General features: G+C 38.8%; 7 protein-coding genes and 1 pseudogene across 8 annotated transcripts in view; 3 read left to right on the forward strand and 5 right to left on the reverse strand.

Annotated features, from left to right (window-relative positions):
• Positions 1-800: 800 nt before the first annotated feature.
• On the reverse strand, positions 801-3450 carry LOC144666403 (BTB and MATH domain-containing protein 38-like). The gene has a single exon (XM_078527835.1). The coding sequence runs from the start codon at positions 3329-3331 to the stop codon at positions 2450-2452; it is 882 nt and encodes a 293-aa protein (XP_078383961.1). The 5' UTR covers positions 3332-3450; the 3' UTR covers positions 801-2449.
• Positions 3451-4656: 1206 nt separating this feature from the next.
• On the reverse strand, positions 4657-15798 carry LOC144665962 (glutamate receptor ionotropic, NMDA 1-like; annotated as a pseudogene). Its single transcript, XR_013573095.1, has 8 exons — positions 15319-15798; positions 13125-13691; positions 11726-12246; positions 10362-10481; positions 9552-9719; positions 8735-8937; positions 8093-8271; positions 4657-6704 (listed from the first exon to the last, which is right to left on the reverse strand). The product of XR_013573095.1 is annotated as a glutamate receptor ionotropic, NMDA 1-like (transcript).
• A 2535-nt stretch (positions 15799-18333) lies between these two features.
• Positions 18334-22924, reverse strand: LOC144665008 (PR domain zinc finger protein 14-like). Its single transcript, XM_078526195.1, has 4 exons — positions 22825-22924; positions 21461-21654; positions 20663-20906; positions 18334-18830 (listed from the first exon to the last, which is right to left on the reverse strand). The coding sequence occupies exons 1-4, from the start codon at positions 22922-22924 to the stop codon at positions 18334-18336; spliced, it is 1035 nt and encodes a 344-aa protein (XP_078382321.1).
• A 2913-nt stretch (positions 22925-25837) lies between these two features.
• Positions 25838-28956, forward strand: LOC144665618 (retinol dehydrogenase 8-like). Its single transcript, XM_078526878.1, has 3 exons — positions 25838-26112; positions 27610-27883; positions 28527-28956. The coding sequence occupies exons 1-3, from the start codon at positions 25845-25847 to the stop codon at positions 28858-28860; spliced, it is 876 nt and encodes a 291-aa protein (XP_078383004.1). The 5' UTR covers positions 25838-25844; the 3' UTR covers positions 28861-28956.
• A 700-nt stretch (positions 28957-29656) lies between these two features.
• On the reverse strand, positions 29657-35578 carry LOC144665633 (proton-coupled folate transporter-like). The gene is made up of 6 exons (XM_078526897.1): positions 35498-35578; positions 33069-34279; positions 32478-32561; positions 30931-31090; positions 30354-30403; positions 29657-30260 (listed from the first exon to the last, which is right to left on the reverse strand). Exons 2-6 carry the CDS (start codon positions 34174-34176, stop codon positions 30175-30177), a joined length of 1488 nt encoding a protein of 495 aa, XP_078383023.1. The 5' UTR covers positions 34177-34279; positions 35498-35578; the 3' UTR covers positions 29657-30174.
• A 3715-nt stretch (positions 35579-39293) lies between these two features.
• Positions 39294-54563, forward strand: LOC144665592 (translation initiation factor eIF2B subunit delta-like). The gene is made up of 14 exons (XM_078526847.1): positions 39294-39330; positions 39426-39481; positions 41213-41485; positions 42019-42088; positions 42675-42763; positions 45818-45909; positions 46871-46994; positions 47624-47700; positions 48590-48692; positions 49490-49620; positions 50580-50671; positions 51932-52017; positions 52576-52756; positions 53773-54563. Exons 1-14 carry the CDS (start codon positions 39300-39302, stop codon positions 53976-53978), a joined length of 1611 nt encoding a protein of 536 aa, XP_078382973.1. The 5' UTR covers positions 39294-39299; the 3' UTR covers positions 53979-54563.
• Positions 54564-55196: 633 nt separating this feature from the next.
• On the reverse strand, positions 55197-55904 carry LOC144665009 (BTB and MATH domain-containing protein 38-like). The gene has a single exon (XM_078526196.1). The coding sequence runs from the start codon at positions 55902-55904 to the stop codon at positions 55197-55199; it is 708 nt and encodes a 235-aa protein (XP_078382322.1).
• Positions 55905-66845: 10941 nt separating this feature from the next.
• LOC144666457 (leucine-rich repeat and transmembrane domain-containing protein 1-like) overlaps positions 66846-70698 on the forward strand; it is a 15678-nt gene continuing 11825 nt past the window's right edge. The window contains exon 1 of the mRNA XM_078527899.1: positions 66846-66859. The gene's annotated coding sequence lies outside the window, so the exon portion shown is untranslated. The remainder of the gene's footprint in view (positions 66860-70698) is intronic.

Below are 70698 nucleotides of genomic sequence, written 5' to 3' on the forward strand. Positions count from 1 at the left end.
AAAATATTTTATTGTTCTTTAAAAGCTAAACCTAAATATAAGCCCATGCATGGGCTATAAAATAATTATTGGAAGGATGTTCGCATCTAAAATTTAGGGCCTTGTTTTTGGTTGTGGCTTAATAAGCACTTTAAATTTCCAACAAATCTGCAAAAGCTGGGTTGTTCATTACTCATTCTTTTAAAGCTATTTTGACTCTAAAAGCAGAAATCACGAAATTGCAGAAAAAGAAAATCATGTAAATTTGCATCACAGTATAGTACAACAAATTGTCACCTCCAATATCAATTTCCAGAGACCTTGAACTTTCGTTTGCACATCAGTGATCTTCTTAATGATTTGAGAAAATGAGTTTGGAAATAGACTTGTTTGTTTCTGTTCTTCTACCTTGAGGTTGATGTAACAAATATCACACAAACAGGCACAAGATGAACATGTAAAGCCTGTTTTCATTGACAGAAAAACTTGGGTACAGACCATTTGAAAAACGGGTCCAGACCCAATCATTTTGCTGGGAAACAGCCATTTTTCTCCATGAAAATGATTGGGTCTGAACTGATTTTTGACTACCCTGGGTGCCAGAGGTTCTTCTTGCATGATATGCAATGTCAGCCACCCAAGAGAAAAATCCCCAGGTTAAATTTAGGGTAATTTTTGACAGGCCCGCACCCAACTTTTTCTGTCCTGTAAATGGCCTTGTATTAAATTACAGTGTTGGGCGTGGGAAGGGGAAGCAAGACTGCCACAGCCTCTCGATTTTTAAGAAAAAGGAGGATTTCATATACAACAGAAACAACAACTCTTAATCCTGTTGGAGTTCACAAGTTTATTGGTGGCATGGTGTATAAACTTGGCCTTTTCTGCCCTAACACATGTTACAGGTTAGCATCAAGCACCATAAACTTTATGGAAATAAGATAACAGCTCAAATACTGAAATGTATAAAATGTTTCTTTTCATAAGTAATAAGTTCTACTTAAAGACCGTCTTTCTATTAAAAAACTATGTATAAAATATGTAACTCTATAATGTTTAAATTAGTTTTTTTTAATTACAATGCGCGCATGAAAGGCAACAAATATAGTAAAAAAAAAACTGTTGCAATGCTAATAACTATTTCTAATCAATAATGCAGCCATAGATAGGGGGCTTGTAAGGGAACAGTTCAAATTATCAAAATATTATACTGGCTTAATATAATTGCCACTCATCCAAGAATATTAACTTTTTTCAACTGACAGTAGCGCAGGAATAATGAATACTGGTTAAAGAAAATAAATAACAAATAACAGCTCCAAAACCCGCCCTTTGTGAACCTGCAATGTGACCTTTGTTTTCAATAATAAAAAAGGCCATTTCGAGTTTCCCTTTGCCTCTGTTTTAAAATGAGTCTATGTGCGAAACCATTCACATAAAAATGAGTTTTACATACCAGTATTTGACACTAATGCTCGCCCGATTGCCGGGGGCAAGTAAAATGATTCAATGGGCAAGTAAAAAATACTTGCCTGATCGGGCAATCATGTGTTTTGCTCCTGTCCAGTAAGAAAGAAAGCGAATTGAAAACTCTTTGCTGACAGTTAATATTGGTGCTAGTCTGCGAGAGAAGACAGCTTTTTCGGCTTGAGTTTCACCTACTGAGAGAAGAGAAGCGACGGCCGGAAATGCGTCTGCGTTCACAGGCTATATTGGTACCTACCTCAGAATATTTTTATACTCGTAGATTGAAAAAGATAAAATGAAACAAGCAAGAAACACTGAAGCGCATGCAGAAAAGCAATGTTGGTAAAAACCCAACTAATGATTGCGTTTTCGTTTGTCTCACGATAGAATCGCTTTGAGATGTTGATCGCGACGTTTCGACTGCAATACTGCTAGTTTTTATCAGGCGATCAACACTTCAAGTGATTCTATCGTGAGACAAACGAATAAATGTTCATTACCTATCTTACACCACGATGAACAATATTCACATCTTTAATGACAAAGATGGAATTGTGTTGTTAGTCATCAAAGTTAAAAATTAATAAAATTTATCTCTTACTCAGCCTCTACAGCGTAAGCTTATTGTGTCTTTCAGTAACAAGCAAAATTTGAAGTTCAAAACCCAACTACTGATTGCATTTTTCGCTGCCGTCAATCATAATTAGGCAACAACCAACAAACCTCGAAAACGAAGCAAAAAAAAAAAAAATAGATCTAAATCTACAAATCACAATCAACAGACATGACCTATTGACCCGGTTAAAATAAGCTTATGTTTACTGCGAGGTCCACATTGAAGATTGACGACACCGAAAACCGTAAACCGATTTACCGCTTGAATGAGCAGAGTTTGCATGGTACTGTAAAGCGCAACACCTTCAGTCAGTAAAAAGCTCAAAAAGTATATAAGCTAAGTCTTGTTAATTTGTTAGATTCTTTTGCATGTAGATTTCTTTGGAAGATCTTATCCCTCGATGATGGATTCCAAGGTACCTTTCAGCTGTTTGAGAAGCGGTGCAAACACACTCAGGCCCGGACACACAGTATTGTGCATATCTGGACAGCTGTGATGTGAGTTGTCCATTTTGAGAGCCAAAAGATACGCCTCGATGGCATCTTCGTGTGAGCCAAGGACATCCCGCCCTACCAGGGAATTTTTGTGCGAACCATGTTTTAACATCAGCTTTACTATGGCATCGATCCTCTTGATACCTTTAGCTTTAATGCCCCTTAACTTTTCCTTTGATGGCAGCGAATTCTGAAAACGCTGCATTCCTTTGATGATGGACTCCAGAATCTCTGTGTAATTCTCCGGCTCGATTTCATCACACAGTTCGTGGTCCTTCAGCTCCTTTAAAGTGAGTTTGCCAGCATAATCCACGCAAATTTTTCTTAACCTCTCTAACTTGTAATTCTGGGCCAAGATTAGAAGAGGAAGGGGATCTGGCTCGACTTCGTCTGGGTCTATATACTGCAGCTCGTCTACCAAGAACTCTTCACACTTTGCAACGATGGACGAAATTTGATACTCGTGCGCCAGTTCTAAAATGGCTTTGTAGTTGTCGTGCGTTATTTCGTCGTTTGCAGGCGGATAAATCATCAACAACAACGCTTTGACGCCCTCTGCCTGCTTTCCCGGCAGCCGAATCTCTCCTTTGTTCTTTTCTTTGAAGTTTGATGTAAACATCTTTTCAAAAACTGGCGACCACAACGCCAGAACATTGCGGTGAACGTGGAATTTTTGATCTTCGACAATCAACACAACATCGCTCATCTTCCAAGGCCTCGAGAAGTCCTGTTCGGATTCTGGTTCCTGGGTTCTCATACGTTTTGCTGCTGCTGCCATTTCGTTTCTTCAACGTATCAACAGACGAGTTTTTTCGTTTTTTACGTGATTTTGCGCTTACTGCAGTTATAAACACAACAAACAGAAAACAAACAAGACGCGAAGCGACCAAGTCGATTTCCCGCCGTTTTGCTTAGAGGATAAATTGAGCAAGGACTGGTACCCATCTAAGAACGAACTGTTCCCAGTCTCTCTCTATGCAGGAGGGGATCGTGATCGTGGAACTAAAACTCAAAACTCACTGGAATCGCACCATCCTCGGAGACCCAGGGGCAGTTAGTGGGGGGGGGAAAAGCATACGGGCAAAAAAAAATGGGAAGAAAAGTCAAGAACGAAAAAAATAGCTATTTTTTTCGTTCTTGACTTTTCTCGCCGATTTTTCGCCCGTAAGATTTTCCCCGCCCCCACTAAGTCTCCGAGGATGGAATCGCACTAAATCGCTCCAAAACCCACATAGGATAAAGAACAACAGATAGAGTGCTACAGGTAGGGTTTTTTTTATTGAAAACTCGTTCGCAGTTTTAAATTAAGGTAGCCTGCGAATCTTCGTTGCGGGACGCGAATGAGAGGCGGCTGTATTCGCAGGCTAAAATTATGGTAGGAATCGTTATTTCCCATACAAATCCTTATAATTTCGCTGTTACGCAACGGCCGCTGTGACGCTCAAATGCAACGCTGAACCAAAGGTCACACGGTCTATATCTCCGATAGAGCTTGGGGTACCTGTGACTTTATTATCTCAGAATGACTGTTGTTACGTTACCTCGATTCTCTATAAGGCGAACACCTACTTTGTAAGACGGACAGTTGGGGCCGGTTCCGGTGGTGTCCGTCTGAGAGAGAGTTGACTGTTGTAAAGATTAGCACTCTGGGCATGCAAGAGTCTGATTTTCACTAGCAACCAAAGTACAAGAAAAAGCATAAGCGCAAAGCATAGAGCCGTTATCTGAGGGGCCCAAGGTAGGGGAAATGGAGGGGGGGGGGGGGAGGTTAACATCTCCAGTTTTTATAAAAGTTCGTTCACTGGACAACAAACACCCCAAGAGAATCAGCTTCGAACCTTGCTAGAGACATTGCTAATAAAATCTTATTTTCTCAGTGCAAAAAGTTACCCCTCCAGGACCCTCAAGCGTAAGTACAAGGAGCCTTTTGTTACTTGTGCCAAGTGTGTGTGTTGTGGCCTATCTACAGTAACAAGCAGATACACGTTGAAAATAAGTAGGTTTTTTTTAATTTCTTTATTCTTCTCGGTTTAATTGCCTCCCTGTCGGTTTGTTACTAAAAAGGCCCTTATGCTATGCTTTTATGCTGTTTGCGTTGGCTTTTGTGACTAAACATATGCCTTGCGTGACTGGCAAAAAGGCAAGCAAGACTATCCCAAGGCTAGCCTGCGCGTCGCCTGCGCGAGGTCGTCTGCTATTTCCTTTGCTGTCCGACACGGGAAGGACATAGAAGACGGCTTGCATGTAGGCATAGGCTATCCCAAGGCCTTCGTAAAACTGAAACACGTTAACAATTCTAAGTGCATGGCAGTATTGCAAAGAGTTTTGTTTCCGAGAGGTGAAAGTCCTTGGAAAATAGCATCGTAAATCACTGGCCGATAGAGACATAATAGTCGTGGAAATAACAGAGAATTGATAACGGCTAGCTCATCGACAGCCACTTTTTAGTACATTTCTATTGTTGGGATAGCCTAGGTAAGCAGCAGCAACACGAGGGCCAGGTATGATGGCTGTTAATCTATTTTATGCAATAGCAGCAACCAAAATGAAACCTCCTTGGCATAAAATTCATCAAACTTTTCACCCATGTGCGCAGTCCAGATAGGGATCTCTGTCTGGTCCAATTTTCTAATATCTAGCTCGGCCGCACAAGCTTTCATTAAAACCATCCATGATTTGCGTATCCATTCATTTCTTCCCGTCAGTGGCTGATCTAGGACACGTTAAGGGGGGGGGGGGGGGGCGCCGAGGTTCATCTCCCCGTCTCACCCCAGCCCTCGTGCTAAGGATTAATGGCGTGAAAGGCCGACGAATGTATATGGCTGTGCATTATGACGAGCTAGGTGTATGTTTTACAGAGTTGGATTTTGTTTGAATTTTGGTCTCTCAAGGACCAATTCAATTGTCTAAAGCGAGTGTTATAATCCCGGGGTCTCCCTGAAAGCGGCACCTTTTCCGAGCCCGAGGTATATAAAAGGGCAGGGATTTCACAAAGTATACAATAAGGTAGGGAAACTCATGTAGGGATTTAAAAGAAGGCTCTTTCAAAACATCTCAGACAGAAGCAACTAACGTTTAAATCAAGCAAGTATTGTAATAGGAACTGGAACCAAGGGCATGGAAAGATATGTGAAAGGGGAACATTTTGCTTGGACGTTGTACGAAATAATTACTTTTTCTGTCAAAAATGATACATATAAGGGTATGGTTATGGACCTCGTGGCGGAGCCGGCTCCCCGTATAAAATTTTGTTAAGTAACCACGTCCCCCTCCCCCCTTCCCCAACTCTAGCGTGTCCATATTATATAGGTAGGGTCATATCAATCCTTGGTTTCTTGAGGCAAAATAAAATATTTGAAGCAAGGATTTAAAAGTCCGTGTTCCCGCTGCAAATTTTGTATTGACAGCGTTAACGTATCTTGTGTAATCAAAGAGTCGTTACGTCAGAATTTAAGCTGTCGCAGTAATAACCACTGTTTGTAAACGACTTTTGAATGCGAGAACTCGAGTTTGAATCAACAGATTCACTTAATCTCGTAGATGTGTCGCTTCCTTCTTCTAAATGTAAGTCCTTCAAATAATTATTCGCTGCTGTACACATAGAATTTCGCTGTAGCTCAACGGTTGTTCCACTTGGCGAAGCATTTTCGATTTTAACTAGGTCCATCTTGACGCATTTGCGTTTTTTTCTCATAGTCGAATACTTCAACGTAATCAAATGCTCTTCGCCCTTCTTTAGGTCGAACATCAAACGCATGGAGAATTTCCCAAGCGATCCTAAATGGTGACTAAATCGCACTAACACGAAGATAGCTATAACCTCCGCCAACAGTGCTAAGAAACAAAAGGCGATCGTGCCTGCAACGGTCAGGAAGAGGCCACTAAAATTCAAAATGCTGAGGTCTTTAGCGATTGAGGTCCTGCAGATATTTTCGTCAAAATACATCTTCTCCAGCAAACTTATACTTCCATTTTCTTTCATTTCTAAAACCACTCTCGTGATCTCTTCCAGCCAAGGCGAGTTTTGGGGCACAGCGAATGCTACACCGTATGTGTAGAAGTTTGGACCGGCTAGACAGAAGGTGCAGTTAGGTATCTTGTTAGCAGCTTGTCGCAAAGACAGATAATCACCCACTAGACCGTTGATTTCACTGTAAGGACAAAAAAATAGTGATTAACATAGTCATTGAAATTCTCTTAATTCACAATAGATAAAACAATAACCTCCATTTACAACGACAGTTGAACCCCGTTATTTTGAACCGTCAGGGGAAACAAAAAATAGTACTTTGCTAATCATGTCCGAGTTAACCAATCAGCGCGCGCGAAAAGCACTATTTACTTGTGTGGTATATACTAATTCGAAATAGCTGGAGTTCGAAATAGCCGAAAGTAAATGAATGAAGGGCAAATCCAAGGGAAATCGGTTTTAGTTTGAAATAACGGAGAATTCGAAATAACCGAGTTCGAATTAACGGGGTTCAACTGTATTTTAATTACCTGATTGTACCTTTTATCCCGGAGTGGTACTCTCTATATAAAAGCGATATAGGTATGTCCAGCTCTAAGAGGTCTTAAATAGGGTATAGATTCATGAATTGAAGTACATAATACGTCAGAGTCAGTTTCCATGGTAACGTCAAACATGGTCAAATGTACCTATTTTTAATCTTTGAGGCTAATAACTTTATAACTTCACGGTATTTTTTTCTTATTTTGACAAATGTTTTTGTTAAATTAACAAGACGAACATATTTTAACAATACTGTTAAATGGATTTAGATCTACTTATTTCACATGAATTTAAGATAGCTATGAACCCCTACGACATATTTTTTTTTAATTAGAAGAATTTGACGAAACATAAAAAAAAAAAACTTTTCACACAGTAGTTTGAGGGCGCGTTTTTTTTTTTACCCACAATTCTGGAATGAGAATGGTTGGTACAGAATGCTACGAATAATTCGGTCTGCTTGCATTAAGAAACGCTCATTGCCGTAGCCGTTCACTTCTGCCAACTCTTTGTAGACTTGCACTCTTTCCTGCTCCTCCCACTCATGTTGTTGTTGTCTTCGCTCTTTCGGAACCGAAGAAGTAAGGCACTTAATGAACCTGTTCTCGCAGTTTGTTGCCGACCGAGAGTGGCCATTTTTTTTGTCTTTGACAATCATTTGCCAAACTGAACCAAATTTCCTTTTTATTGTATGAAACATCACTGAAAAACGCCCCGAACTTTTGGTACAGTGAAATTATAACCAATGTTGCATTGTGTTCAAAAGTGTAACCTGATCTTTTCTCCGGTAGGGACGTATTTGAATCCGCGGCGCTCATCTCGCTGTCCACCATTTTGGATTTCATTCGCAGCATTCTGCTCTTTCTACCCCTGGGAGCAGAATGGACGGAATGGCGTTCTGTCTATTCCGGAATAGGAATGCCGAATAGAGAAACGCGCGCATTTAGTATTCTGGCCATTCTCATTCCCGAATTGTGAATAAAAAACGCACTCTTACAGTTGCCCATTCACGAATGAAGCACTTACCCGCTTTGAAGCTTGATTATTCCGTCAGTAAAGTTGTTCATCAGATTTAATTTGAGGTTAGTCTTGTAAATTTGACGATATTCATCATCAACGTGATTTTTGAAGTATATCTCAGAGAAGCTACCTTGAAGAATACCTAGCTGAAATCCGTCTGGCGGATGTAAAGAATCATCTCTTAACTGTCAAACAATCGCGATCAAATAAATAATTAGTACGAGAACTCAAGATAAATTGAGTTGGCCATTTTAGAGGGCGCGGTCTGAAGCAACTAGGAGTATTTCTACTGCCCTTGGATGTAGTGCTAGTTAATCGCAGTGTGATCCCTGTATTTAATTAACTCGCCATTACCAATTTATGCTCCTAGGTGGAAAGAGACACTGTTGAGTAAGATGTTATTTTGAGACGTGGCAGTTTTCGTTTTAATAAGCATCATTGGACATTTTCCCTTAGTACTCATGGAGAGACTTTGTTTATGTCCTTTGCGCCAATAAGCATCTTAAGGATTGATGATGATGATGATGATGATGATGATGATGATGATAATGATGACGATGATGATGATAGTGTTATTTAATTGCCTTTCGACGAATCACAACGCGCGCGGAAACTGTCATATTTCATAAAACAATGGCTTCTACATACCTTTGCGTCTGTAATGCCGTCGATCGGCAGCTCAAAATTGTCCTGCACTAAAAAGGCCATCAAGTTCGCACAATACGTGTTAACAATAATCATAGCCATGAACGCATACACTGTAGACACACATCTGGCGCTGATACTGCGAGGAGCTTTCTCTGCTCCAATGTCCTTACTGAATGCCACGCCCCATACGTAACTCATGGCGTCTGCAAAACAACGGGAAAAAATATTTTATCTTATTTGTCTTCCCTTTGATTTAGTAGCATAAATTTCCGAAAATAACGACCCTCGAAAGTAAAAAGCTCAAAAGTAACATGGCTTGTTATTAAAAATCCATTGAAATCAGTACATTCAACAAGCTGTAACAAACTGATAGAGGTTTGTTTAAGATTTTCGTGTTATTCCGAAGAAGACAATATTTAAATACTTTAGTCGGACCCCTTGCTCTTATCTCTTGTTGATCAAAAAACGAAATTTTCCTAATAAAGTTTTGCTTAATAAGAAGCAATTAAGCCAAGTTTGAGTTATTTGAGCTGAAAAGTGTCGAAATAGAAACTTGTAAAAATCGCAAATGCTCATGCAAAAGAACGCTCATAAGATGTCATAAATTCATGGCCTAATTATCTTATTTTCTTTCTTCGATACTTCAAAAACTGGTTTACTTTTGTCGCTTAGCAAAGCTTATTTTTTTAGCAAAGCTTATTTGATATATAAGCAATATTAAGGTAATCATCAATTTGATTATTTTGGTGAGAAAAAAAAAAGAAAAATGGCCGCCATACTTGTCTGTTTCGCAATGAGCTATTTTACTAGTGCACACCCAACATTGTAAATCCATCTTCATCGCTCTCCTTGAGAATGCGATAATATCCTGTGGGACTTTTTCTATCCAGCCACCAAATCACCAGTAAAATAACGTTACATGTTCCAAGAATGGTTATCCACAAGCTGACATCAAACGGCTTCAACCACGAATACCACTGTACACCTGTGGGGCAATAAAAGGCGTATCTATCTTTACGCACCAGCTAGGGTACAAATAACGCGCGAAACATTAAGCATTTAATTGACTTGCCCGAAGGGAAACAAAACTCACTGTTTCCCGCGGGGCTAGTCATTAAGTGTTTGGTATACAAATCAACTGAAATTAAACGCTCTATTATTCACCATTAAATTTTCACTCACAGGTGAAAACGACATGAATTTATTCATTAAATTTGTTAACATTTCGCGGTACCTTGAGCTTTCGAACCTGCATTGAGTTATATTCTTCTTTGAGTCCAATGAAATTTGTGCGTGCACGTTATTTGACCGTGCCCGAGTACCAAAATAAAAAAAAGACAGTGAATTAAAGTTAAGCGTCTGTCCACAACTTCGAATTTCATCGCGTTCATACCGTGGTTTCGAAAATGAGGTATGGAAGCCCTCACCGAAAATAAGCCCACCTGAAAGTTGAGTAAATATATATAAGCCCGGGGCTTATTTTAGGAACATTACGGTACACGAATTCTGCTTTCTTTGGGATCACTTGAACTGTCCGTAATAATGAGGTGACCGCAAGGAGAGGTTCTACTGTAGTAGCCCTGTGTTTCAAACTGTAAAATTTTAATTTGTACAAAGGTGATTGTACCTGATTGAGAGCCTCCTTCCTTCTTCACTAGAATGTTAAGAGCGAGAGGGAGATATGGAAACGAAAACGCAATGTGTTTTGCTCGTTTTTCGGTCAACGCCATGTCCAAGGCCAAGTCACCTAACAACATAATAACAAAAACAATAACCACAACATAATTTAATCAAAATCATAGGCGCGATTGCCTATTGGTTAGTGTGCTGGACTTAGGATCTAGCCCTTGCCAGGCCATCGCGTTGTGTTCTCGACAAGGGTTGTGGTTAGGGTTAGGGTTTTAGTAAGTAGTATGAGACTTTTAGTAAGTCTCATAGTAAATAGCTCTCTCCACTCAGGTGTATAAATGGGTACCGGCGAATTTAATGCTTGGGGGGTAGCCGATGGACTGGCATCTCATCCAGACGGGATTAGAAATACCCCTAGTCGCTTCAAGCTACGAAAATCGGGATAAGCTCCGGCCTGATTAGCCACTAGGCTCAAATGCAGACTTTACCTTACCTTACCTTTTTTAATTTTATTTGAAATATCTTACTACAAACATTTAAACACAGATAAAGAGTATCGAGAGATCTAGAGTGTTGCTAGCTCCACGACCGGGCAAGATAAACCAACTCTTGCGCTATGTTTGGTTACCTGAGGAGGCAAGATTAAGCTATCTTGCGAGCTCACAAATTCCCGCTATGTCCTGTAAGAAAAGTAGTGTTCATTATGCTCTATGATGAATCCCTTATTGATGGAGGTTGCTTTTTCAAGATGGCTGAATATTGGCCTTGCTAGATTATTTGCTAATTCCTTGACTACATCTCTGGGTCTACAAGTGCACAAAAAGGAAACTTGGCCAATATCCAGCCATTTTGATCTCGCGCAAGGTCAATAACTCGTATATCTTGGTAAGGCTTCCCTACTTGCAGTAACAGTCTAGACGACAAAAAGGATCAAGATGCTATTTGTTCAAACTTATATTGCAAAACAAATAAGTGAAACAGAACACTTCTAATTACACTTCTAGTTATTTTTTTAGATGGGTATAAAGGCCTGGCCCGGTCGCAAGCAGGCGCAAGTTTTCAACTTCCGTCTCTCTTGCAGCTCCGTTTGGCAAAGACATGCGTGCACTTAGGTTGACTTACGATGGTTTCAGTCGATTTGATCGAGAACAGATTTGCACGGGACTGAAATCGGAGCAAGTTTTCCACCGTTTGGCTACCCAACGATTGTATTGGCTTTTAAACTTGCGAGCTCAGTTTGTCCACCCAACGCAAGTCTGTAAGCAAGTTCAACTTGCGGCGCCCTGCGCCTCCGTTTAACCAGACCTGAAAATTAGTGGCTTTTAATTTAAAAAACTGTTTTGTACAAAGATTCTTCCTTACCTCTTCCGGAGACCAGCTCATTTACAATTCCACTCCATTTTTCAGTATTCTCGCCAAAAGTGCCATATTGACTATCAGCAACGAAGTAAATTTCAGGATTGAACCCAAGTTCACGTTCAAGAATTCTTAACAAATCAATAGAGAATCCAAAGCAGCAAAGCTTCCTGACAGTTGAGCCAGTTTTATTATAACAAAAGTACCCCCTCTTTAAGCACGTCATGTTATTTTCTGAAGTGTCCTGTGGCTCCTCAGATTCCACCCAAGGAGGGTACAGAATCACAGGGACTCGCACAATGGGTTTCGAAGGCGCCAAAAGTGGAGACATGACCCTTCCGTTTGGAGCGTTGAAGGCCTCTAAAGCAATTCCTGAATATGTCCTCAGGCCGATGGACCACCAGTGCTTGTGGCCATCGAGGTCCTGTTTCAGGTTTGAAATGTCCATTGTGGAAAATGGTCCTTTAAATGAGGCTGGATCCTCGAATAACGACGTTTTCCCTTGGAAATACGTGCTTTTCATTTTCCTAAATCAATAAATAACATAAACACGTTTAGGGCTAAGATTATAAAAAACTCGTAAAATGGCCTTTCTTCCGGGGGGGAAATATTCAATTTCCGCCCCCCCTTCAAATTCCTCCCCTTTTTCTCGGGGGCTCATTTTCTTGATCAGGCAGCGGCCGTTAAGCGAGCCTAGTGAAGCTAATCAAGGCGAAAGTTTCCTTAGTCGTTCACTTATAGATATAGGGATACGGAGCATGAACTCACAAAAATCTCATAACTTCATCTAACGTATAAAACATACTTATAGCTCATGTTTTTCGGTGCATTTTATACGACGCACCAGCCAATATCCAGGCATGGCACACAAATAAATAAAAGTGAAAAAGCAATTAAAAAAGAGCAAAGGTTGCTATAGGGTGCTCAATGCTCAAAAACCTGCTCAATGACGCCAAACGTTACTAAAACGTTTCCGAGTACCCTTGGGAGGGGTCTACAGTCATTATTAATTAAAATAATCGAGAACGACTTAGGCTATGTTTAAACGACTCAGGCTATGTGTACATGGGACCGGTTCCACACGAATCCGGTTCGAAAATTGGATTGGCTAGGCCTTCCGTTTACACGGGACCGTTCTTAAACTGGTCCGGAACGGATCCAAAAATGGACCTGCTGTTTCGCAGGTCCAGTTTTTTATTCATTCAAGACCGGTAAATAACGTTCCCGTGTAAACACCTGGATGGGTTCCAAACGATTCCATTTAAACAGAAGTCGATCCGGTCCGGTCCGGTTCGGAACGGTTCCGGTCTAGTCCCGCGTGTAAACGTAGCCTTAGAGATCAATACAGGGAAAAACAACAGTTGCACAGGAACAGAAACCATAAAGACAATACAGATATATTTACCTTCTTATTAACTCCTTTAAACCCTCACTGGTTTCCCTTGAAGTATGCTTCGTTGCGCCATTCACCGACAACGCTATCAGATCAAATGCATCGTATAGTGCATGCTCCATAAAGTCATGCTCCGGACTTTTCCAAGGAGATATCGTTAAAAATCCTTTAGGTAACACAGTAATGTCCGATACCCCGTATGTAGTGATATCCGTCAGCACCCACGCGGCTTTAAAATGATTGACACCCAGATTTTGAACCAATCGGAAGAGTTCGTCATTGTGAGAGTCCCGCACGTGAACAATGACAGCGTCACTATCATTGGTCATTGCTGGCTTGATAGTCGATTTCAGCTCAGTGGTGTTTTCCGTTCTTGATATCCACACAGTTTGCAGAATATTCCATTTTTCCTGTCTTTGAATATTCGAACATTGCTTCTGCAAGCACTTTTCCCTCGTAGACAGCGGACAACACAAGGCTGAGTTTGCGCCATCCCATTTTCTGCACTATGTCTCGCAGAGTACAAGCGTAGTGTAACATCGACGGAGAAGCAACTCTTGTAAAGTCGGCGGGATTTTCCTGTAGTTGTTGATAAAAACAAAGTGATGTAAAGTAATGAAAATGAATCCTTATTTAAAGAAGGTTATATGTACCTACGCACATTTTTGGACGATGTGTTGGACTATGTTGATATTACATGCAAACGGAAAAACTTCCTGCCACAAGGACTCAGCAAAAATGTTTTGTGATATTGCCGTTACGTCGTTCCATTTGCAGACGTAAAGAAAATAAATTTGGCAAATAATGGGCAGCGGAAGATGACCAGTAATTTTCATATCAAGTTGACGGTTGTCCGCTACTTTACAAAGTGTCAATCATATCAGAATGTATTTCCCTGGCTTTCAATTCTAATACATTGTCAAACAGGCAGGGGACAAGAGTTAGCGAAAACAACATCGACACGAGAATATATAATTGTTGATCCGCTACCAAAATTTCAAAGGATAACATCAGCATCGATAACTGATTCACATTGGGATTGAAAAAGTTTACTTACGTCGACCAATTGTTATGAATTCTCATTGGAGAACGGTAAACTTATTGCGTTGGTGTAGCTAGTATTTTGACAATATTTTCGTTTCACGGTATTTGCTCAATATGGCTTTTGTCGTGTTTAGACTCGAAATAGTAAACATTAAGCATGATAAGGCATTTTACCTTGTAAAACCAACCGGAGAAAAGTTTTGAATAATTAAAATGAATAAGGAACGCCGTTGTAACAAAACATCAATTTTTCTAGTTTAACAGAACTTTTAAACTAAATTTATCTTTTTTATGTGTAGAATTATACTGTATTTGTCAAGCAAAGACATTCACTAGTCGAAACTTTCATTTTATTATAAACTTCAGGGATACTTCATGTTTTTAATCCTTAATCTAAAATCTTTCATTTTTTTAATCTCTTGGTGTAACATAAAATACTGCATTTATAAAGCAGGCACAAATTGAAAATACTCTTACTTCGCACATAATATATATAATATAAAATATAATATAAAATGCTTTTCTACACGAAAAAAACGAAAACATAAAACAAGATATTCTATCGACCTTTTCTAGGAACTGAGAAAAAGCTACAAATTTCGCTTACGTAGAGCAATGTTGAACTCACTTGTACACACCATATATAATTATTACAAGAATTTATGTAAATCCTTATTTGATATTTCGCTTGAAAGTTAATCTTAATAAAGGGAGACTTTCGCAGCTTAGCGCAAAAAATCCTCAACTTTCAGTTAGTAAAAATCATTTAACATTTTCCTTCCAAGAAGAAACCAAAATTTGCTAAAAGAATGCGAATGAAATCACAAATACATTCATTAGCTATTGGCAAAATACAAAGTTTTTTTTTAATTTTATTGAAAACAAAAAAAGACTTAATTTATAATTGGACACTATAATGCGTCTTCCTAACCAAAACGCAATAATATTTCTCTTTGGCTTATCCATTCGAAGCGATTAATATTAAAACTTTTGCCTTAAACTCATACACCAGCCAAAAGAATATTTAATTTGATGTTGCAATGTAAAAAGAAATCCGCGTTACGTTACCGGTTCTAAAATTTAGAAATCAAATAATCAATTATTTTTTTTGCAGAAATAAATACTACTTAAAGAAAAAACCAAACAGTAAAACAAATCCTACCTGAGTCATCGGAATGTCGTTCGCTTGGAAGTCTTGGAAGAGTCCGATTGTGACAATATTTAATTTTTCCATTATAGAAGACATAACCATCTCGTGTCTCGAGACGTGAACAAAGACCGCCGTGCGAAACGAAGAAGAGAGATCTTGTTCCAGGGTCAAGATGCTGTTTATCATTCGATTGTAGCTGATCAAGCTGAAATTTAAGCGGATGTGTTTTTCCAGTGTATTGTTTATGTGATCGTGGTTGTAGCGAGAAATAGCATTTTGCACAATTTCTTCAAGATCCAAGTTCGATTCCTCCAGGAAAATGCTTACACTGACGTTAAGATTTCCAAGCGAATTGCAAACGACGAAGACAATTGCTATACAAAAGAACAAAAATGTGTTTAAGTGAAATTTTAAACATGCCATAGTGTTACATTGAGAACTACAATCCCGAAGATCTATCGCTGATTTTCAATGACCATTTTTTCCTGCTGCTTGGCGTTTTTTTAAATACAATATTGTCTCCAATTTAAGCTCGCTGCTTTTAAAAAACACGGAAATTTTGCAAGGCAGCTGAATTTAATTAGGAATGACACCTACGAGAGGAAAATAATTAAACTCAGCGTTTTAATGACAGTCAAGGAAATGGAGGCTTCTCATTGGTTGAAGTCGATTTTGTGGCAATATCACAACGCAGCTGGGGTAAATAAGTTAAAAGGAAATTCCAATAATATGTCCCTTTGCTGGTTGTATTATCGTGATGACATTGAAGTCTGTATTGAATTTATTAACCTACACATTTTTAAATGAGAAGGAAATTAGTTTTTATAAAGTCGGGCTGGTAGCATTGGCTTTAGCACCAAATCTGAAGCTTAAAACTAACGAAAAATTAAACTGTATGTTATTGAACGTTTGCAAGAAAGGCCATGTATTTTTAAGTGATATTTTAGTGCTAAGGCGTTCATCTGGCTAACACTGATCATGAAATACGTGACTAAAATTATAATGCATGCCCAAGGCGCTTCGGCTAACTAACTACAACTTTTTTCAACAAGAAACTAAAATATTTTCAAATGATCGATGAGCTGAACGTGCAACCAATTTTCTATTTCATTTGTTGTTACTTGTATTAATCAGAAAATAAGCCATGGTATCACAAGAAAGTTTTACAGTCTGCCGTAAATGATATTTTGGTAACCTAATCGTGATCTTATTAATGAGCAGTAAACTGTACCTTTTTCCGTGACACGGAAAAATTTAACCCCCCCCCCCCCCCCCATCCTCGTTCATATCGCGGATTTTTCCACAATGTAAAACATATTTTACGGGCATTGTTTTTAAGAACGGACATTTTACTTGCATGGTTCAGAATAAAAATTAATTAATTAAAAAAAACACCCCAAAGTGGCACATTCTATGTTCATATATTCATGATACCCCTTAATCAATCGTTCAACATACAATACTCGCGGATATTTTGCGAGTGGCGTATTTTTTATTTTACGCCATTTTACGTCAAAGTCGAAGTTTGGATAGTTTTGTTCGGCCATTTTGTTGCTTCGCTTTCCGTCCGTATTTTTTTTCCTGTTCTACAGTGTATTACTGGCTCAAGTTTTGCGTGTTCTCTTTACCTAATAAGGTAAAATGGCGTAACAGCAGAATAATAAATCTCAATAGTGGACCATTTCTAAGGACGTTTTTAAGTTTTCTTTTTTTCCTAGATCAATAACAGAATGGAACTTACTGCCCGCTGACTTAGTGAATTGCAAGTCATTATCGAAGTTTAAATTAAATTTAGGGAAGCATCTAAACAAGTAAATTGTAACTAAGTATTTTTATATCTTATTTATGCATGTACATTTTGTTTTTTTATTATTATTATTATTTTGTATCTATTTTTCATAGTTGATGTGATGTCTTAAACGATGTTATCAACTTAATAAATGTAGATGTAGATGTAGATGTAGATTTAGTTTCCGAGTTACCGTTGCCTCGTTCAAAACATTTCATCTAAAACTGAGTTTGATTTGCATGAAATTAAAAGTATACATAAAACACGTTTTCAAATAAATGGTTTCGCACAAAAACCAGTTTTGACACTTAGGCAAGCGACAAATTAGAAATGTGCTATTACAATTTTTTTTCTTTAAATTCGCAGTTGTGCTCCATTAACTGTGTATGGTACAAAACACCTACGTGGAATGAATTAATTGCTGTTTCTTATCAGAGTACAAAGAACTAATGACAGGGGCAGGTGCAGGTTCATTTAATTATTTTCTTTTTGTGGCATTTCTGACAAATGCTTAGTTCTCGTCGATTAAGGATCATAAAGCCATACAGCGTGTAGCCCAGGTTCGTAGGGATTTTATCAATCACAAGCTCAGAGTCTGCAGTGGCCCCTCGGTCAGCAGTGGGCCGGGTCATCAGGACAAACTTTGGGATAGTGATAACTAGTATAATCTCCAGAGTTGAACTAACAAATAAAATACCCTGACCGTGCTATGTTCTGTTATAAGCCATGCAAGCAAGGGGCGAGAAAAGGAGCGAAGAAGACAGATAGAGACCGGGGTCTCGGGGATAGAGAGGAATGGAGGGAGAGAGAAAGGGAGGAAGATAGGACTAGCACTCGTGTGCACACATGTGTGAACCTCATTCATAGCAGGATCAAAACTTATGCAGCAAGTAATGTATAACCAACTGACATCAGTGTGATTTATCGTAATGATATTAATTTATTTGGAAATGTATCGCAGGATGCAGTTATGCAATATAATATTACTGATAATATTTCTTACTAGCAATTTATTGTCGACAACTAGTGTTTCCCATTCCGATATCGACTTGTACGTCATCTTCAGCGTTTGTAGCCAGCGGTTTTACCATCAAAACATGCACTATGTCATGCGCTGCAAACGCGAGTTAATAATCTCTCGCATTTAATTATCGATTAACATTGGTCTGTAGTATGTGAAAAAGCTCTTGAATTGTCGCCAAATAACTCTTCGTTCTGTTGATCGCCTAAGAGCCAAGTCACGAAAGCCGCGAAATCCTAACCAGCGCCTTGTCTTCAGTGCCACAAACACGATTCTTGTGATGATTGCGTCTCACGTGACTGTCATGCGCCGCGTGCGAGGCGAACGCCCGCCCACAATATTTGCACTTGAAGGGTTTCTCTCCGCTATGCTGGCGGATGTGCGTGCGTAGAATGGACGAAGCTGTGAAGGACTTGGCGCAATGCGGACATTTGTAGGGCCTCTCTCCATTGTGCACTCGGGTGTGTTTGTTCAGGCTGGACGACTGGGAGAAGCTCTTCCCGCATTCTGTGCACTGGTGAGGACGGTATTTCTCGTGCACGTGAAGAATATGAATACGTAACCGGTCACGCTTCTCAAAAGAGCGGTTACACAGTGTGCAGGGAAACTTCCGGTCTCCATAATCCACACAGCGCGTGTATTTAAGGTGGCGGTCACGGTAATATTTGTAGGTGAATACTTTACCACAGCAATGACAAGGATAGCTTGAGCCATCTGCAAGATAGGAAAACCGCTTTTCATGTACGAGCGTGATTGAGGCTGTGACCAGAATGGGTATTACATATAACCCACGTTATTTGGGGTGGGTTAAATAAGGTGGGGGCACCTCGTGACGTTTATATATGCAATATAACCACATCGATCTAGCAGCTTTGGTGGCCACCGGTGGAGAAACATGTTCCGTTTAGGGAGAGAATAGAGTTCGGGTTAGGCAGAGAATTGCGTTTTTTGGAGTTTGATACCTACCTGCAGTAAAATTAAGCACTGATTAGAATTTTTCTATCTGTTTTAGGAAACACATGTATACCTCAAAATTATTGTTTTTAACATTTCGCTCTCGACAGAATAGTGGTTATGTCGTTAACTTATTACAATTGTACCCAGGCTCAAGTTAAGTGTGTTTTTTTAACTAAGTAAAACATTTTCTAAGACAGTTTAGCATTCAGTTTATGTACACAAACCTATGGGTCAGATCAAACTTAAAAGTATCCAGTGCAATCACAACCAGCTCATCTATGGTAAACGCCATTGAACAAGCATCCATCCTTCACTGTTCCGCAATTATCATCTGACCATCAAGTAATACACCCCCGGCATAGCAAATCGAACCCAATCGAACTAAATTTCAATCGAACTCAATTCATCCATGGATTGATTTCGATTGAGGTCGGGAATCGAACCAAATCGAACTCACCGAAAAGGAAAATATTCAATCGAACTCAATCGAACGTTCGATTTTCGAACTCTTGATTTTTGTAAAACCGGCATTGAAAATCTATAACCAGATCTTAGAAGATCGAGTTACTTCAGCCCGGAGTTTAGCACGTGGTTTTTTTAAAAGGATAAATTCCGCAGACATGGCTTCAGATGCGCTGTGGGTTGTAAGCTTCAATGACTTCAAATGCGTAGTCAGTAAAAGGCTACCAGGAATGCCGCTTCGACGTCAAGGATGGCGAAGTTTTCAATGTTTGAAAGAAAATCGGCGAGAAAAGCCGTGCATTCCCAATCACAAACGAGCGCGGACAATTAGGTCACCTTTAACGTGATCTAGTTTCTTCCCTGTGGCCTGTAAAATGCTTCGATAACTTGGTAAGTGAAGATGTTTTTGTGAGATTCAAAAGAACCGGGAACAGATGCCACCGAAACAAACCGGGAATATGATCAATTTAAAAAACGAAGAAACCAAACCTTATACATAACTTTCACCTTTTAGTAGAGTCTGTGGACCATTTTGATGATCCTAAAGGTCGCTGGCGAAAAGGAGGTGGTATCAATGTCCCAATTATCCTAAAGTTTTCAACACGCAGAGCCGAAGCATGACAGGGGACAGGGGTTTCTGTTATTGAATAAACTGTAAAAAAGCGCAAGAAAAACCCATCTTTGGACGGGCTTGCTTTAATTGTATGTATAGGTTTACCAGAGCCAATAGAATGCAATCCATTTAATTGTGTTCGAATGAGTTCGGTAACCCAACTCAATCGAACCCAATCTGATTGATTGGATTCGATTGAGTTCGATTTGTTCGGAAATCGAACTCACTGAAAGTCCGGTGTTCGATTTCGTTCGATTGCCGAACTCAATCGAACTCAATCCATGGAATGAGTTGGATTGAGTTCGATTTGCTATGCCGGGTACACTGCATAAACCCATCTTCCGGTCCGTTCATTAATCCCAGATCCATGAATATCTCACATCCATATTAACAGCATATTTACGTTCCGGTCCCCTCTTAAACCCCAGAGGTAACTCCAGGGGTATCTTTAGCCATCTGTATATCACAATCTCAAACAGATAATTACCATCAACATAATACAATCATATCTCACCTTCTGGTCCACATTTTAATCCCAGGGGTATCCCCATAAATACGCTATATGCGTCCCCATACCAGACCTTCAGTTCCTCTCCCTCCGTTATTAGTCGCGTGGCTTCGTAATACAAAGAACATTCCTGTTGAACTAGCACCAGGTTTTGCTCGGCTGAGTATCGTGCACAGCTGACAAACTTCATCCAGTTTTTGTGGTTTGCAGATCCATCTATATAGTAGCGAAGGCGTCCATCCATAAATATCTAAAAATTAAGAAATGGTAGTAAAGTACGGCACTAAAGACAATCTCATAAACAATCAGAATGCGGCCCGCAAAATTGACCTTTCACAGCACGCTTGTAATTGTTGAACAGTACAATAACAGTTCAAACTTGCCGTTGTCTATTTCAATATGCGTGAATTTGAGTGCTTGTGACATCGGTGACAATTCCCCTGATAGCCAACACTCGGGCAAATTCAATATTCAGGATAAAAAACAAGACATCGTGAAAAGGGTGAAAACTCTCACAGTGCCTCTCTTTACTCAGATGTATAAATAGGTACCGGCTTATTCCATGCTAGAGAATAACCCGGCGATGGACTAGCATCCCATCCAGCGAGATGTGGAAATACTCCTAATCGCCTAATGCTACAGAAACCGGGATAAGCTCTGCTGCGCGGCGATATGGGACACTTTTGTCTGATGCAGATATTTTTATGTGTCAAATGAACACAGATACAACCAGTGGCTTTATAATTATTGAATTTGCACAAATCTTCAGAAAATTTGCATTTAAAAGAAAGTCCTCCCGTTTACCTCCCATAAAAATTCTCTTTGAACAGAACTTATGGCCATTTCCAGTGGACAGACAATGCTTCCTGTGTATGGGCCGAAGCGCATGCCCTCCTTGATGCGCAGCTGACCACAGAAGACGCCGTAGCGAAGCTTTCCAGCGGTTGAGACTTGCAGTAACTTTAGTTCATGTGGCAGCGACAGGGTAGGAAAACAGCCTTTAGGAAAGAAAAAGCAAAAAAACATATGTTAGTCATACCTTAACTTGTTTGCTTAATTCGGAAATGGTTCGAATGCCTGATTCCCTCGCACGCCTGCAGGGAATCACGGTAGTTGTATTCATCAAACCATGCGCGAGACTCGGCAACGATGCACGTTGCTAAGTCTAATAATAATAATCTTTATTTACGCTCGGCAGTATTTATAGCACAAAGGCTAGTGGGGCCGAGCAAATGACAGAAACAAATAAATTAAGAATCCCAGATGGCCGGAGGCAAACCAGCTGGCTATTTACAAGCGTGGTCGAGAATCTGAACTTGCGACTATAAAGAACAAATCCAGCTAGCGGCTAGGGCGGGACTTGAACCCGGGAACTCTGCATTGCAACTCCAACGCTCTAACCGCTCGACCACGCTGCCTCCTGTGTTGCCAAGTCTTGCTTAGTCTTCCCTGCAGGCGCTCGTTATAAAGGGAATCGGGCATTGCACGGCTTGTCACATGATAGGGATGGAGATGCTCGTCGGAAAATTTGAGTAAAATCTTTAAAGGAAACCAATCTGGGCGTGGCTCCATCTCCCTTGCCATTTAAATCTAAAATAGCAAGCTGTCAGATAATGTCCCATGCGTTACTTAAAATCTTGTCCGTCTCCTGATCAAGCTATAGTCTTGGACAGGATTTTAAGTTCATAATACCCTGCGCGCGAACTGTGACATCCGCCATTTTATCTACCATCTAAATTCGGATATTTGGCATGTTGAAAAGAAATCCTCGTCCATCATTGTGCGTTTGCTTTACTGAGGTCTTAAACTGCCACAAAAAATATCGGTGCTTATTTTGAACAAGTTATTTTATCATTATTTTTTTGTTGCTTAGAGTGAATTCTATCAGTTGAACTTGTAGGATCCTAGTCAGCCTCCGTCATTTTCATTGCTATCGAAATTATGAAAACTATATGGCGAAGCGAAGTCTTCTTATTGCATTGCTGTAAGTTGTGTTACTGGAAGTCTGTTTAATTACTTTTAGAATTTTCACAGTGATCTTTTTCGCTCGTGCGTACGCTCAGCGTAAAATTTAATACCTAAACTCTCGTATGTAAACACAAACAAAGGCGTGGGTGACTAGGGTCCTTAATATATCTCAACGTTTGTTGAGTCGTAACAAAACCTACCTGTATTCCCATATATGGAAGTACTTTCCTGACCGTACAGTGCTACTTCTAAGTCTTCTTGTGAAAAATTAAATCGCATTTTGGAACAAGTGTTGGACATGTTAATCACTGGTTCTTAAAAAAAGGGAAATATACATTGAGTTATCTGTGGACTATTGATTCCATCCAACACTCTAATTCTAAATTAAAGAAGCTGTATGTCACGGACATATCGAAAAAAATGGCCAATTTTCTTTTTCAAATTTAACCGAATTGCCACGAAATTGCCATTGTTCCGGTTCACTAATAAACGGCAAAAATGCGTTTATTCTTTTTCTATAACACCAAACGATTAACGATAAAGATGTCAATGATAAATTAAAGGGACTGTGTCACGGCTGAGTTAAGTTTATTATTTTTTAAATTTTGCCAAATATTCGCTATGAAACTTAATGTTTGCAAAGAAATTCCCTCTATGGATCTAAATGACAAAACCATAGCTCAAAACCCATATCGCAATTCGTTTGAATCTTCGTAGCTTTTGGCCATCCGTACCTCCTTTTGTATTTGCTGTGTTATTGAAATGTTCCTTCACTGTTTTAGGAGGTTATTTTTATATTTCAGCGAATTAAATAATCGTTTCCCATGTCTAGATTTAGCTAAAATCCGTGATACAACCCCTTTAAGGTCCCGTCCATACTGACTCGGGTAAATTTGAAAACGGAGAAATTTGAAAACGCCCGGTAAAATTTTTTTCTGTAACGAGACGCTTCATTGGAGAGCGTTTTTAAAAAGCTCCGTTTTTGGTGACCGAAAACGTCGGTTCAGTGTGGATTGTTGGCCTAACCGGAGAAAAAAAGATGCATTTTCAAATTTACCAGGGTCAGTGTGGACGGGGCCTAAGTATCAAAATAAATACTCACATTTAGTTGGAACATTCATGCTGTCTGTGAAAATAGCTTACCGTTCAGGGCATAATTCCTCAGACCTTTTCTGCTAAGGCTACAATGAAATTTGGATCTGCAAGGGCGCGCTTAAATATCATCTGTATCTTGAGATCAATTGTTTTATTCGAATTAACACATTAAAGAAGGAAAAGGCTGTAATTAATCGTCTGATACTATTCAATAGTGAAGAGCTGTCTTCAACAAGCTTCCTTGTTAAGGTATTACTACAAAGCCGTTTTATGTGAAAAGAAATTTTGTTAATACAAGTTAATCCTAGTTATTCTACATTTCCTCATTAGCTAGATTTCAAACAAAGTCTGGGCTGGCAGAAGATTCATCATTTACTGTAAAACGGAAACTGCGGTTTTACTAAATTAAAGAATTTTGCTTACCGGATAGATAAGCAGATACGTTAGTATAAAAACCGCCTCTAAATTAAACAAAACAAAATTTCACTGTTCGCACGAAAATTCCGCATGCAATGATAAAAGGAACTATTTTTATCGCTTAAACATATTTTGTTGTTTTATTTTACCTATTTTTTACATATTCAAGTGCACTTCCCATACTAAAAGATATATATACGCGACTTGTTAATTAATCCAGTACAAGTGCAGCTCTCGTAAGCTTAATTTTAATTCTACAGGTCCTCTAGTGTAGCAGCTGCCCTTTGTTTTTGAGGCTAGGGGCATTGTTCCTGTTGTTTGTTTTATTGTTTTCTTGGAGGGTAGCGAGGAAATTGTGAGAGCTGCCGTACCTACACAAATCTACAATAGTTAAAGCAGTTCTAGACTGCAACGTTCGGCGCTTTGCGTCTTTGTTAAGCGCTATTTCCCACGACTTTGGAGAAAAAAACGAATGTTTTGCAGTCTAAGGCAGTTCATCAAGCTCATTTAGTATAACCTGTAATTTTAAGAGCGCCTGTTTAACTAGTGAACTAAATCTTATAAGAGCAGGATAAATTCTAAATTGTCGTAATCAAAACGCTTCACATTATCAGTAAAACGAATATTTATACCAAAACATTCTCTGCAAATCAACTCTTCTATCAAACACCCGACTTGATCGACGAATTAAAAGCGGGCGGAAATGCGGAAATGTTTAATGACTTTAATCCTACTTAATCCTTCTAATTTCCAAATATTATAATGCCTAAGGTAGAGTGAATGAAGGCCTTGAATGTAATAGAATTGTCATAAAAAAGAAGACGTTTTTAATGAACAGTGCGTATTTAAGTACCTTTTTCGTATTAGCGTTTTGGCAATTATTTGTCGTTGCAGAGTTTAAGGGCGTGTAACCCTCCCATCTTTACCGCTTTTTCTTTTAAATAATATAATTTTTTGGTTCGGTTCATCTTGGACCTTCTCTTTGCCTTTTGTCTGTTGTCACTATTTTGAACACAATCTTCCTTAACAATGGAACAATTTCCTTTTCACCACTGAGTCCCTTGGGTACTTCTCGGCGAAAGTAATTTCTTGCAGAGCAGAAGAACACCTTAATTAAGCGAACAATAGAGTACCGTTTTTTTTATACATCTAAACAGAGCTTTTGGGATGAAGTTCAATTTCTCTTCACCATTTAATTAACTGTTCACAACTATTTCTTTTATTTTTCATATTTGTGCCCTGCGAGCGTGTGAGCGAATGAGAAAATAGAGGGTCGTCTATTATGCAATTAACATAAAATGAAACTTATTTAAAAACTAATATAAAAATTTATTATAATATATATGAATTTACTTATTCGTAATTTAGTAAAAATAATAAACAGGAATAGTTGAAATTGCGCTAAACTAACACCTAAATCCTATATAAAAATGAAAACATTTTTTATGGAGAATGTAATAAGCATATGCATCGGAGCAGGATTATGGTTCCTGATTGGAGGTATTTCCCTATGACAGCTTATCGTATACACTGACTTTGACAGACACCCGGGGTGTATACTTTCCCCAGACCTTTTCATGGTTGCCATAGTAGCGCCAGCCGTAGGTCAAATACGGCTACCATGAAGCCTGGCTACCATGAGAACAGCAGGTCTTATTAAAGCTTGCGGTGCTACCAGGAACGGACAAAGACCAGATCGACGGAAACAATGGCGTCCGCCAGAGTTGTTCTTATTTCAGGCTGTTCATCTGGTATAGGCCTTTATACCGCTCTGCTTTTGGCCAAAGATCCCGAAAAACGCTTCAAGGTGTTTGCCACGATGAGAAATCTGGAAAAAAAGGTGGCGCTCGAGAGTGAAGGGAAGGACTGCCTCGGCGAAACATTGATTGTTAAGCAGATGGATGTGAGCTCGGATGAATCGGTCACAAGCGTTGTCGGAGAACTGATTGCGAATGAAGGAAAAGTCGATGTTCTTAGTAAGTAACTCGCTTAAAGCTGTTTTCTTTCTAAACGTAACTATATTCAAACCCGGCGTAAAACGATAACACTAGATCAAAGTCAGTGCAAAGTATTATAGGGTCAAGTTTATTGTACAGCTTATAAATTATTGTAAACAGCGCAACGAAATTGTTTAGTACTCAACATTCTTCGTTCAAAATGTACACGTTTACCGTAATAAGTGATGGACTCGTCAAAAGGAGACTCTTTTTCTTCGCTCGCCTCGCTCGCGGCTTCGTCGCTTACAGATCGCACTTTAGCAGCTTCGCCGCAAAAAAATCATGAAAAAAATAATAAAACCCACTGGCACCCAGGGTAGTAGTAAACGCTAGGAGTTCATCGACAATCAAAACTAATTGACCAACAATCATTTAAGTTTGAAAGTTCATTTAAAACTTATGTTCTTTCGATTCAGCAAGTTTTTTATTTTTATTTTGGCGACATAAGATTCAAAAACCTTTATTAAATCTGTCCAAATTTCCATATCCAGTTTTTTTTAATTTATTCTAACTTATATTAACCAGTAACATTCATTCACGACCAGGTGACGATTAATATACATAAAAATTGACTATTGAAATAAGGCAGATAATAACAACGATGCAATTCGCCGCTTATTTTAATTCCGTGTTGTTTTCGGTGTTTTTTTTTTCTGAGTGAATGAGTGCGTTTGCTACCTTTCGAGCGAACAATAGAACAAACAACAGGAACGATGCCCCTAGCCCCAAAACAATAGCAACTGCTACACTAGAGGACCAGTAGCATTACAAGCTTACGAGAGCTGCTACACTACTGTAAATGTGAGTTCTTTGTCTTGTTTGTACTGTACAGGGCGAAATTTAATCCGGCTCAAGTACAAAGATTCGACAAAATGATTTATCAAAAACGGGCCAGATCCCCCGGGACTGGCGCAATACGGTCGCAGGATCTCGTAGGCTTAAATTAAATCCCAACGGTGTTTCTTCGGCCTCCCCTACACAGTATTGGCTTATTTCCTTTTCTTATTGCGCAGTACTCGCATAAACCGGTACTCAAATTAAATTCTCAACCCAGTTCAGGGTATTCTCTAACCGGCGCTCGCAAGCTAGGATAGCAGGACACATTGTTACTGATTTTACAGATTTTTGAACAGCCTTAATATAGGAAACCTTAACATAATGGTCTGGCATTTTTTTGAGCAAAGAAACTGTTAATGGCAAGCGTTTTTGGCTGCGGATGGCAAGGATCGAAATGGATTAAAACTTGAAAAATTAAGGCTAACCTTTTCAAGTTGCTTCCGAGCATCTTTAAAAAAAAAATCGATTTAGAGCCGTGGTTTGATTTCTCTTCGCTAATTAAGGTTATGTCTTCCTTAAGATGTTGAAAGATAAAGTTTTTCATGGGTTAAAGTTGCTAACCACTAATTTAAAACATAGACCAAACTGAATCCTCGGAATACCCGTGACATAGCTTCTTAACGCTTTCGTTTGTTTTAGTTAACAACGCTGGTATCGGATGCGTCGCGGTCTTGGAATGTATGACGATGCAACACATCAAAGAGATGTTTGACGTAAATTTCTTTGGAGCCGTGCGTCTGATCCAGGCCGTGCTCCCTGGCATGAAAGCGAGGCAGGACGGTTACATCGTCAACGTGAGCAGTGTCTTCGGAATAACAGGCGGGCCGTTTAATGACATGTACACTGCCGCAAAGTTTGCCATGGGAGGTTTAACAGAATCTCTGGCGCCTGTGTTGAAACAGTTTAATATCAAGTAAGTGAGCTTTGTCTGTAATACTTGGTATAAGTGGAATAGATTTAGTGTAACCTTTCGTAAGCCCTGCAATGGACTAGCATCCCATTCAGAGGGGAGTACGGAAACCGAGATAAGCTCCGGCAGTGTCGGCCGCATGGCTCATGGCTTCCCTTTTTTCTACGTAACTTAAAATTTTATAAAATATAACTTGAGATTTCGAATTTTTGCCATTTTCGCTTTAAAAAAGTATTTTAAAACCCTTTAAGTCTTATAAATACAAGCGGCTGCTTCCCGTAGACATGTTGACATGTTGCCATAGTCCAAGGAACATACTGACATTACATTACTCTACTTTACACCCGCTTTCAGTGTTAACGTTATGTGCATAGCTATTTTTCTACATCTATCTTTAGCCACCGTCTTTCGACGTGCTGTTTGAAATGAGCCAATCAAAACCGATGCATACCGGTGTTGGTTTCATGCAAATGAGCCCACAAGTTCAGAATATCATGCTTGTTTGTTTAACACGTTGAAAGATGGATGTCGATAGAAGGCCGCTATGCACGTAACACTGGAAGCGGGTGTAATTGAATAAGGGCACACCGAACTATTTTTCTCGACACCTTAAATTATGATAAACACATATGTCCACTTTTTACAGGATTTCATTGGTCGAGCCGGGACCTGTCGTCACATCGTTCATAAGTAACTTGAAGGGCATGGCAAGTAAAGTAGACTTGTCCACCGCTGACCAGAAATCCGTCCAGCTTATGCAGTCTGTAATTGCCCGGATGATGGACTTAACAGCCAACGTGGGACAGAAATCAGAAGAGATCGCCGATACTATTAAAGAAATTCTCCTTTCGCCGAAACCTCACATCAGATATCTGACTAACCAATATTACGGATTGGAGGAAGCGAATTCTAAATTGTGTGACCTGACGGGCGACAACCTCGTCGAAGTGCTAGAAAAACAATTTTTTAGCAATAAGTGACAACAGAATGAATTAACTGGATAACAAAATATATGCCCGTGGGTCAATTGAAACTGTTTCGCTACGTGCAGAAGGTAATAGCTGTATTTAATTTTAACGGGGGGGGGGGGGGGGGGATAATAGGAATTGATTTTAAGATGAAAGTTGTATAGTGATTAATGAATTCTGACGTAGAGTCGTCAATTTGACTCCGAAGTGCATTTATTGAAATTAGAAATCAATTTAATAAAACTACTCAATTCATCAGTCGTCCGATCTTAATTTGTTCTAGTCTTTGTATGTCATAAAGAAAATCACGGACTTCTAAGGAATCTAATCTAACAAGTATTAACCAAAATTAAACGGAATATGGCGCTTTCTTTAGAAAGTTGATTTAATCAGGGGGATTTAATCTAGAACGAAGGCTGAGGCAGCGTAGCCGAATGGTTTGGGCGTTAGGGCGCTGGTATGATCTCCCTTTTAGTTTGTCTTTGATTCAAGCTGGCTAGACTTGTACAATTTGAAGGTTTAATTTCGAGTTACAACTCTTCCTCCAGTCCAGAGTGTGTAGTGTCCACTATTTTAACATTTGCTTATATAGACGGCTCCACTAGCTGTATAAAGGATCCCTGGAACCAGCAGGAGACCCTCTAGTGCTCCATTTATTAAGAACGTTTAAAGAGACTTCATGGATTTTACCAGATTTTTATACTGCCAAAACTTACATTTGTGTCGAAGGAAACCTAATAATAACCAATTTTTATTAAAAATTGCTATGTTAGAGCACTGAAAATGTTAACGAGCATCTTTGGCTGTGGATGGCTCGGATGGAAACGAAAAGCAACTTGAAAGAGTAAGGCTTACTTTTTCAAGTTGTTTCCGCGCGTCTTCAAAAAAATCAATATTTATAGCCGTAGCTCGATTTCTATCCGCAAATTATCGTTATATCTTCCCTTAGATGTTCAAAGATAATGTTTTATTATGGGTTAAGTTGCCTACCTTTAATTTTTAGAAGAGTGCAGACCACAAACCTGCGAAATCCCCGTTACATATCTCCTTTAATATGCAAAATGAGCTGTACAATAAATACAAATAGTATGTAAGGTTTTCTCAACGCACGTTTTACTTGGGTCGATATGGAGTACGTTTCTAGTATCAAGAAAACCCTTTCGCGATACAAAAACTTAGGTACTGTTCATTGAAAGATATAGGTGCCGTCAGAATATACATTGGAACTTTTAAATCCTGGTAAAACGTGTTAATGTCCTTGGTTCAACCAATGCCAAGAAAAACTGTGAAGAAATATGTAGCGAGGAGTAATACTTCATCAATATATCAATTCTGCATTTGTTCTCCATCGCCGTTAAGCGTTCTATCCTGGTCTTCTTTTTCATGAGCCATCCCTTCCACGGCTTTTGAATCTAGTATAAAAAGAAGAAAGATATCACTCTTTGAACTGTGTTTATTTTCTTGCAATGAAACAAGTTCGCTTTCAAATTGTGTTTTCATACTACCTTGTTGCTCTTGATAGATAATCATCTTTTGATCTCTGCGCTTCAAGACTCTGTAACATAAGAAAGAATTGAAATTTGTGACCTGGGATAAGCTAGATAAGCTAGACGAAATTTCAAAAGGGGGAGGGGTAGGGCATTCTCCGAGGGGACCCTCTGTATTGCACTAACCGGTGGTCGTCGTATCTTTCAGCGTGAAAATGTTTTGTTTGCGCCACCGCTTAGGGTCTTCTTTTCCAACTTTTCACATTTGCTCTAGGCCATGGCACCGTTTTGGTGAATACTATTAAAGCGAACCGCAAATAAACTAGAACTTATTTTAATCTTCTATTAAGTTTCCCCTTTCTACCCAGGCATATTGGAGGAAGACTTTTATTAGACCCTGCCCTCTTTTAAGTCCTCCTCCCCTTCCCTTTCGTTCATAACCACAGAGTGCAACAAACGGAAAGCTCTAGCATTAACTGTGCATTTCCTCACCAATCCGGGCCAGAATTGACATGAAGTACTCGCGAGTTTCCGTAGGAAAAATAAAGTAGTTAACCCCCCTAACGGAGATCGCCCAGCTGAAACCAACACTTACTCAGTCAGTAGGAGAGCAGCTACCATCAAAGAGGCCATGACCAGAAAACAAAATCCGTTCAAACCAACACGAAGAAACAGTGGATAAATTGAGTTAAATATGGCGGCTCCAAATAAAGTGCAAAGTGTCTCCAGAGTTGCAACGGCAGCGAACAATGCGCCTGAAGAGAAAAAATGGAATTGTTCTCAAATCTGTTTCTATCTCTGAGAGTGCTTGACTTTTGACTAGAATTTGTCGTGTGTTCATTGGTCTAGACGTCAACATGAGAATATTGAACATGGAGATACCCGGGGAGGGGGGGGGGGGGGAAGCAACTTCCCATACATTCTCTTATATGAAATTTGAGCGATGCTCTCACAACTTGCAAAGCAATCATCGGGGCGGTAGTCAGCGGATGCCTATAAGGCGCATGAGCAGCTCCTTTCTTTGTGAACTTGCCAAAACAATAACAACATGGGACCAGTGAGAGAGTTTGATTTTTTTTATATGTAGTAATAAAAAAGACTTTCTAAGTTTTGTCTTTAAAGCAGCGAAAATTTCTCCGGAAAGGTTCTTGGTGTCAATATATGGTGTTTGTTATGAAATAAAACCATCACGGGAATGGTAATGAAAACGTGGCGATCGAATATTCCCGCGCTGGTCGGAGCTATTGTTCTTGCTCTATTGTTTCGAGGTTGTTTGTTGACTTGGTCTTTCTTTGTTTTACTTCATTTACAATCCCCATGTGGGCCAGTTGAAAATCGTGGTACAAACATTTGCATTTCAGCACTGAAAAGTAGCACGGCATCACGAAATTCTGCGTTCTTAAAACTACACGACGATGACGAAATTTTCGGATAAACACGCTGCTTTTAGATTTTTAGTTAAGAGAATTCAACCCCTTTATAATAAGTGATTCCACGGCATAGCAGCTTCCATTTCGCGGGAAAAGATTGCCTGTTGCATCATCGTCCAAAAACCGCTGACTACATCGTGAATTGATCGCTTTGCAAGTTGTGAGAGCATCGCTACTCGGTCCCAGACCTCGTTTCTTTCCCCCCCTGGAGATACCATAACTTTAATTTTCTATTTCTTCACTAGAAAATTTTCGATGTTATTGTCAAAAAGAAAAGCAACAACGAAAAGAAAGAACCGAAAACCAAAACGTATTTAAATTTAACTCAACTCATCCTCGGAGATCGAGGGGCAATTGATGGGGGCGAGTGAAGACTGTTCTTCCCCGATTTTTTTTCGCCAGTATAGACTTTCCCTCGCCCCCACTAACTGCCCCTGGGTCTCCGAGGATGAACTCAACTCAGCACAACTCGCCTCGCCTCGCCTCGCCTCGCCTTGACTCGCCTCGCCTCGCCTTGACTCGACTCGACTCGACTCGACTCGACTCGACTCGACTCGACTCGACTCGACTCGACTCGACTCGACTCGACTCGACTCGACTCGACTCGACTCGACTCGACTCGACTCGACTTGACTCGACTCGACTCGACTCGGTTTGTCCACCGATCGTGCACTGACGGCAATATAAAAACTAGAAAAACCAGTTAATTTACCCTGTTCGTCTGGATCTACCATCTTGGACATCATAGCTCTGATGATTGGCGTTGGGATGCCACCGAGGCAAGCTACAAAGGGAACTAATAGCACAACAGTTGATCAACATAGACTTTCTCTGTACGATATCAATACATTGTCAAACAGACAGGTTAAGAGAATATAGATAACTATAAACATTGGAGAGTACTAGGGCCCAGTTGTTCAAAGCAAGATTAACGAGGATTAGCGTAAACTTTAATATGAGTCATTCTGTAACTCTGATCTTTAGTGAGGGTTTTTTTTTTAACTGAACACTGACATTACAATACATACGTAGCTTACTTACAAGGCATTATTTAAGCTAAATACAAAAAAAATAGATAAAAAAGAAAATAAGACTGAAAACAGGTAACGTAGCTGCCTATTTTTTGTTATTTTCTTTTTTTAACAATATAGTTGCTGTTAAGAGTTACAACTGTATTTTTTTTAGATTTATTTTTCATTACAATACATACGTAGCTTACTTACTTTAGTGAGGTCTCTGTTTATACCTAGATAAAGATGGACCCATTTTTTGGTATACGTATTGACTTTTAAATTATACTTACCAACAAAAAGTGCTGTTTTGCTTCTAACGAACGCCATCATGACCAATGAACAAGTCACAGATACCATTCCTAATTGCAAGAGAGCGTGTTCTGATAAAACCATCCGCAGAAATTTCAGTCCTAAAACTGCTCCAACGGCTTGAACGAAAAAGCTTGTGGCTAGATAATAGCCAATGAGAATTGAGTTACAACACAATGGGCGGTCTATAGCGTACAGCACAATAACGCTGCCAAAGCCGATTGAAGACACGATCATAAGACCAGAGGTCAACATAAGTATGCACATGCGCCATCTCTCACCCGAGCGAGGGTTTGTGAAGATGTATATAATAACCCGGATGTGATGCAGACTGAAGACTTTCACGTTGGAATTTTCCATTAAATGTTTAGCTCTCGATTCTGGAAGTTTCAAAACTACGTAAAACAACGCAAAAGTGTGAAGCAAAAGTATCATCATGTATGGGGCTTTGTAACCAGTCTTGTTTATTAGCCAACCGCTACTCAAGTGGCTTAACATACCGCTAATAAAAGCAGTGGCTTCTAAGATTCCCAGCCGAAAGGCACGCTGGGATTCCTCCGTTATATCCGCCATATACGAGAATACAGATAAAACCATTGTGGGAAAGAAGCCGCAAATGCCATTGATAAACCCTGCTAAAAGTAACATTTTAATTGGAAGGTTAAAATAGATAACCCATAATATTATCGCCGACTCCATGGCGCTGCCAAATATGGGCAGTCCCATGACTCTTCGTCGTCCCGCTCTGTCGGACCAGGCCCCTAAAAACAGCGCGACCAAGAGTGACGGCGCGCTGGCGGAGAAGACTAGGCCGAGTTGCATAAACGATGCTTCGGATTGGACCTCTTTCTGCAGTTTTAATGTTTCCATATTTCTCGCGGCTGGAATGGAATCGCAATTGCTTAAACTCGCCGTTGTGTTGTAAATAATGCCTTTTTCCTCGGCTATTCTTCGATGGATGTATTGCTGAATAACTGGGACGTGTAGAATAATGCCGAAAGCGTAACAAAATATCACCGGCTCTACCGTGATTTTGTTTATGCAACATTCTGTTTTTTCCTCCTCCGGAGAATTTGATACGTCCGTCATTTCTCCGCAGCTAACTTGCAAGAATTAATAACCTGGTAGAAGGCTCAAGTCTTTTGAAGCAAAAACAGTTAAAATGACTAGCTCGTCATTGTAGGATAGTAATCTAGAATAAAGATATATAGGCTATAGTAAGTGTATGAGAACGTAAGTTCTGCACTGCAACATGAACGGAGATCAGGGTAGAGACTACATGGGTGGGTACTCCCCGAAGTTGGACCTCTTTCTGTACTTTTAATGTTTCATATTTCTCGCGGCTGGAATGGAATCGCAATTGCTTAAACTCGCTGTTGTATTGTAAATAATGCCTTCTTCCTCGAAGATTTGCGTGTGGATGTGATGCACGCTTCTCTGAAACACCTAGCCTATTTCAAATCAAAATCTGCAATTTTTTACAGTTTTTCTTAGACCTGACCCATAATTCGATATCCCACAACTACACGAATGGACTTTGAATTTTAAAGAGAAAATGGTCAAAATCTATACCCCATTCGAGACAATGGCAAAATCGATTTGAGACCTGTATCCTTTGGGACGGCATACTTGTAAACTTTATAAAAGGGAGACCACACCCCACCCCTCCCCTCTCTCCCACCCCCCCCCTCCCCGCCACACACACAAACACGCACGCAGCCCCCGGGGGAAACTCCATTCTTCTGCGTGAGAAGACAAGTGAAGAATACCGGCCTATTGAATTATAAACTTTTGTTTTACTGAGAGTATAAGCGTGCGGTTTATACTAAGAACACATTTTTTTGTATTGCTGATCCATTTTACAATTCTACCTTTCCGAGTTTCTAGTTCCAAACTTGCCAATATCGACAACAAGTCAATATCGCGCTCGATAATCTTTTAGTCTTATTTTGTCGTGATTTTTCGCTCTTGGACCACTTAAAACTTCATGACTTTCTTCAGTGCTATGTCACAAGTGTTAAAAAACTTGAACACAAACAGTCATTGTATTCTTAAAGAAATAACTTCATTAAAACTGACGAGACGGCTTGATATTTTTCGTTTGTTTATGTCCTGGCACAATAACAAGATAAATCTTTATGTCTTGTGCTGACAAGACTGGTATCGAAATTAGCTCTGATCATGAATATGTTTTCTCTAGGGAAGCCACCAGCAGATTATAATGTTGTATCTCCCACCCACACAGTCAAGATAACCGATCCGTGGATGTGAATGAATTTATCTCAGCTTCGAGGTTATTTTTAACTTATTCACCATCAATTAACTTCTCACCATGTTTTGACCTGTTTTAAAATGACATTGTCATCCTTATTCCCCGCTCAGTAAATAAAAAGATATATACCCTACTAACCTTTTCACATATCCCATTAGGCGGTCAAGATGTTTACAACTCAGTTTACAACCTTTCTTTGCGGAACATAAAACGGCGCCATTTCGAGGACGTTTTTGACAGATTTGTTTGAAATTATTTACAAGCTCTCATTGATTGCTCTTTGCTTGTTTGGAATTTTACGCCAATGAAATGCCCGCGCTTGTCTTGATTTCGACAAGATTTTTACTGGTACCAGTGCCGTAAAGTAAACTATGGACATCGTGTGACAACTCGCGTTACTTGCCTTGTGGAGCAAATCTCTAGAGGTTTTGGACGCGGGCGGGCTATGGGTGGCGAAAGAAGCGTGCGGTAAAAATAATCCCCGGAAGCGAAATTGGGGCCAGGGACCTAGTCAACCGTTATCGCACGGTCATTATCCCCACCTAGATCACCTAGTTCATGGGAAGAGCTTGGTCTGAAATAGGGGATCAATTTTTTTTCCCGTTCGTTTCTGAAAGCGGCGCGCATACCAGGACCTCTCCCCCTGGCTGGGGTCCTTTCTTGAAAACGTAAAATGTCCGTGCAAACTTTCGTTCAGATCGAGAGTCTATTGTGTTTACAGCATCATAGCTTGAAATACCGTAAAATTCCAGTTATAAGCCCTGGGCTTATACAACTTCGTTAGGGGTTTTGGGTGGGCTTATAAACGGAGGGGCTTATATCCGGGTGGGCTTATACATGAAGCGGAATAAAAAAAAAATTGTTTCGAAACGAGCCACGGGAGTGTTGTTCGAAATACGTTTTTAAGTTAAAAACGCATAATAAAGCAACATTTAGCCCTGTTCAGTACTGTCATCCGGTAGAGGGGGGCTTATACCGGAGGGTATATGGTGTTTTTTTTTGGGGGGGGCGGGAGGGCTTATAACCGGAACTTTACGGTATCTAAGATTAAAATCTATGTTCACTTTTCTATCCCTTTTTTACTTTCTTTTGCCCCGTGTAAAGACTTACTGAGGACGTTCGCATAAATTGTCCACAAATAATTAAGGAAATATGGTAGAATCAAGCGTAGAAAATAAGTCATTGTATTCTAATGTGAAAAAATCACCTTCAAATTGAAGGAGACATTAGAATACAAGCTTTCAGTAAGGTGAAAACAAAACAATCATATATGAAATGAGGATATGTCCAAGCGAGTACCCCGTTTCTGAGTAGCCTGAATTTCAGACATCCCTCTGTGCTCGCCTGCTTGCCAGAAGGAACGTCTGAACACATTTGAGCCTAATGCCGTCCGGTGACGTCACTACCCGAAAACCGGGTAGTGATTTTGATTGGTTGATTTTAAAATTATTTGCATAATTATGTGAAATTATGACTGAATTTTACCGCGCGAGGATGGTAATTTGAAAACGTTTGGAAAGAGTTCGAAGGAGTTACCTTCCCAGAAATAATTTATTAGTCATTTACCTTGAGTTTATTACTTTATTAGTTTACCTACGGATGAAGAATAGTAATGGAAATCGGTAGGTTTTAAGTTGGCGGCATTCGTCGCTTCGACATGCGGTGTTTTGCCAAATTTATATATCCAGGCGTAGTCAATCGATAAACCGATAATCGATAACTATCAATAGCAATCGATATCAATCGAAGATTGATATCGATTTCCGATACCACTCGATAGGAATCGATAAAGAAAAAAAGTTGTGAGTTCGATTGATATCGATTTCCGATGGAAATCGATAAGGATTGTTTTATCGATTGTTATCGATTGTCATCGATTTTTATCGGAAACTATTTTTGACAATCTCTACAAGATAAACATTGACAGGATGTTGTTTTTATAGTTTTATTGGGTCATTTAATCGTGGATATGCGACTGCAAATCCCGGGGGGGGGGGGTACTCGAAAAAGTTTTGTACGGGGAGGCTCCGCCCGGAGATCCAACCCCTTACCCTTTTATATACCATTTTGATAGAAAAGGTACCCCTTTCGTATACCTTTTATTGCAAAAAGGCACCCCTTTCATATACCTACACGACATCACATTTACCTAAAACGGGAAGTTTTCTTGTCATTTTTATGTAGCGCTTAATAAATTAAGACGATACAGCCAAAAGTTGCGTCTGCTCGAAATATTTATTGTAAAGGCCTTTTAAAATATCATTATGGCAGATTTCCCTACCCTTTCATATACCTAAATTTGTGAAATCTCTACCCTTTTATATACCTGTAGCCTGAAAAAGGTACCCCTTTCGGGCGGAGCCTCCCCGTATAGGCCATTATAGGGAGTACCCCCCGGGCTGCAAATACCAACAAGCTGATACTAAAATAACAAGAACAGTAACAGTAACATAACATCTTTATCAGCGCGTTTCAAAGAAGAACAAGGTGCTGCGGCTGAAGTAGCGGTGTGCAACCCTCTAGTCTCGCTATTGCAACGCCATAAATATGAAGCAAAATAAACAAAAGAATCAGTGTTTTTATGATTTCAGTTAATTGCATTTCAGGAAAGAAGCGTACCGGTAATCGTAATAAATCGCAGAGTAAGCGAGAAATAGAAAGTAATCCAGTAGTAGGATCATGTTGATTTTCATCTACGCGAGAACGCTATGAAGGAGATCCAAGATGCAATTGAGAGCGCTGGGATGGCTGGAAAGTTAAAATATTTTAGAAACACAAACCAAGAGGATCACCTGATGGTAAACATAATTTTCTGCACATACTCCGGCAGGACTAGATACTCCAAATAATCTGAATAATAAAATGTTTATCACTTAAACGCTAATCTCGTATCGTTTACTTTTACTAGGTAGTAACGGCATGTAACATATTTGAGACGAATATTTCTTAAGGGACTTTTTGGGTTTAGTGATTTTATCGATTGCTGTCGATTGCTATCGATTGTTATCGATTTTATCAATCGATAACAATCGATAAAGAATTTTTTTGTGAGTTCGATTGTTATCGATTACCGATATCAATCGATATCAATCAGTGATTGATATCGAGTGTTATCGATTGTATCGATTGATTTCCGATATCGATTTCTATCGATTGACTACGCCTGGATATATGTATTCTTGTTTTGTCAACAAAGCCGCTCGACGCTTATGTCCTGCAGCCTCGATGAGCCTGTGATTTCTGAACTCAGTGCCCATAGTCAAGTAGGATATTTTTGTATTGAATTCCGTTTCTTGATGCCTCAGTAACCGTCTAAATTGATTCATTTAAGTACTCACGAGTGTGTTGTATTTGCTCGCTGCGTAACATATTATATTTTGATCGCTAGATAAGCTTCAGTTCAGATTAAATCGGTTCCGTAAAAGAATATAGCCTGCATGCGATTAAAATCTTATTCATTTGTCTCAAGTTTTCAATAGTTTACTATTAAAACAATTTTATACCCTGTAATCCTTTATTGAAGCGATTTTTCTTTCACAATTTCATGGCCTCGACAGAAACTTTTCCGCATGAATTACAACCAAAGTGTAGTGACGTCACCGGACGGCATTGGGCTCAAATGTGTTCAGACGTTCCTTCTGGCAAGCAGGCGAGCACAGAGGGATGTCTGAAATTCAGGCTAGTTTCTGAGCTGTTTTCGCCAGAATTTCGTTGAAAACTCGTGAACTACAAGTTAAGTAAATTGCATACGAATTTTTTTTTCTTAAGGCGCCGTCCGGGAATAAAACGAGCAAAACCTCGGAAAAACAAACTAGAAAAGGAATTTTGAACAAACGTGACCGAGTAAGCAATGACCACGAAGGAGATTGGTTAACAGTTGCGTCATCCTCCACGCGCAAGGAGCCTTCGACCGTTCGACCAGCGGTTTCATCAATCCAAGATGGCGGACACTCAAGGTGACGATTCTCAAGGTAGAATATACTTCACTGTCTTGTTGCAACCAAATGCAGAAACATCTTAGAGTAATCATGATTTTTTATGTTGTCTTTTCTCCGTGTTTATCCAGATAAGAGGGGAGAAAGCCAACCTGTCGCCCCCTCAAGTGCCGCCGAAGGAGGAAAAGTAAGCTTACTGTATCTTATAGCAAGTAGGTCATGTGTGAGAACCTGTGAAACTTACCAGTGAAGTTAAACAAAGAACGACCAAGACAACAAAAACCTCGAAAAAATATAGCAGAAAAACAATAGCCCCAAACAAAGAAAAATTTCGCAGGTTCTAACACAAACCGATCGCGAGCCCAGAGGGTTTAATTTTTATTGTTCAAGGTCTCAAATCGATTTCATTGTCATAATCTGAAAAGAAGGGAAATAAAATCAAACTGGTTTAAAAAATTAACCAAATATATATCTAAGCCACCATGATACACATTTTAGCTTTGAAATTCGTTAATCGCTACCCAACAACAGGCTATGAAAACACAGGCAGACCACCCTATGTGTTCGTGGTTAATAATTGTTGACATAAGGTTATGTTGAAATCAATGGCGCATATAGAAGATATATAGAGAAACATACGTCGCCGATTTACTACAAAATATAAAATTTACTCTAAATGATTCAATAAAAATTAAGATGAAATCTGAATTTCTTGTGTCGTGTTTTTTCCGCCCCGAGCCCTTTAAGACGTTTATTTTGCAGATCATTTAGGGACCGTAGAAGAGAGAGAGAAGAGAGAACAAGGCAGGCAGCTTTACCGCCGGCGGTCGCGACCTTGTCTAATTCAAGCTGGAACTGACGCTAAACCATCAAAATTCTCGCCTCGAAAACACCGGCATCCGATCGACTAGATATTTCTCTGTTCTTGTGCCGAATTAGAGCTTCACACTTCCAATATTTTTTGAGTAGCGATCCCAAAGTCTCAAAAGTAGCTTTCTCCATATGATCAGTGCAAAATTCTGGATCAAAGGAATTTTAAACATGCGAATAACAAAAGGAAATTTGACACATCTGTCAAACATCAAATAAAATAACAAAAGAAAATTAGGGCACGTGCGTTTGATGTTTGACAGATGTGTCAAATTTCCTTTTGTTATTCGCATGTTTAAAATTCCTTTGATCCAAATTTTGCACTGATCATATGGAGAAACTACTTTTGAGACTTTGGGATCGCTTACTCGAAAAATATTGGAAGTGTGAAGCTCTAATTCGGCAAAGAACAGAGAAATATCTAGTCGATCGGATGCCGGTGTTTTCGAGGCGAGAATTTTGATGGTTTAGCGTCAGTTCCAGCTTGAATTAGACAAGGTCGCGACCGCCGGCAGTAAAGCTGCCTGCCTTGTTCTCTCTTCTCTCTCTCTTGTAACGGTCGCTAAATGATCTCGCAAAATAAACGTCTTAAAGGGCTCGGGGCGGCAAAAGACACGACACAAGACACATTCAGCATTTCATCTTAACTTTTATTGAATCATTTAGAGTAAATTTTATATTTTGTAGTAAATCGAAACCGACGTAATGCTTCTCTATATATCTTCTATATGCGCCATTGATTTCAACATATTAAACCTTATGTCAACAATTATTAACCACGAACACATAGGGTGGTCTGCCTGTGATCAAAATCAGGAGAGGACAAATCATGGACCCCCAGTCCATGGACAACCTCTATGTCCGGGTCCATAAAACCCCATATATTTAGGAGATGGAAAAATAGGGGGTCCGTGGATCTGGTCCATAAAAGGGATCCATGTACCCAGTCCACAGAGGAGTTCATAGACCAGGGATCCATGTTTTTGTCCTTTCCCTCTCAAAAATCTCCTCTTACGTGCTAAAACCCTTGTACATGTATCATATTCAGGCTCAAGGATCCAGCCAGCAAAAAGGTACAAAAGGCCAACAACAGGGAAAAGGAGGTAAACAGCAGAAAAGTGGCAAAAAACAGGACAAACAAAAACAACAACAACAGCAGCAATTGTCGCAACAACAGAAAGCTGGCCCGCAGCCCACTGGAAGTAAGAGTGATAAACAAGTGCCAAGCAAGGACGAGAAACCATCTGTTGCAGGGGGTGATGGCAGTGAACAGCCACAAAAGACCAAAGCAGAGCTAAAAGCTGAAAGGAGAGCCATACAGGTGAAAAGTATTATTTTTAAATTCTTCTGTGTTCAAATGCGTAAACAACTAAGTTTACATGTACTGTACATGTTCAGTCCAATAATCATAAATTGGTTATTTGACATGTCCAGTTAGAATTAAACTTTTCTTGAGAAACTAATTTTATTGTATGGATTTACTACGCATATGGTTTGTCATTTCCACTCGTCTCTTTACGTTGAATGCTGTGAAAGAGCCGGTTATTCAGGGCTTGGTGTGTGCGTAAACTTCAGGAGTTAATGGGTTAAGTTAGTGAAACTTGAAGTTAACTTTTTGTTTAAGTTTAAGTTTAATTCACTTTTGAAAATTATACAGTCACTTACTTTTTATATCTTTTGATGGGTATTAATTTTACACTGTGTGTACGTTTTTGCCAAACTCTCACTGAGTAACAAAGAAATGAAGTTTTAAAGAAATTGTTAGTTTTAACTTGAAAGTGGAAGTCAAGAGTTAAAAATGTACGTTGAGCTTCTCTTAACACTTTAGTTTGTTATTAAATTTACCTCTTTCAGGAAGCACAAAGAGCAGCAAAAGCCCAAAAGCAGGCTGAGGCAGGAATTAAGCACAAGACTAGCACTGAAGGTACTTTGTTACATTTCATAAATAAAGTGTTTTTATTAACAGTACAGCTGGGTTCTCATTGTCAATCAACAGTTTTTAGTGAAAGAAGCTTGGGAAAGGTGCATTAGGTTTAGTCGAGTCATTGTCTCGAACAGCTCCCATTTTTTTTTGCTCAGATAAAAGCTTGCACAGCTCAAACAGCATCCCATCCCATTTGCACAGCTACTGAATGGCGGACGTGTGGCTATCTGTGTCATAATGGCAAGCCCTAAGGAACGCTTTTGTGTGAGAAGTCATGATCATGGAGCAGAGCCTGAAGATAGAAAGGTGTTTATGACAGCCTTGAGAGCAGCAACCATCCAGGCACCGTCACTAAACCAAACAAATACATGTGTACACCCAAAGAAAGGGGAGGGTGGAGTGGAAGCAATAAAAGAACACACAGCAAAAAAACAGTACCTCCACACGCAACTGGGACATATTAAGCCAGACTGTGCAAATCCCAGATTTAGTGACTTGCCATATACAGCTGTTAACCAGCATTGTCTTGTCAGCCTTCGTGTACCTTAACAAGTATCTTAAATTTTTTTTTACTTTTTGTTGATAGGAGCTCATCGTGTTCAGGTGGCTCATGATCTTCAAGCAGACGACGAGAAAGTTCAAAGGAAAGTGGCCAAGAAATTAGCAAGACAACAGGTGTGAATACGTGAATGATAATTATAATAAAAAAAATATTTAAATTTATCTCACTCAAACTTGCAGTATGTTGTGTGATTTCAGCCAACTCTTCCTACATAATCACCAGTTAAGTATCAGGCATTATTATTACTGTTTTGTATCTGCAAAATTTGTTTCGTTGACAATACATCGATTCGCAAAAAAACCGGAAGTTGCATGGAAGCGAGGCTAAGTGGCCCTCGCCAGTTAAAAAATATAAAGTTTACATGAGCGGGTGGGGCATTTCAAGTCGGAAAAAAGCATTTCCTTCACAAATTCGCCACAAATCTTGATCCTTATAAGTTCAAAAGTAAAAGAGAAGTAATTTATGGTCTAGCAGGCGACAGGTGAAATTTTAACAGCTTGGCGGATGGATTTTGCTGCCGACTTCTGAGCGCTAGCTCGAATGAATATTCCTCCACTGGTCAACAAAGGATGAATTTCAGCCGCTCGCTTGAGGTGGATAACAGTCAATTTAAGATTTTGTTGATCGATAAAATGACAACCTTATAATTCACAAAAACTTTTAAAAGACAGATTTTTTCTCAGGGAGGTCCTTTAGTTTTCGATATGAACAAAAACTTTCCAGTATTGACAGAGAAACTTTTGTAAACATGTCAGTGGCAAACATGTCAAGTTTCCATAATTCTGTGACTGATAAAATACAGCATATATGTATGAGAATTTGTGATAGGCATGAACTTTTTCAAGTTAAAATCAAATTAAATTTAACATGCATTTGTGTTGCAAGAGAAAATTACTTCAGGTTAATATCGATAAAATAGAGCCGCCTTTCGTATCCAAAAAATATTTATAAGGGACGTATACAAAACATGGACCCGGGTCCATGGACCACCCCTGTGGACCCGGTCCATGGACCACCTTGTGGACCCGGTCCATGGACCACCCCTTATTTTCAAAAAGAAAATCAATTGACGGCAGGTACCAAAACCCAAAACAACGAAATGAAACCACCGAAACGAAACGACCAAAACAAGCTAAACCACCAAAACGAAACCGCCTAAACAACTGAAACAGTAATCTCGTTCCCGCATCTCGCGGGTAGACGAAGCCGGAAGGCGAGACTGGCCAAGTAAGAAAATTCAATTTTTTTTTATTGGCTCTTTCAAAGCATGGCTGTCACAGCGCTAAAATTTGAACGTGCGATGCGGCCCCAATTCAATGTCTGTATGTTATGCAAATTATAGATCATGCACGCAATCATAATATATTCATTTTTGGTACGTTTCGTTGTTTACAGTCGGCCTCAAAAGACAAGAAGATTTCGTTTTAGTTCTTTGTTGCATTATAAAGCTATTTCAAACGAATAACGATGTTTAAAAACAGAGAATCTGCCGTAAGAATATTTACGTTTGATTACGTGACCGGATCAAATTTGCATAAAATCTAGACATGTCTCAGACATTGCATGTAACCGCCGAATGAACAGTTTTTTTAAATCAAATATTTTTACCCGACCTAAAGCCTTCTTAATGGCTTTTTGTCCCCATTCTACACTTTGATTTTCTTTCGAAAATTAGGGGTGGTCCACAGGGGTGGTTCATGGACCGGGTCCACAAGGTGGTCCATGGACCGGGTCCACAGGGGTGGTCCATGGACCCGGGTCCATGTTTTGTATACGTCCATTTATAAGGAACCGAAGCAGAGTTGTTTTGTTTTATATAGAACTGTTATAGACAGAGAAGCTCACATTAACATGTCTCACAATCTTACCGTTTCTACATTCTGTTACTGTTAAAATATAAGTAGAGGTATCTAGCTGTCGCTCCAATTTGTGTGACCGAAATGCGGTAAGACATTACAATTAATCTACGGTAAATGTATACATAGATTGTTAGACAAAAATGTTGAGTTGTTTCCTGCCTGCCTTTCATCGCTCCCGCTACTACGCACAGACCATACCTTTGCTTGCTGTTAAAATTCGATGCAGTTCACAAATGAAGCAATTCACGTCTGTGCAAAATGTTATTAATAAAAAACCGGCTGAATGTTTCGATTGTTGAGGGATTTTCCTGACTGAAACATGTCACAACAAACCGCATGACATGCGAGTTTCTCTGTCAAAACAAACTGCTCTATTTGTAAATATTTCTTTTGATATGAAAGGCAGCTTTATTTAATTGATATTAAACTGCCTTTCCTTGCTACTCAAAAACATATACAACTCAATTTACACCTGAAACAGTTCATGTCAATCAGAAATTCTACTAAAAAAGCTGCCGCGCATATTTAAAAGTGACAGAATTAGAATCTTCAAAATATTTGCGAGACATCGCCTACACAAGTGCTAGTTGCTCTTAGATTATCTGTTTATACCGGAATTTCAGTCGGACTGAAAACCGAAGAGCCTCCCAAAACAAAATCTGTTTTTCAAAGTCCTTGTGAATCACAAGGTGTTTTATTGATCAACAAAATCCAAAATTGAGCAAAGAAGGACTAAAACTGAGGTTTTGAGAAATTATTCGATTACAGAGAAGTCAACAACAATGTCTTACCGCTAAACTGTATGTAAAAGTAAAATTTCACCTCTCGCCTGTTAGACCTTAACTGAATTTCTTCTTTTATACTTTTGAGCATATAAGGATCAAGATTTGTGGCGAATTTGTGAAGGAAATGCTTTTTCCGACTTGAAATGCCCCACACGCTCATGTAAACTTTATATTTTTTAGCTGGCGAGGGCCACTTAGCCTCGCTTCCATGAAACTTCCGGTTTTTTCGCGAATCAGTGTATTGGTTGACAATAAAACAATTATCCTGCTCAATCTTGCAGAATATAGTCTGATTTTAGCCAATTTGGCCTACGGCCTTGTTGGCTAAGTATCAGGCAATATTCTGCACGATTTTGCAGGATGATTGTTAAATATTTTGCATGGCTTTCCAGAATAATTTATTGTTACAAGTAACCAGCATTCATATTTTAAGAGTTAACATTTTTTTTTGCTTGAGGGTATTGGGTACATTGTTGTATTAATTAGTGCATACTAATGATTAAACTGTGAATCGTTTCTGCAGGTTCCTCAGCGCACAACACCTCAGAAGAAAGTTGGTTTATTTTCTCATCTCCATCAATATGAAAAGGATTTGTCCTTAACACAAGAAATAAGGTTGCAACACAATGTGAAACATTAATTACTATGTAGGACACTCAAATAAAATTTTGTGTAGTAAAATTTACTACCAATGTACACTTTGTACTTTGTACATGTAATTTACCCTACTTTGCTTTGATTTCACTGCTAGAGTTCTTTTAAATGTATTATTTTCAAGTTATCATAATCATTTTTTTTTGCAAGAATTTAGCTGCATCAGCTGCCACATGCCTTTGTTTTTACAGTTGAATTTCAGTAACTTGAACTTTTAAGGGGAATTAAAAAAAGGTTTGAGTTTTTGGTAGTTTGAGTTATCAAGGGTAAAAGTAATAAGAAAATAGCTTGGAGGGGAATTGAAAGCAATGGCCTGGAGGGGAGTTGAAAAAGGTTCAAGATGGTCGGAGGTTTCGAGTTAGTGAGGGTTTGAGTTATCAGCATCCATGTGGAATTCCCCTCTGTGTTTGATAAACAAACAAACTTGTAAACAAACAAAAAACAAACGACAAACAAACAAAACACAATTTCTATATTCAACAGTGGGGCTCTACAGTACATCAAAAGAAAATGACAAGCTCTGATCAGTTAAATTAAAACATTGTAGCAGGGTTCGTAAAGGTCATGGAACACCTGGAAAGTCATGGAATTTAAGTGTGGGTCATGAAAAGTCATGGAAAATGGCACATATTGTACAAAATAAATAAGGCAGGTAATTTTTTGTGAAGAAAAGGGTAAAAAAACGTACCCGAAAAACGGAAATCAAGAAAACTTTTGAACATTTCCAAGAAAAATGGTCATATTTAGGTCATGGAAAACTTTGAAAAGACATGAAAAAGGTTATGGAAAGTCATGGAATTTCGAAAGCTCAAAAGAGTACGAACCCTGTGTAGGATAATAAGTGTTAAGACCAGGCAACCATGACATAGAAAAAAAAATGTGTTTTTATGCTAACAAAGTGGTTTTATTTCTGTCCATAAAGTTTGGGAAGCTCAGGAAACAACCACATTCATCCAGCTATAATCACCCTTGGTGTGCAGTATGCTAAAGGAATCATTTGTGGATCAAATGCAAGATGCGTCGCTTTACTTCTAGCTTTCAAAAAGGTAAGACTGTAAATAAAATAATAAACTATAAAATTCTGAAAACAATCCTCCCACCCTTCTTCAAAAATGCTTTTATTAAAAGTTTTGGGATAGTTGGGATTCCCCAGTGCAGTTACGTTGGATATGTGTTAGCCTGGCATTGGACAGTCCAGCCTGAGGCTAGTGTCATTTCCCGTACTTACCTGTAATTTGGTTTATTCCAGTTACAGTATTACTTAAAAGGTAAAAGGTAAAGTCTGGGATTGAGCTAAGTGGCCCATCAGGCCAGAGCTTATCTTGGTTTCTGTAGCCTGAGGCGACTACATGTAGGAGTATTTCTACTCCTCCCTGGATGGGATGCAAGTCTATCACAGGGTTACCCCCATCATTAGTTCACTGGTACCCATTTATACACCTGGGTGGAAAGAATCATTGTGAGAATAAAGTGTCTTGCCCAAAAACAAAACACCGACAGTGATCCCAACAAAAGCTTGAACCCCGACCAATCAATCAGATGGAGTCCAGAGCAATACTGTAACCATTAGTCCACCGTGCCTCCCACCATATTACTTACATAAATTATATGTAAGTACTGTAACTAGTGCATGTATTTATCAAGCGTTTTTTTCATGAATGCCTTGTTTTTCCAGTTAATTGCAGATTATGTCACTCCTTCCCAGAAGGAGCTCTGCAGGGACCTTGATGCAAGGATTAAACCAAATATAAGGTAATGACGCAAATTTGTACTGAAAGTGGTGCAGATCGGAACATCTTGTTTTGTTCCTGCCAATGCTTCTTAGCTTTTGCTCTTGTTTAAATTAAATTAAAAATGTTCGAACATCTAGCTGTAATGTTAGTTTTATCCTGGAACAACAACTGACGTACAATAATTTTGTAACCCTTTGCAAATTAAGTGATCTAGCAAATCACAATAGTTGCATGTAAGTATCCTTCATGACCATGTGTAATAATACACCGCATGAATTAAGAGATTCCGTTTATATTGCCTTTGAGTAAAAACAAACAAACAAACAAACAAACAAAAACAGAGCTCCTGGCAGCAGTTTACCATATTTCCTCAATTAAAGGCCCCCAGCATTAATTTCAAACTTGGCCTTGTGGACCTGCCGTCTATTCACCTGGTGGACTTTTTGACTCAGTATAGTTTATTCAAACCCGGTGGTTATTAAGAAAGGGGATTAAATGCCCGCCACCGCCAGATTTGTATATTATTTTTGAAAGTCAAATATCTTGCCATAATTACAACTACACTACTCAGCTTTTTATACTAGTCATGTACCTCAAATGAATGCTTACAACTCCACCCTAAAATCCTGGTGTTAATTGGAGACCCTGCCAGCGTTTAATCGAGAAAATACGGTACATTTCTCCCGCATTAATAAAACCTATTCCCGTAGCAGTACCTACTGCTCGGTGCTACCGCCAGTAGTGACCTGTAGTTCAGTGATAGCCGAGTAGAGCAGTTAGAGAGTGTGCAGGAAATCATACATGGTACAGTAGGTTCGACTCAATTTGGAAGAACTTTGAAACTTTTTCCCCAGCAGATTACCTCAGTTCTTGTTGAATATGATGACCTTGTGTTTTTTACTCGACAGTTTTTTAAACCAATGCCGCCCTCTGTCTGTCAGTATGGGGAATGCTATCAAATATCTGAAACTGCAGATTACCCACACTCCACCTGATATGGCTGAAGATAAGGTAAATGTCATGTTTTTAACAGTCCTGAGAGGTTGTAGGCGAGGAAAATGGCCACCCTTAGACTTCTCATGCATGGCCATCTTTTCACAAGGGCTTTATTTCGCTCACTCTCGATGAGCTAAAAGGGAACTGACAAATTTATGCAGACTGCAGACCTGCAGACTGACATTCCAGTTGGCCTGAATACTGCTCTGGTTGGCCTGAATACTGTACCAGTTAGAAAGCTGAGTAACGCTCTGGTTACCCAGTTTACCGTTAGCTCTCGATAATGGAAATGGTAATATGTTTGCTGGTCTGCAGTCTGCGTTTGTCGCACACTGTTTTTTTTTAATTAATTTATTTATTGCAACACAAAGAACACTACTTACAAAACAAATACATACACTACTTACAATGCTACTTACAATACATTACTTATTACATTATTTCTTCACTACTTTAATATACATTTTTTTTGTAAACACGTGGTTTACACGTGCGATTAAAGTACAAGGAGTCTTACAGTGTACACGGGCAAGTGCCTTACATTTGATTAACATTAAACTTACACATGTACAGTGGGTGTAATTTGCATTGTTCGTGAAAACCAGCCTTTTATGAAGGACTAGTACTAGGACTATGCTAGTTTACACGGGCAACACGTTTATACTCGCTCGTTTGTTTACATCGGCGCGGATTATATCTCTTGTGCTTGCCTCTTACATGTAAACCAGCTGAAGATAAAGTGCGCTTTATAGTTTGACGTAGCTTATTATGAGAGCATTCCGACCTAATATGTGACTGGTTCTATTCTTCAGGCTAAAAAGAATCTTATACAGAGTATCGACAAGTTTATCCAGGAAAGAATTGTTTTAGCCGATAAAGCAATCTCCGAGTCGTATGCAAGAACCAAGATCAACGATGGAGATGTTATACTCACATACGCGTGGTGTGTTCAATCAATTTGTTTTTTGTTAACTCGTCTTATGGTAGCCAGGATAAACATATACCTTATTGTTACTTATTTTCGCGGGACTTAATTTTCGCGATTTTCGCGTTTTTTAAAAAATCGCGAAATTAAAGACCCGCGAAAAAAGGTTCTCGCGAAAAATAACGACGCGAACTTTAAAACCCTTCTATATAATTAATTATGATTAATCAACGTTGCCGTCAGTTTACTACATAATTGTCGTGGTACAGTCGTCAAACTAGCTATACTTTGTTACAAACAAAATATCAAACTGTTTTAAGTTTTATTTTGTTACATGGTTTTGTTTCGTGTCATTAGAAACTATTGCTAGTGGAAAATTAAAAACAGTTGTGCCAATTTTGAGACTTACTGTTTGCTAATGCAGACCAGTACTTTAACAATTTTCGCGAAATTTAGTTCCTTTAAACATATTTTTTTGGCCAAATCGCGAAATTTGAGTCCCGCGAAATATGCCCGTTCTATTTTCGCGAAATTAAGTTCCCGCGAAAATAAGTAACAATAAGGTACCTACGATTCGAACCTGCAGAATTTTTTTGCTGACTACAGTCCAGTAGTGAAGCAGTTCTCGTAAGCGGTGTTATTCTACTGGTTCTCTAGTGTAGCAGTTGCTATTGCTTTGGAGGCTAGGGGCATTGTTCGTGTTGTTTGTTCTATTGTTCTCTTGAAGGGTAGCGAGCCAATCTTGTGAGACCTTTGGAGAGCTGCGCCCGAAATAGTCAAAATTCACGCCAATCCCGAATTATTTTTACCGTGTTCACAACAATAGGGACCAGGATTCTGCCTTATCTGTTCTTAAGTTAGTTCGTGGTCAAGTGACATAAAATTTATTATATTTTTATTATTATAATTTTTTAAAATTATAATTAAAATTATTTTAAAATTATAAATAATAATTAAAATTATTATTTACTCTTTAGTTCCTCGTTAGTATTGAAGATTTTAAAAGATGCGCACAATGCCGGGAAGAAATTCAGAGTGGTTGTTGTTGACTCCAGACCTAAGTTTGAAGGTAAGTTTTGTTTTCTTCACAGTAGCCTTACCTTAATTTACCCAGTTTTGTTTTAAATATTCTGGGCGATCCTTGGTAATCTTCGGAGGTCTTCGGTCAATCTTTGACAATCTTTCCGGAATACCGTTGTTGGTCTTTGGTTATCTTGGGGAGTAGTCGGGTTAATTTCGGAAATCTTTGGATATCTTTGGAAACCTTCCCGTGGGTGTTTCGCTTATATTTCACTAATCTTCGGGTAAGTTAAAACTTCCAGTTTTCTATGATTGATTTACAAATGTTTAAGGTTAACTACTGAAGTTTGTTTTTTTAAGATTAGTGACGGTTTTCATTGCTCATTTAAAGTGGAAAAAGAATTAATTTAACATTGCTAAATGATCGCGAGGTAAAAAGAAAATAAACTGAAAAAATTCAAAGGGATGTAATCTTGGAACGGTAAGCATTCACAAAATTTGCATATTTTTCTCGTTCATGTAGAATTTCGTTTCGATTAAATTTGTAAAGTCGCTCTGCTAGAGTCATGAAACAGAGCAGAAAAAATAGAACTCGTTAAAAAAAGTCAATAACGAGGAGTAACTTGTTTTTGATTATTTGAAGCGAAGGAATAGTTCCAACGCTGTGGGATGCCATTTGTGATATTAAAACGTATTTATTAATAAAGAGAAGAAAATAAAATAAGGAAGTATTTAAAGAAGAAATAAAATTAAAATGTAACCTACCCAAACAAGGTTTTTTAAAAAGAATCTTCAAAATTATTTAAATATTCAAATAATAAACAAGTAAAACCTATAGTCATGCAACCGTTAGGATGCATACTTGTCTCTCCGTGTTCATCTGTTTGTTTTGGCTATGCGGGCTTTCGTGTATTTAGTACATGATTGCTGTGGGCCTGTCTTTCATTTGTTCATTGGGGGGTTATCTGCATCCATTACTTACATAAGCATAAAAACCGAAATATTAAAACTTAGCTAGTTCTTGCACTACTGGGTTTTAATATCAAAAAATGGCGCCCACCGCGATGGAATTAGTCTTTCGCAAAAAAATTCAAAAACAAAGAAGAAATGATTGAAATCATGTAATTTAAAATCAGGTGCCGATGACGACAGCGGCGACGGTTACCCCCTCCCCTCACCCCCCTCCTCCCCTCTGCAAAATGATAAGCGTTCACACCGGCCGGCGTTCGCACTCTTTTACTATTGGAAATATTTTGCTGCTGATATTTGATTCGTTATTTCTCTAACAGTTTTTATCTCTGTTCATTAGGTCGCGAGTGTCTGAGAAGATTGGTAAAACACGGGATAAGATGTTCCTATGTGTTGATCAGCGCTATATCCTATGTTATAAAAGAGGTTGGTGAATTTTAAAGTATCTATTAAAAGATTGACCGAGGGACGCACGAATTTCTTATTCGACATTTTGAATCAAAAATGTTTTCCAGAGTAGAATCGTCTTCCAGACGCATAAAATTGTTTGGGTCGCCTTACAATATATATATATACGCCCTTATAGATCAGTACCGCGGCTATATCCCCATTACGCAGAGAAATACAGTACTAACGGAGAAATTTTTGGCCTCGATTTTTTCGCTCGGAGTTCCAATATTCAGGTGCTCATCAATTTGCTTGACTGGGGTTGGGGAATAATCATTTCAAAAATTAATTCGTTCTGTGGAATGATACACTTTCGAGTTGAAACGACAAAATGTCGAAACCTGGATGGATCATTTTATTTTTGATCGTGTAGGACTTTGTGGTACAGCCACAATCTTCTGACAACCGGCAAATGGCCTATATTGTAAGGCACTGCTGACCATTCGCCAGAATCAAAACTGGATGAGCGTACTAGCGTCCGTCAAATTAGCTGACAAACATTGTCTTGTGTTTTCTTCTTTACTTATCCCTTTCCAGGTATCGAAAGTGTTCCTTGGTGCCCATGCTCTGCTCGCCAATGGTTACGTCAAGTCACGTGTTGGTTCGTCAATGGTCGCTATGATGGCCCAGGCCTCTAACGTCCCGGTGCTGGTCTGCTGTGAGACTTACAAATTCTGCGACAGAGTTCAAACTGACTCGTTTGTTTCGAACGAACTGAGTAAGGAAATACGAAACAAGTTCTAAGTAATAGTAATAACGTAAATAAGTTCCCTTTCCTCGAAAATACGGGATCGGGCAGCCTGGTTCCAGCCCTTCTCGAGGTCACTTGTTGTGTTCTTGGGCAAGACTTTGTACTCTCACAATCCTGGACTACAAATGGGTACTGCTTAATACATGGGAAAGTCTGACCAAAAATGCTGGGGAGGGGGGCAGGGGGGGGGGGGGGGTGAATCCCATCCAAGTAGGAAAAGTAGATATTTCCGTCGGGCAATTCCCAATTCCCTCTTGTGCGTAGGGAATCATGGTAGTTGTATTCAGGGGCACGCGTCAAGTCTCGAACATGTCGCGCGCGTGATGAATACAACTAGCATGATTCCCTGCGCGCAAGTTTCATAGAGGGAATTGGGAATTCAGTTTTCATTCTTAATTGCCCGATAAGGGCCCAGGCAAGTCGACTGCCGACTAAATCGCAACTAGAGTAAATTAAGACAAGCTTACAGCTGCACTGGGGAAACAAAATATGAGAGTTACTCGTACAAAGGGCAAGCTAGAATTCAAGTATTTTTTTTAATCCCTGCATAATTCGAAAACCCGGGTGAACTCTTCATAGCGGTCAAACGCAAAAATGACGTCACCTTCGGTTTTCGGCCCCTCGAACTTTTCTAAGAATTTGTCTCAAAAGTGTGCAAACTTTTGTAAGAAATTGTTATAGAAATAGTACGGTAAAAGATCATAAGCTGCGTATAAACCTTAACTTTCCAGGGATGGCGTTAACTTTTGGCTTTAAGCGAAAACTTTCGGAAAATTTAAGACTTTGTACGGGAAATTTTGGCGGGAATTGCGCACGCGCGCAGCGTTTGGTCGCTGTGTGGGTGAACCCTGGCGATGTGGGACAATAGGTCCGATTGTTCTCTTTTTTTACCCTTACCAGGCGAAAAGCCCTATTCTCCAAGCCCTCAGTCCTTATTTAATATTAAAAAAGAATGATCTGGACTTTTACGATCTTTTCTTTAGGTGACCCAGATGACTTGGTACCGCTGACCAGAGAAAGCCCGGATGTTTTATCTGACTGGCGTGACGTCAACTCCCTTCACCTTCTGAACCTAGTTTATGACGTCACTCCACCCCATTTTGTCTCCATGGTGATCACGGAAGTGGGAATGATTCCCTGTACGTCTGTGCCAGTTGTACTTAGAGTCCAGAATCCTGAGCAGCAGTAGGACAATACGTTTTATCTTACATGAAGTATCTCATTAACTTCAAGGAAAATCGACTGAGCCTGCGAATTTCAAGAAAAAAGTTGCTAAGCAACGGAGCGTGCTCTCGTCTCACCGGTTGATTCAACTGCGGAAACTTTGCGGGTGCTTCGTCGGGACTTCCCGTTGCGGGACGAATTTGCCCGATTGAGCTTAGCGAATGTTCTCTTTGACTTTGATAAATTTGTCAAAAATTATTTAATTTGCAGTCGGACGCTTATCTGGTAAAACCTTGAAGTGTTAACCGGATTGGAATTATGTACAAGCCACGGATAATAGTTTCCATGTGAACACAAAGCCTATCAGTTTCGACTGAATTTTGGACCGAATCCATGTGAAACCGGTCCCGTGTAAACTGTCATTGTCTCGATATTTTTAAACACGTGATCCTTTTGTTGCTAAGAATGATTACTCTTCCGTAAGTCTAAACAAACTGAGAAACAGTGTAACCCTGTGTGCTTGTAAGGTTACAAATGTACTTTAAGTCCAAATTAATGATAAAAAATAAGATAAAATTTTATTACAATCAAATCGTTCAGCTGTCGTTTTTGCCCGGAGTTCTTGTTACCTATTAATTGCACATGCTTATGTTTAGTCTGTAAACTCTCTAAAACAGCGTCCACCACACAGAAAGGTAATTTTTTGTTCTGATATTCGATGATAATGAAGTTTTCATCGCAGAAAACAGCAAAGGAATTGTCGACCTCGAAGACAATGTTCGATGAGTATTTAAGTTTTTATCGAAACAGCTGTGACCTGCGCAGGCTTGTTGCTTATTGCATTAACACGCGACAGAAGAGAGAAACATTGTTATGAGTTTAATTTCGTCTTTTGGAAAAATATGTTTTCTCGATTTAAGCCAAACAACCGATGAAAACAGAAGTAAAAATGTCCTCTAAAATAATATAAGTCCTAAATTAAATTCAACAACAACAACAACAAAAAACCTAGCTGCCTGTCCAGTGTATACGATCGTGCTTTTAACCGTAGTTAGTACTATGTTTTAATCAACGTGCTTCTAGTCAATAAAGTAACGTTGACACTTAAAAAAGGGATATACATAAGCTTCTAAAAAAGCAGCTACCTTATGATTTTTTTGACTGCGGTGTCTGTTGCCACAGTAATTTTAATAAAATCGGACGCATAATTTTTTCCTTAACAAAACCGCGCTGAGAAAGGTTCTCAAAACACGCAGAATCTCCCCTCCATTCGTTCGATTATTTCTTCAAGAATCCGGCAATAATTTATGGGCTCGAGCAGATCACACAATTCTTCGTAATCTTGTTTCAGTTCTTTTAAGCTGAAATGACGGGCCTCGTGTACGCAAGCTGTTATAAGCCTCTCCAATTTGTACTCCTGGGCAAGAATTATCAAAGTTAACACTTGTTCTTTCGCTGCCGCTTTGGATTGCTCCGCAAAAAATTCTGGAAAATATTCCTGAATGCTCAAACGACCCGCACAAATGGAACCAGAGGCAGCCACAAGGAAGTCTTCGCACTTTTGAAGAAGAAACTCCATTTGATATTCGTCGGCGAGTTTTAACAAGTAAAAACAGTTTTCGATCGTAATTGGTCTCTCGGCGAGAGAGTAAACCATTAGCATCAACTCTTGAAATTCAACGTGGTTCTTGCCTGGAAGCGTGATTTCTGTTTTTGACTTTTCCAAGAAGTTCGACGAGAACATTTTATCGAAGACAGGAGAGCACCTTGATAAGACCCACCGATGTACGTGAAGCTTTTGTTCCTCAACGACAAATATCGCATCGCTTGATGCCCACGGTTTGGAGAAATCGGCTGCTTGGAAAATGTGTTCTTTCCTCATCACATCAAGGGTTAGGTCCATGATTCTTAACGGATCTGTTTTGGTGTCTGTTTCTTGATCTCTGGCCATGGAAATCAACATAAGCGTACTGCTCACTGTTCGCCGGCCGGCTTTTGTTGATGTTTTGGTTTGGTTAATCTAATTTGCATGCAGCACGCATATATGCCCCGACTTGTATACACGTTAACGACTTCTGTGCGCTTATTGGCTCGTGTAACAATGACTTGCGCTTCGCGAAATTTATGCACTTTTCAATCAAGTCAGTAAGTCGTTTATTGCGTTTCTTTGATTTTATTAAAAAGAAATGTAATATCTTTGAGTAATAAAACAACAGCGCTCGGGTTTGAATTCTTCCTTGACCGTATACCGCTGTCTACACAAAAATCTCTGTTTGGCAGGTACGGCTTTTGTGTAGTCCATTGTTCAAAATCTTTCGCACACGCGTTTAATTTGTGTACCGGTGCACCAGAGCTACAGTAATTTGGCTTGTTCATTGTAAACTCATAAATATTTAAAGAAAGTATTTAACTGGTCAGTTAAATCTGGTATAGAAGGTTTCCCTTGATGTCTTGGTTAAGTTTTTTAAAAGCGTCTATTTTTTTCCTCTTCCGGCTATTTTAAGTGCAACGTAGCTCAACGTATTGATTGAAAGTTTATCGTTTAGTTGCTGATCATTTCACTATTTTTTTTTACGTTTGATCTGCTCAATTGATTTTATATTTCGCGTCTTAATAACAACCATTCTTTAAAGAATGGAAGGCCACTTAATGATATTGCAGTACAAACTTAGATGAAAATGTGAGGCTCTATAGTCGCTTAACAAAAAGGGAAAACCCAAGGGATTTTAAAACACGCTGCAATACGACCTCGCTATAATCAACCCAGATAGATAGATTTTAAACAGGTCACTTAAAATATATTTGCGAGGTTCTTTTTCTCAACACCATCGATCTCGCGCTATCCCTAAAAAGTGCAAACGGGCCACTTGAAAATGCAATGGCGAGGTTCTATCCCTCGTACTCCATCAACCTTGCGGTCGCCAAAAAATCGCCTTCCTTTGTTATATCCAACCGTTCATTCTACACATGAATATTATATAAAAGCAATGTACCCACACAACTTAGTGGTTTATAAGTTAAATAAACCACTTGAGTGTAGGACGAACACTCGAAAGGCTTCAAAATCTCGTTGTCGGAGACCTAGAGTTAGTTTGTCGGGGCGCGCCGCAAAATCGGCGCGAGAAGCGGTCGTCTTTTCTACTCAAACCAGGGCTTTCGACATAGACGACGCAAAAACTGCGATCGTCGAAAGCACGAGCTACTAGAGAGGTCTATGGAATGCACCCCCGAATTCTTCATTTTCATAACGTATTTCTTTCGAAAAAATCAATGTCGTTCAAATAGGGACTATTTTCCTAACTAAAAGCATTTTTTTTTTAATTTTGAGTTAAAGACAAGGCAAGTGCCTCGTCTTGCCCAGGCCTCTTGCTAGTTACGCCCTGCAAAGCAAAGTGCCACGAAATCCAATGCGAAAAACATCTTTTTACCCATTCTAAATGTTGGTTGTCTATTAGTTATCTTTGTGGAGAAAAAAAAGGATGTTACACAAATTGATCACAATTTACGCCCGCTTTCAGTGCTACGTGCATATTCTTTCTACAGCCAACCAAAACCGATGCATACCGTTGTTGGTTTCCTGCAAATGAGCACAGAAGGTCATGCTAGTGTGCTGTGATTGGCGGATTTCAATTCTCCTTGTTTGTTTAGCACGTCGAAAGACGGATGTCAATAGAAAGCCTGTATGCACGTAACACTGAAAGCGGGCTGGTAACGTTTGGCGCGGTCTGAATAAAAACAGATCATAAAACGTGGGATACATTCTCGTACCTCGAGTCTTCGTCCCTTCTGCGCAGGCTGGGGAACGAAGACCCTGGGTACGAGGGTGCGTGGGATACATTTTCACATTATCTCGTACCCAGATCTTCTCACTCTTCGAAGTGAGTAAACATCCGCTTGCGTTTCTCAATCCCCCCTCCCCTTCCCCCCTCTCCCCGAAGAAACATTTCGCCCCCGAATAGCCTCCGTAGCTGGCGGGATTAGCGCGGGGTGGGATCACATGCGCGACTCCTCCGCGCAAACAAACAAAGCACTCGCACTGGGTTGCGAACCCCGCCAGCAACGCAGGTTAGCCCCGAAAAGCTATATTGTTTGCAGAATGTTTACCAAAAGAGATTCAGTTTCTGTCAATATAAAAGAAAGCAAGGAAATCTGAGATTAAAGGGGAAGTATCATGGCGATTTTGATGCATTTGTGGCCATAACGGAGCTTAAATTATGACTAAATAGCTCCGCTCATTCACAAGATGCGCGTAGAACACCAAAGTGAAGATATTTAGTGATTCATTCAAAGGAGAGCAAAGTGTAATTAGTTTTAACCGATTTATCCAAGACACATGGGCAGAGTTTGAAAACGTCTGGCAGACGGTTTTTCAATTATGCTTGAAATCTCATGCCTGTATAACTCATAATAATACATCTTTTGTAACTTATTAGTGAACTGTTAGAGTCTTTTTTTAACAAAGCGGCTAGACCATTATCTTTAGGTTTCCATTAATGTAAATATTTATTTTACCTTTTGACTTTCAGACTACTTTTCGAAGTGATGCCCATGATACTGCTCCTTTAAAGGCCTGGCTTTTGGTCTGAAACTTCATTAACACTGAGATATTACTTCGGAGAGAGCCGGAAACTCTCTCTGAAGACTTTAGATTTCACGTTAGATAAAATTTAACTCGCGTACGTTCGTGTCTTTGCAGTGATGCAACTGCGCGACAAAATGCAACAACTAGTCTATAGTCTAGCGGGTTAGCAAAATTATCGTTACACGCCGGACAAAAGAACCAAATTTGGAACACGTAGTCTTTGAGGCATGGGCTTTAAGAAAATTCAATGCTCCAAGAACATAGATCGCAAGAAAGGACAATTACGTCATCACAGAAATCGACAACATTTCTGTTATCTTCGATCCGCTTTCTTGGATTTGAAAATTTTTCCAAAACGTAAGAAAACCGCCAAAAATTACTAAAAAGTACTGAAAAACAATAAAATGGTGCAAAAATGCCCAAAAGGTAAAAATAACTGGATTAAAGTTAATTTTCATCTATAAAAACAGAAAAAATACAAATTTGGTAAAACATGTCTCTCAAAATGCCGTTTCCATGGCAACTTCAAGTCTCTGACACAACAACCTGTCATATCAAATTATTTCCAAATATATTTTAGATAAAGTTGCAAAGTTTAGCAGTGTTTGGTTGAATGTTGAAAAAATTATAAACGTTCAAAGTCGGCGCGGGCACTTTTCGCCCCCCCTGGTCTGGATAGTGTTAAGATTCCTTTTTAACTCGGAAAAGAGTTGTAGTTGGCGAAGTGAATTCACTTCTTCACTCCTTCACTCGTTTCCTGTTAGACATATGCACGTAATGCGTGCAAGTGTTTTAAGGCCTCTAGAGAATTAGACCTTTTCTCTGATACCTACATTTCTTGTTAAATTACATAAAATTAACATGCTTAGTCACCAACCGAAATATTGTATTAATGTCAGTTTTCTTGAAATAACATTATGATATTTATTCAGCTATAAGCCGAGACCGTAAACCTTTGGTTTTTTAGAACCAGTTAGAAAAAAACTAACCCAAAACACTCAGCTAAAGATGAATTTATTTCAGTACGATTTGGTGAAAAAAAAAATCGCTCGACTTATAGCCAATGATATTATTATTTTTCGTTACCTTCAAATAACAAAAAGGAAAAATAAAAAGAAAGAAATCAATTTGCAACAGATGGGAACTCTATCTCTTGGCCTTTCGGTCTGCTCTCGATCAGTATTTGATGACAATCAAAGTGAAGTAAACAGAAGTTTGGAAAGTTTAACATCATTTGTATTAGCAAACCTTTATTTGTCAGTTTGTTGTTTTCGATTCTTGTTTCATAATAACTTTTCCGAGTTTAGTGGCTTATAGCCACTTTTAGTTATTTGTGATACTTTTCAAGTATCAAATTGACGGAAAACGCCCACTCCAGCTACACTTTGAGGAACAGCTTGATTTTAAGGGGCTGTTTGAACGCTATTCCCGCCTCCTTCGGAATTGCCACGCACTGACTTGCAAATTCTTTTCTTTCCACTTCCACCTTCAGGTTTTTAGTGAAGAATTTATTAGGCTGTGCTCTGTACACACGGCCAAACCCCCAGCCTGGTATGCAGCTCTTTGAATATTGTTAGCAAAGCATCATGAAAAAAAAAATTAATTCCTGTTAAAAAAAAGAGTTTTTTAAAAATGTTATTGTAATCCGGTTTTCTACTTACATATGTACTGTCAATCTCCCTTTAGTTTCTGAGTGTCCTGAAGAACAGCTACCTGTAACGAACTTGCTTTGTTTAAGGTAAGAAAAGGCTTCACAAAAAAGGCAAATTTGTATCGCAGCCTAACAAAAGACGTGAAAAGCAGGAATTGACTTTGATTGCTCCATGCCTAAATTTCAACAGAGTTGTAATTGACTTCTCAGAAAATGTGTACCAATTTCAAACGCCACCGATATGCCAGTTTACTCGCGGAGACCTCCCTTGTTTATTAAAGAATTGGCCAACCAGTTCAACAACATCAAGACCAATATCCGTGTCCACTGTTCAAATTTCAATTTTGCTCTGCACATTTTCAAAAGCGTCAAACTTCTTTATACATGTTTATAAGTGAAGTCCATCATCAATTTGTCGCTACCCTTTGCAACTATGCCGAAGTACTTTTTGTGCCATCCCCTTTATTTTGAGTGTTTTCATTCTACATGAGTCCCATCTTCTGAAAGAAAGTTAAACTACCGTAATGATTCGATTTAGCGCCCGGGGCGCTTATTTACTTTTGGCACCTCAAGGGAGGGCGCTTATTCGAGACAGGGCGCTTATTCTGGACAAGGCGCTTATTTCTTTTTTTTTGAGAAACAACCAAATGTTCATTTTAGCAGTAAATATAGAAGGGGGGAAGGAAGGGGGCGCTTATTGGAAGGAGGGCGCTAAATCGAATCATTACGGTACTCATCTTTGTTTTTGGTATCGCGAAGAAGACATTCCAGTTCTTTCCTATAGGGGACTTGAGCACCAGGCCTATATTTCTCCTTTGTGCCATTCTTCGCTCTCTCTGACAGACATCGATCCTACACTACCTCCACTCAATTGACAGTTTTCAGTTTCTGCCTGAGAAATGGCAGAAAGATTTGTTCTGAATACTCTGAAAACAATTGTGTAACGTTTGGCTAGGATTGCAAATCAGGACGTTACCGCCAAACACTTCACATTCAACTCTGCATTCACACGTTTTTCCCAGTATCTTGCGTTACTTTGAGTAGACTCGACGTCCAAATTGTCATAATCGAATAAAAGGTGGAAAAGCGTGGTTTTTATGGGCGAAAAATATGCTAAGATCGCCTTTACGTTGCTGGATACTGATATACAGGCATACGTTATGCTCGCTTGCTTTGATTCGATTTGCTGACAAAGACTTATGGTAAATAATGGCAGTCAATTCCTCTTAATGGTCGGGTGATTGATTTCGTAGTTTTATACAGTACTTCTTTACGGAACGTTTAAATTGTATTGTCGTTTCCCAATCAGATTCTTTGATAGTGCACTATTAGACGGGATGGGTTCTCCGTTAGCTCCTCAACCCCTCCAGTGTTCTTGACTTTGGCGTTTTTCTGTTCGTGGGCTTGATTGATTAGGAGCACATAAAGCCGCCTAGATGTTTCCTGGATGACTCACGACATGCTGAAAATGTTGGACACTAACCCAGCGACTGCAATTGATGTGGTTGTCTAAATCAAAGAATAGGAACGTAAGTTGTTGAAGATGCTTTAGGTCCTGAAGATACTTTTGTCTCGTTCCCTGTGCGAATGTATCAATGCCAAGAGAACTATTTCTGTTTTTGCACATGCTTCTGTCAAGACTGTCGTTGCATGTCGCCATTTTTTGTAATCTTGCCCCAAGCTTTTCGTAAAACCCTCCTGTTGATTAAGGTGCGCTTGCACTAGTTTCCTCGTCTTATAATGTATTAGTTATGTCCGGATAATATGCGTCGCTTTAAAAAACCAATTCGCCGATTCTTCAAGTCATTTACACAACCAGTACCACGCAACAGAGCCGCAAGGGCATTCGGCAGCGTTTTTTCGGTATGCAGTCTTCAAGGCACTATAAGGAACTTTCCCCCATACATTTGCGGCACGTTTCACTGAATTCTGTGTTTTGTAAATTTTTATTTAAAGAGAGCTTAACTCTCTGACGTTATGTACCATGCATGCTGCAGCAAACTCATGCCAGTCACCCACCATCTTACAAGGGAGTTGTTTTATTATTTTTTTAGTAATCCGTATATTATTTTGTTTTTTATTTTTTTTTTTTTTTTTTTTTTTTTTTTTAGGGGGGGGGTGGATGGAACCCCTCCCCGGAGTTTTCGTTATATTAAGGCGTAGCTAGATTATTTTACCACTGATACGAAAGCCCTTAGGCTTACTCTACAAGATGACATAATTTTAATTGGCTGTGACGTCATATGACGTCACGTGACGTCATTTGAGCCACCATCTTGGATCCCGGCCATCTTGGTTATTTCAACATTTTCTTAGAAAGTCACAAAATAACGGAAATTGATGCAAAATCAAGCCAGAATGCTTATGGAATGTAAAAATAAACAAATCTTGCACTTGTGTTTCAAAAAACTGGAAAAATTAAAGAAAAATGTTAAAAATGACGATTTTTGGCAAGACCTGCCTGTATTTATGACGTTGCCGATGGCAACGTCAAATATCGATGGACACATGGTTGACATATCAAAATTTCCGTAAAGGATGAATGAACAGCTACTGAAAGTTTCAGCATTGTAGATTAAATCCTCTTTTCAAAATTTGGAAAAAACCTTATGGGGGGGGGGGTGGCATCCACCCCCCCCCCCCTTGTACGTCCGAGGGTTAAAATGTTTGATGTTATGTCCCATGCATGCTGCAGCAAACCGATGCCAGCGATTTTTGAGTCACACTACAAGTTTCTTACTGGATAAACATTTTAGACTATAACAAATATTTTTATTTCACAATTTATATAATTTAATAGATAACTATTCGTAATTTTTTTTTTCAAGTCAGTTGTTCTTAACTATTTTGTCTGTAAGTAACTTCCGCTGAAGATTATTTATCGAAACAACTTTTTTTTTCATTTTTAATCTTATTTATTATTATTTTATTTTTTTTTTATTTTTTATTCTTATTTATCATACAAAACAGGCCCTTGTCTTTTAATTGACAGTTGATTATGAAGGATTTTCGAAATGTTTTACATTTATCCTGTCTGTCCTGAAAACCACCCCCAGGTGATTGGAAGCCTCCTCTTAAAATATTATTTATTATTATTATTATTATTATTTTTATTATTATTATTATATTACACAAAACAACCAAAAATACCCGTCTGACGTAAGAAATGACGTCATTTTCGCCCTCCAAGTGAGACAATTTTTTTGAGCGTTTGATTTTTGGAAATTTTATGTTCAAAGGTCTTCGTATACCAAGTTTGGTGCTTTTGTCCAGTGTGTAACGATTTCCGCAAAATTTGGTACTAACCCACTAGACTACTATCAGCAAAACATAACACAGAAAGCAAGCTAGTTACTGGTTTACATTGTAGTTAGATACTGGAACAGCAACTATTGGCTGAGCTGCAATATAGGTCGGTTGCAGTGGGATTTGTCCGGATCCAAGTCGGTTGTAAGCTCTGCCTTCCTGAAAATTTAAAGAAAAAAATATTGGGGCCCTCTTAAAGGGGGCATTGTTCCTGTTGTTCCTGTTACTTTATTTACTCTCAAGAAGAAAAAAGTTTTCAAGATTGGTAAATTGCCTTACAAACATTTTGAATATTTGTTGGCGAAACATAACAATAAATTCATAAGAACGGCCAGTTCTCCTCTCTGGTAGTCGAGGATCAGCATATATTTTCTCTTACAAACACCAATATATTTTCAAGCAAGCAAGTGATAAGAATAAATAAAATGATCACAATGGGCACAGTGTCGTAACGAAAACTTATTTCTCAGAGCTAACATTCAACTAGGAAAATATTTGCTAACTACTTGGGTATTCTTAAAATCAATATTTCAAACTTGGACATAGATGGAGAAAGAGATATCTTTATCCGTGCACACAAATTATATTTGAATGCAAAATAACTTTAAGTCAGTAGGAAAACATATTACATTTTTCATTTAAAAATCAAGTTAATAGTAGAGAGAAAACAAAAGAACTGTCATTTAAAAGAAGATTAAACTTTTATATCTAGGCTAAAGCTGCTTTCATTTAGACATCGAGAGCAGAAAAGTGTTTCCTTTATCTGGTCCAGTTTTAGTAAAAATGGCCGGTAATGTCAAAATGGTAACGAAAACTCATCTTGGGAAACTGAATATACGTAAAACTACTGCTTAGTTAACTCTTCCTGTCGCTTGCGTGAGATGAATTCATTAGAGTTTTCATGATCCTTTCCTAAGTTTATTTAAAAGCGACAGCTGTTTGGAGCTTGACTTTCCTTCACATTAAGTCATTGCACTTATTTTGGAAATCGGGACGAAGTGGTAACAGAGAGGAGCAGTTATCATCTTTCAGGTAAAAATAAATAGTTTTGTTTGCTTCCTTTTATAAATAACTACTCATATTTAGTCATTATCGGCATTCGCAAAACAGCGCTTGGGAAAGCAACAAAAACACTCAATTCCTTGGTGTGGGAAATAATTTTCTCTGCGTGAAGCAGCAGTTGGTCTTCAGTTCAACATCCTGTCTATAAACGTTTTATTAAAAATGTTGCTACACTAAAGAGCAGAATGAGTACACTTGTAAAAAAATGAACGTAAACGTAGAAACGTTTTATCTTTAAAAATCTAGATTCTTTTTTAAAAAGTTTCGATTGCTGAACTGAATCTTGAAAGGTAGAGGGCGACGTTTGAACATTTTGCAAATGTTTACAAGTAAAAGCAAATTTATGGTTCACATGTACGGAACAAAATTAATCTTTGAATTAAATGAAATTCTCTATAGTTGTTTATATTTTAATGCATATTGCCTTAAAGTAGTCTCACAAGGTTTTAACCCATTCATACGTAACAGTGATAAACATTTTATTTCTGCCTCAAATATCAATACAAAAATTACTGCATAGATTATGAGAATAGCACTACTGATCAGCACGAGGAATTGTCTTCATATAATAACAAAATTCTCCCATCTGGTTTACTGAAGACGTACGGAAACCTGCAAGGAGAAACTGTTTGTAGAAAGCATAGCGTTAACTGTGCACTTTAAAAATTCTTGTATTTAATTTTGAAAATGAAAATAAAGATATCCTTTCTGGTTGTGTGACGACTGAGAAAACCTTTCAAGTAATGAATAGTAGAACAAAGCTAATGGAACATTCAAACACTAAGAAATAAAGCCGCTTATCTGATTCAGACCGCTTAATGCAACCGCAACTGACGTTAAACTTGCGATTAATAAAACACATATTATTTTCATAAATTTCCGTTTTAACGAATATTTCAATTTTCTTGTAGATCGATCGATTTAGCAACCTTTTATTAGCCTCGATTTATTTTCAGTCAGTATTCGCAGTCTTCTTAAATAGGGTCTGGAATGATTGATTTTATTCATTGTCTTGTACATTGTAAATTGTACACCATTTTACACATTTTTTTGCGATCTTCAATGATGCAAACCAGAAGCAGGCAGTGTTGAGAAACAAGAATATCATCAGCCTGGGGATACTGTCTTTAGGAGTGCCACCAAATTCTCAAAAATTACCTGCAAAGAAATGTATACCAAACTGTAAAGAGAACTGACATTTCAATCTTCTATTTAAAAAGCTACGCACGTTTTATTAAGATTTTATATTTTATTAAGCAACTGTTTTCTAAATCTACTGTAAAATTCAAAGAGAAAAGGAAGAATGTACGGTACAAAACACTGTGTTAAAAGAAGATAAAATATCACAAAACGGAAAAGTTCTGTCAATGGCGCTATCAGAAGCCATTATTGGCAACTTTCAATTTTTTTTCGGCAAAACTTAATGACAAATTATATTCTAAAAACACTACAAAATGGACAGTTTAGCCATAAATGAATTCGAGGGATCAAATTATAATATCTCCTACCAATACCAGTATACTTTCAAGTATAAAATACGGATCACGAGAATAATGGCAATCATCAACATGTGGACAGTGTGTTGATGGAACATTTTATTCTCAGAACCAACATTCAACGGGGAAAATGTATGCTTTTTTGTGAGATATTTTAAAATAGTTTTAACAAACGTCGACCTGGTATGCACAAAAATAATATTTTAAAGGAAGAAAAAAGCGAAAATTATTAAAATTTTTATTCAAAGTAAAAATTAAAAATAGTCACGAAACGAAAGAACTGTCAGTTAAAAGGATATTACACTTTTACACGCAGGTTAAAGCTGCTTTCATAAGGCGTCAACAGTAGAAAAATTCCTCATTTTACTGGTCCGATTTCTGCAAAAAAAGAGGATAAGTTCAGAACATTTACGAAAACTCTTTTTGGGAAAATGGATATGCATAACTCTACTGCTAAGTGAAATCTTCGTGTCGCTTGCGTGAAATGAATTCATTAGAGTTTTCATGATCCATTCCTAAGTTTATTTAAAAAAGCGACAGCTGTTTGGCGCTTAACTTCCCCGCACATTACAGCAAGGCGCCCAAAAGTGTGACCACTTTTAATTTATTCACATTCTTCCGTGCAGATTTAATCCAATCAAAAGCCGTGGATAGCTTGCAGTCGACTTCTGATTGGATTAAATCCGCACGAAAGAATGTGAATAAATTAAAAGTGGTCAAACTTTTGGGCGCCTTGCTGTAATTCATTGTTGCTTATTTTGGACAACGGGATGAAGTGGTAACAGAGAGGAGCAGTTATCATCTTTCAGGTAAAACTAAATAGTTTTGTTTGCTTTCTTTTAACCTGCTCGTATTTAGACATCATCGGCATTCACAAAACAACGCTTCGAAAAGCAACAAGAACTTTCAATTCCTTGGAATGAGAAATAATTTTCTCTGCGTGAAGTAGTCGGTCTTCAGTTCAACATCTGTTTTACGTTTTATTTAAAATGTTGCTACACTGTGGGCAGAATAAGTACATTGGTGAGAAAAATGTTTGAAAAAAGTGTTTTGATTTATCACCGGCTGAAAAATCCGTACTTTTTTTCATGAAAAAGCTTCGATTACCGGCGGACAGAATCATCAAAGGCAGAGGACGTTTAAACATTTTGCAAATATTTACAAAAAGTAGCATTCTTCTGATTCAGTGAATAAATTGATCCAAAATTGCTCATGAAATGTATGAAATTCTCTAAAGTTGTTTAAATCTCAATGCATATTACCTTAAAGAAGTCTCACAATGTTTCAGTAACAGTAATAAACATTTTGTTTCTTTTCCAAATATCAATACAAAATCAACTGCATAGATAATGAGAATATCACTATTGATCAGTGTTAGCACGAGGAATTGTCTTGATATAATAACAAAATTCTCCCAGCTGGTTCAGTGAAGAAGAACGGAGACCTGTAAGGAGAAACTGTATGTAGAAAGCATAGTGTAAACGGTTATTAAACTTTGTTATGAAAAACTTCTTGTATTTAATTTTGAAAATGAAAATAAAGATATCCTTTCTGGTTGCGTGACGAATGAGAGAATATATTGCAAAATGAATAATAGAACAAAGCTACCAGAACATTCAAATACTGAACGTGCAAGCCGCTTGTCTGATTCAAACCGTTTAATGCAACCCCAACTGACGTTAAACTTGCGAATAAAGAAACACATATCATTTTAACCCATAAATGTCCGTTCCTTAACAAATATTTTAATTTTCCTGTAGATCGATATAGCATCCTTTTATTTGCCTTGATTTATTTTCAGTCAGAATTCGCAGTCGTCTTAAAGAGGGACTGGAATGATTGCTTTTATATATTGTCTTCACGTCGTAAATTATCAAAATATAACTTCTCTTATGCCAAGCTGACAGGTGTTGAGAATATAGAAAAACATCAGCCTGGAGATGGTGTCTTTAGGATTACCACCAAATTCTCAAAAATTACCTGCAAAGAAATGTATGCCAAACTTTCAAGAGAATTGATATTTCAATCTTCAAGCTAAAAAGCAACGCGCGTTTTATAACAGTTTTATATTTTATTGGCCACAAACATAAACTGTGTTAAAGGCACTGTTATTTCAATGCAGTAGTTGAATAGAACAAGAAGAATGAGCAGTAAAAACCCTAAGTTAAAAGTAGATGAAATGTCTGGAAGGAGATTAGCAGCTGCTTTTTTCACAACAAGAAGAAGGTTTTGTTAATGGCGTTATCACAAACTATTATTAGCAGCGCTTAAATGTTCGTCGGTAAAACTTATCGACAAATTCTGAAAACACTACAAAGTGGACAGTATAGCCATAAATGAATTGGAGTGATCAAAATATAATTTCTCCTATCAATACCAATATGTTTACAAACAGACAGGTGACGAGAAAAAGACATGAGGTCAGTGTGTTGCAATTGATGGAACATTTTATTCCCACTACCCTCATTCAACTGGAAAAATATATGCTTTATTCCTTTGGATATTTAAAACATTTTTGAAAATATTGGGCATGAAAAAGGGTTAAAATTTTCCATGTACAAAAATAACATTTTAAAGGGAGACAAGAAAAAAGAAAATAATTAAAATTTTCATTCAAAATTCAAATTAAAAATAGGAAGGCAACAAAAGAGCTGTCAGTTAAAAAAAAATATTAAACTTCTTCAGCTAGTTTTTAGGTGCTTTCATTAGAGCAGTTTTCAATTGAGTGTCGTAAAACCAAAACCATAGTAATTACTCTGGCCAATCATAAAGGCCACAGACAATCCAGTGAACCAATCAAAACTCGAAGCAAATCCATGTAACCGACACGAAGCGCGGGAAAACGTGCGCGAGCGAGTCACGATTGGTTTTGGTTTTAGTTCTGATTGGCTGAGAAAGTGGCGCGAGATTTTTAAGCCAATCACTAAGCGTAGCAATGCAAAACCAAAGCAAACGCAATTTACTTTCGACACTCAAGTGAAAACCGCTCTAAGACATCAATAAAGGAATCAGTTTTACCTTACTGGTCGAGTTGGTGTAAAAAGGCTGGTAATTTCTGGACGTTAAAGGACACACTTTCTGGGACGCTGGATACGCGTAACTCGACTACTAAATTAACTCTTCATGTTGAATGCGTGAGAGGAATTCATTAGAGTTTTCATGATCCTTTCCTAAGTTTATTTAAAAAAAAAAAAAACGACAGCTGTTTGGGGCTTGACTTTCCAGCGCATTATTCATTTTTGCTTATTTTGGAAAACGGGATCAAGTGGTAACAGAGAGGAGCAGTTATCATCTTTCAGTTAAAATTAAATAGTTGTTATTAGTCAACATCGGCACAACTAGCTTAGCCTGGAAAGCAGCAAGAACGTCCAGTTCCTTAGAGTGGCCAAATTTTTCCTCTGCTTGAAGCAGTCGGTCTTCATTTGAACATCCTGCCGTCTATAAACGTTTTATTTAAAATTTTTCTACATTGTAGGCAGGATGAGGACAATGGTTTTTAAAAAATGAAGTCCACTTGAAAAAGAATAACGTTTGGTGTCTTAAAAGAATATTTTTTTATAAAAAAGATTAGACTCCCTAACTGAACCCTGAAACCCAGAGGACATATTTGTATTTGTAATTATTTAACAACACATTTATGGTTCAATGAGTAAATTGGGCTAAAATTGCGCGTGAACTAAATAAAATTCTCCAACGCTGTTTACATTCAATGCGTACTGTCTCAAATAAGCTTTACAAAGTTTTAACCTTTTCAAACGTAACAGTGATAAAATTTCATTTCTCCACCAAGTATCAATACAAAATCATCAGCACAGACAATGAGAATAACTTTGTTGATCACCGTGAAAAATTGTCTTGATAAAATAACAAAATTCTTTCAACTGGTCCAGTACAGCGTAACGAAATCCTGTAAGGAGAATCTGTATGCCACGTGCTGTTGTTACTTCATTTAGTAGAACCTCAGCTGTGTTCTATTGGAAATCCGCGAATCTGATTGGTTCTCCCACTGTTTTCTATTTTAACAATAGAGTGTTTCTGTCGAGGAACTATCGGCTGATAGTTGCCCCGCGGAAATTTGATGTTCTTAAAACAAATATTAGCCCGAGAAGCGAAGCTTCGAGGGCAAATATGCTAGTTTTAAGAACATCAAATTTCCAAGGGGCAACTATCAGACCGATAGTTCTGAGACAGAAACACTCTATTGTCTTTATTGTTCACCACTAAATTTTCTTCCGCGCGCACATACAAAAACAAGCATCGTGAATTATTTTTACTTTTGGGAATAAAAAACTCAATTGAAAGCCGAAATTTAACAAACGAAACAAAACCAGACAAGAAACCCACGAAATGCAGTGAATTTGGTTGGGGTTTTTTTGTCTGCAGGCACGCTTGTTTACAAAAAAAAGTCACGGGCGGGCACATCGATCCGGATCTCGGAGGGAACATAGAGTGCGTCGGGAAATCGGCGAGATGATGCACAAGCCCGAGAGGGCCGAGAGACGGCACACAGCGAAGCCGACTCGCACCACAGCTCCGTGACACAATCGTGACGGGGAAGAGCCAACAAACCAGACGAGAAACCCACAAATGAGGGGCTGGGACGCAGGACGGGGCGCGGAGGGAGAGACGGAGCCGCCACCACGCGCAC

Source organism: Oculina patagonica, chromosome 9 (assembly GCF_052425735.1).
Source record: "Oculina patagonica isolate OP01 chromosome 9, crgOcupat, whole genome shotgun sequence".
Classification (NCBI taxonomy): Eukaryota; Metazoa; Cnidaria; class Anthozoa; order Scleractinia; family Oculinidae; genus Oculina; species Oculina patagonica.

What these genes read in the sequence shown, in the direction of transcription:
- LOC144665592 (XM_078526847.1), top strand. Translation starts at nt 39,300, where the DNA reads ATGGCGGACACTCAAGGTGACGATTCTCAAG. An exon ending in AGAAATTAGCAAGACAACAG is followed by an intron (nt 42,764 to 45,817) that starts GTGTGAATACGT and finishes TCGTTTCTGCAG; the next exon opens with GTTCCTCAGCGCACAACACC. An exon ending in TACTTCTAGCTTTCAAAAAG is followed by an intron (nt 46,995 to 47,623) that starts GTAAGACTGTAA and finishes TTGTTTTTCCAG; the next exon opens with TTAATTGCAGATTATGTCAC.
- LOC144665618 (XM_078526878.1), top strand. Translation starts at nt 25,845, where the DNA reads ATGGCGTCCGCCAGAGTTGTTCTTATTTCAGGCTGTTCATCTGGTATA. An exon ending in AGGAAAAGTCGATGTTCTTA is followed by an intron (nt 26,113 to 27,609) that starts GTAAGTAACTCG and finishes CGTTTGTTTTAG; the next exon opens with TTAACAACGCTGGTATCGGA. An exon ending in TTGAAACAGTTTAATATCAA is followed by an intron (nt 27,884 to 28,526) that starts GTAAGTGAGCTT and finishes CACTTTTTACAG; the next exon opens with GATTTCATTGGTCGAGCCGG.
- LOC144665008 (XM_078526195.1), bottom strand. Translation starts at nt 22,924, where the DNA reads ATGTCCAACACTTGTTCCAAAATGCGATTTAATTTTTCACAAGAAGAC. An exon ending in TTCCATATATGGGAATACAG is followed by an intron (nt 21,655 to 22,824) that starts GTAGGTTTTGTT and finishes TCTTTCCTAAAG; the next exon opens with GCTGTTTTCCTACCCTGTCG. An exon ending in AAAGAGAATTTTTATGGGAG is followed by an intron (nt 20,907 to 21,460) that starts GTAAACGGGAGG and finishes CTTAATTTTTAG; the next exon opens with ATATTTATGGATGGACGCCT.
- LOC144666403 (XM_078527835.1), bottom strand. Translation starts at nt 3,331, where the DNA reads ATGGCAGCAGCAGCAAAACGTATGAGAACCCAGGAACCAGAATCCGAA.
- LOC144665633 (XM_078526897.1), bottom strand. Translation starts at nt 34,176, where the DNA reads ATGACGGACGTATCAAATTCTCCGGAGGAGGAAAAAACAGAATGTTGC. An exon ending in GCTGCTCTCCTACTGACTGA is followed by an intron (nt 30,404 to 30,930) that starts GTAAGTGTTGGT and finishes CTTATGTTACAG; the next exon opens with AGTCTTGAAGCGCAGAGATC. An exon ending in TATCTATCAAGAGCAACAAG is followed by an intron (nt 30,261 to 30,353) that starts GTAGTATGAAAA and finishes TTTTTATACTAG; the next exon opens with ATTCAAAAGCCGTGGAAGGG.
- LOC144665009 (XM_078526196.1), bottom strand. Translation starts at nt 55,904, where the DNA reads ATGGCCAGAGATCAAGAAACAGACACCAAAACAGATCCGTTAAGAATC.